Below are 71,144 nucleotides of genomic sequence, written 5' to 3'. Positions count from 1 at the left end.
GCGCAAGTCTTGTTTTGCTGAGATGAAATATTGTGCTTTTTGTACCAACATGACCAATGGCCGAAGTCATTACTATTATCATTACTATTATTTTTGTCAGAGTACTGGTTAATTTTTGGTTATCGTATTTCATGTTAGCATATATGCAATTTGTAAGGCCAAAGTAAGTTTGTAAGTTTGCTTTGTTTGTTTGGTTGTTTGTTTGTTTGTTTGTTTGTTTGTTTGTTTGTTTGTTTCTCTCGAAATTTCAAACAGTTCCTCCAGCTTTTCCTGATTAGAATACAAGCTGGAGAGTCGCCTCAAGACATCAATATTGTTGCTCGGACCCATAATAACAAATGATAGAAAAGCGGTTCAGGGCAAGGAGCGTAAAGATAATATGGTGATTTAACGGTATCTTAGGGAGATATTAAACCACTAATACGAGATACTGATTGATGGTTCACAATCACCACGTATCATTTCACAAATAGGATGCAGAGGGTTTGGCGTTAAAACAAAAACTAATTTTTCCTGTTTCATGGACGCGAGTTTTGGGTGTGCAGGGTGCGTGTTTCGCGTCCTTTCGCCGTTTCGTGCAAGGAAACGAGTGAATTCTAACAGTTCCATAACCTTCATAATTTTGCTTTATTCTATTTTGACTAATCTTCTATCATTGTGTTGGTTTGATTATTGGCCTACTCTCTTATCTAGCACAAAACAACATGAACATAAATTAGGGAGTGGGATCGCGCTCCTATGTCGTTAATGATCTCGATTTCCGTTAATTATGGTTTGTGGTCTAATCAGCCACCGGTCAGTCATGTCAGTGCTGTTGAATGTGTATACATCATTGTAATGTCCTTCATCTGCAAGCTATATATTTTGTTGTATCCATGCATTCTTTTTCTCTTGATTTTTATTTCAGCTTACCGTATTGCCAGATAGGCCTACACCGATGGTTACTGTACAGACACGGAAATCATGAACTCACTCAAGGACGTCAAATATATAGGGCCTACATGTATATAATTATATGCATATATATATGTATATCATATATATATATATATATATATATATATATATATATATATATATATATATGTATGTATATGTATATATATATACATATATATACATATATGTATATTATGTATATATATGTATATATATATATATATATATATATATATATATATATATATATATATTTATTTATTTATTTATTTATTTATTTGTATCGGAGTCATGAATGCATAATGAGGAATGACAGTACAATATTTTCAAAGTGATATTTTACACTCTTCGACGTTACGTTAGTTCTGTATATGAAAGATGTGTCAACAGACGCACAATACCGGATTGAACCAATTGAGTAATCGCATACTATATAACGTCAGCAAAATGTTGAACGAAATGGCAAAAACCTACATTGAAATAAGTATAGGAATACCGTCCTGATATGTGGTTATTATGGCTCCGGGTAAAGGAAACATAGGTCAATGTGAGTGTACTATGTGTCCATATAATCTATCTTTATATATATACATATATATATATATATATATATATATATATTGTCACTAATTATAGAAATTGATTTTTCGGGGGGGGGGGGGTCTAGGGATCCTATAAATTTCGACTGAGGAATGTGCCAATTACTAACAACCCTGCTCTGTGCATGAATTATAGAATACAGTATTATTCAGAGGAACATTTTATCCTTTACCCATAATAATGAAAAAAATAGACAATGATTCTGTAATTATGATAGAAATCTCATTGTACACAGTTTTCTAAACAGTATTGTCCAAAGGAGGAAAAAGAAATCCCAAATTTGGGTCACAGTAGACTTGTAATGTCCTTTTCTTTTCTTTTCTTTTCTTTTTTTAGCAAAGTTTCACTATCAGAGCAAAGTACACCATTCTCCAAAAGGTGCTTAATCCATCATTTCTCAATGGCGCCTTTTGGAAGCAAGCTCTTCACAATATGCTGGAAAGGAAATACAAATCGGGGCTTCATTTCCCGTCCTTACTGGCAGACTTGTTACATTTCTACTGGCAGCCATGTAAAAATAAGGTATTCAGAGCAAACATTTAGCATGATCTCAAAGAGTGTTTTGTTTTGATTTGTTTTTGTTGCTGTTGCTGTTTGAAGAGGAAATGAAATACTAGTGTAGCAGTTTCCCTTGCTTATGTACATTTCTGTGTATGTTCCTTGCAGAAAAGTGCAACTCTATCAATCATTATATTTCCGGAAACATTGATTTTGATTGAAGATCCAGAGAATATGAATGAATACAACACAAACAGTCGTACATATGCATAAAAAAGTGCATGCGTGTGTATGTGTATGTGATTGTGTCTATGTGTGTGCGTGTGATGAAGGGAGTGTGTGTACGGCAAAGCTTTGGCAGGCCCACGGCTCAAACAATGAGATAGAGGGAGAAGAGAGAGATGTGTGTGTGTGTGTGTGGGGGGGGGGGGGTTAACACTCTCCTTGATAAAGGATAACGGCTCATATTGTTGATATCGGACCCAGAGGAGCAGGATGTAAAATGTGTCATTAAAAAGTATTTCAAAAAATCTTGAAATCTGACTACATGACCATAATTATGAACGCATGGAGCTACGGTGTAATATTATGTCCGACTAATCGACCGGCCTGAATGTAACACCACGGAAAGAAAGCGTTGATTTTAAGAATCGAATATTGATTGTTCTCTCTTCTTTAAGAAGTAATCCGACGGGAGATATTTTTAAAGTAGAACAGTTATCGTCAACATTGTGTTTAGTTAACAGTTGTTGTTGTTAGCATCTAAAGTGGCCATAAAGTTTTTGCATATCTCTTTGAGGACGTAATAATCAACCGAATCAGTAACAGTTTCGTTCATAATTATTTCAATAAGCCAGTTCGTAATTAGCTCATGCACACATTGGTACAAATGACCTTTCTCTTTTCTCGGTCGGTTAGGGGCACTGCACTCGTTTTAGAGCAACACAATGCGTAAGCTTTACATAACAATTGATGGAATTCATTGATCCTGTTCAAACAAAAAATGAACTTGCGTAGACCAGATGACCAGAATGATCCGTCAGTTAACACTTGTGAAATCATCCAAGTTTCTTCTTCTTCTTTTTTTTTTTTTTTTTTTTTTTTTGCATTGAATGTATTAACAATCTCTTTCTATAGATATTGACAAATTCCATTTATGCTGTCAGGTGGATGTATTGGTAAGCAGCATTGTACATGAAAAATCATTACATCACAGATGCTTATCCCAGTGAATTAAAAAACCAACTTGCCTGATGGTACGAATGACCTTTCTTCTGCTCATGCGCAAAGTGGAACGGCAAACTGGCTTATATTATAAATGGAAACATTCTTTCCGTTTCTATCTGCAGTCTGTATATCTCTGTTTGTTTTTATGCCTCCGCCATGAAGTGTCGTTTATTTTGTCTTTGTTAGGGATAGCTTCTTTTTTTTTCTCAGACATGTCACCAGCTTCTTCTAACAGCTGACAGGTGCAATGTGTCCATATCTCATTTTCATATCTACTATTATCAGGTCTTACGGGGGGGGGGGTGGCTTAGCTGCCCCTTTGTAAGTAAACTTTCCCCTTAAATACTACAGCAACTAGAATAATCAGCACAGCTGGTGTCTGTGATATTTTATTTGTGCTAACTGATTCACGTGTACTCACGTATTCACGTGTATGTACGTGTGTGTGTGTGTGAATGATATATATATATATATATATATATATATATATATATATATATATATATATATATATATATATATATATATATAATTATGAAAAAGTAGAGTGGTTATGCATTTTGACAGTCCAACAGTGTTATTTATTCAGACCAAATTTTCGACGATATATACATTCGTCGAAAATTTGGTCTGAATAAATAGCACTGTTGGACTGTCAAAATGCATTACCACTCTACTTTTTCATATTTTCTACACTGGTACCAACACGCGGACTACAAGTATCATTATATTTTATATATATATATAATTGTATATATATATATATATATATATATATATATATATATATATATATATATATATATATATGTGTGTGTGTGTGTGTGTGTGTGTGTACATATATATACATGTATATAAATTATATGTGTGTGTATGTGTACGTGCGTGTCTGCGTTTACTAGTGTGTATCTATGTGTGTAGGTGTTTGTGTATTTAATTTTTTATGTGCGTGTGTATATTTGTGTGCATTTGCGTTGATACGGGTGTTAGTGTTAAAGCTTCCTTAGGCATTCGTTCGTTTTCAAGAAAAAACATCCTGAAATTAGAATAAAAATCTCTTTGGAACGCAGATATCATAAACAAAGTGGCAAAAGGTAAAAAAAATAAATAAACGGACACAAACGGATGGAAATTATCATTGCACAAAGTGATCCTTTTTCCCCCAAGGAGATTATATTTTCGGTACGGTAATGTTAACGTGTAAGCAAAATTGAATTTAAGTTGTTGTGCCAGCTATCATGATTATGGTATACGCATTTCCATACCTTTCGTCAACATTGTGCTATTAGCTATGATAGTAATTTTGATAGTACATGTATCAATGATCTTTTACTATGTTTGCATACTTTCTATTTCATTATTGTATACTCTACCTGTAGTCAAATGACGCAGGAAATAATATCAGACGGTTCAACCAATCTGTTGTACCTATCATTGGAAGACCTATGACATACACATAAATTACCTTTGAACATATATTACAAATCCACATGTCTCTTAAAAATGTCTTTTTTGTATGACATCATATGTGTGTTTCTACCGAGCTTGTGTCCGCGTATAGTATGTTTGTGCGAATTGATATCTACTGCAGTAATAAGTGGTAAATAAAGACACGTGACCAAAAAAAAAAAATTGTTTAATGTGCAATGATACAAACACCTTTATTTACATAGTTACAAACAGAAAATTGCCAACCACCTCATTATAATCTTCTATTTTACAGAGTTGTCGAAGAAGATATAGAAAATCGCCATGATTTTTGACAAAAATGTCTGACAAAAGACCTTTATATAGTATATACATCTGGCATTGTTTTGTATCGTGCGTCATCAGCCTCAAAATTTCAGTGCAACGTGTCTAAATTTAGTCTTACTTCACCTAAACGGGTCATTTTCCTTTCCGGTAATGCCATACCCTTTGCCTCTTGAACAAAGTCTTGGTGAATGGCGTTATACAGTTAATAGTAGGATGCGGCTTCACTGGTCTTTTCGGCAAACTGTCTAACCAATGTGCAAAAGTTGTTTTGTGCAGTACAGCCTCAAACAAAATTTGCATCCATAGCGACAGCTCTTATCGTGTGCTTATGCTGTCGCATACGCTTCACTTCACGCCATCCACGCACCAAACATTACGTCACAATAAACACTTATACTCACGTTACATTTGAAAAACGATTCCAAATATCCTACATTGTATCTATCCCGATTTCACTTTGGTGATTCTTACAATCACATAATTTAAATATTTCAGAAAAAATACCAGACTGTCAGTACACAAGGCTACAGCACCAACATGAAAAGTTTCTCAATGTCCAGAATTACAACGAACAAAATAAAAGGGACTTAACATGACATGAGATCAGAAAGAAACGAAATAACTTCTAGAAACTTCACTTCTTCTTTTTTCTTTTCTTTTTTTTTTGAGGGGGGGGGGGCTTTGTTCGTTACGAAGTAAATCGCATAAGAGATCATCCTATCCCTGAGCAATGTGACTCATGTTCTCAAAATCAGAACACCGCAAACCCTTTTTGTGTTAATCTATCGTCATTCATGGGGTGTTGACTTTTATTGTTTATCCTCTTCACATAGTTCTCAACATTTCGTAAGTACTAATGTCTTGATATTGGAAGAGTAACTTAATGTTGCTCTTAATGATCCCACTTTGTGGTGATTTTGAATATTTAGTTTGTTTATCTGGTCATAATAACCACTTTGCTATCGTTGTACGTCAAAGGTGACGGTATCGAAGAAAAAATGTGACGCAGCATACAAATATTGCGGAAAACGTACATGACACCATTTAGCAGTGCTTACCTCAAACTCTGGTGCAGGGAATTGCCCTGCTCTCTGAACGTAAGGATAATGTACACGTTGTAACTTATTCAGTTGCTTGCAGCATTTTTGCACACAAACTGGACACACCATGTCACTGCGATGATCAAAAGGGACTGGCTGAACACCAAAGTAATATACATGTATACACATTGCCAGACAAACCGCTTGTTTAGGAAACCGTGAACTCCAAAACATCATGAAGACATTCGCTGACAAACAGAATGCAAATTGTATTACAAAGTTTTACATCAACTAACTGAAGATGTATGGTCTGAGGATGAATGAGAAAATATAATTTTAGTCCATACGGCGAACATACAGTTGTTCTATAATTTCTCATTGAATCGAACGATTGGTGATCTGATCGCTGCTTTCGATATCGATAGAGGCAGACGACCATCGAAAAATTACGATGTGACTCAGGTAGGCCTACTTAGTGGATTTGTCTGCCACAGAAGTAGTACATAATTATATCAGTGTTTCACGCTTAAAGGCCTGTTACAAAACTTTTGCTGTACAATTATACAGATGCTTATAACATGTATAATGCTATATAGTGAATTCTCTTTTCTGGATAAATAAACAACAACGCAAAGCAAGAAAGAAAAGATAAGAACCCGAACGTCTGACATATGTCTGAGGCAAGTGATAGAATCCTGAAATACAAAAAAAAAGTGAAGAGAATGAAATGTGTCGAAATCAACAATTGCCGCACTGCTGGTTGCTGGCTAGTTTCACTTCATGTTTTAGACTGGCATCGTGCGGCAGCTGATAATCAATTTCGGTTTGTTGAAATGAAGAAGTTTATCGGTCTATCGTCAGCGTGTCGGCACGCCGACTCGCGGGCATGAAGTTTTGACGAGTGCGCGCATGTAGTAGATAAAATATAATGGATAGATATTACAAAGTTTATCTGTACTCTTTTTCGTCTCACAGTTAATCTACACGCTCCGTGATTTGTGATTGCTCGATCACGTGAAGGTGAAAAATACAAACCAGATTTTAGAGAGACTGTCAATCAGTGATTGACGCACTTAATATCAATTTCTGCCAGTGTACTCTCAAACAGCTTAAGGGACACAAAAGCATTAAAAAACTGAACTTTTAAGAGGCTCGCATTTCAATCACAACAAGGTGTCTTGAAAGATTTGTGACATCACGACGGTTCATTGGACAACTGTTCAGAGTGCACGGTCCCCCTTCCAGGACTTCTATGCAGAAAATAATGGTCACCGATTTAAAGATCTTGAATGCACAGATTTAGGAAAAAGAATCTATCCCGAAGAAATTCTGAAATACCGAAATACCCCTTGAATCGGGGGCAAATGTGCAATCCAAGTGTAATAAAAACCACGGAGGTGGAGTGGTTATAGTTCTTTATTCCGAAAATGAAATAAGGTTTGTAATTCCGAAGGTTCTTCAAAACTCGCTTTTTTCAATTTCGTATTGAGGAATATTCGGAATGACGGACCGTACCTCATTTTCGAACTAACGAACCTTCGGAATAATGAACCTCCGGATTAAGGCCACAAATGTTCGGACTTCAGAACGTCTAAGTATTCAAGTAGAATTTGTATGCATCGGAATAACGACCTTCTAAATAACGATCATCACCCGGTGGAGTAACTAACATATTTTTTTTTTGTCCTTACATTGATATGATTGATCTTTTCTCCGTTTATACATCTAAGCTTAATTCATAAATTGGTTCATATTCTATCGTAATGATGGATAGGAAATTTACATGAGTTTTGGATTTCTTTACCTTATCTTTCAAGAAACTGAATGAAAAGTTTGTTGAAAGAGCTGAAATACTGAGAGTTCTTTATAGACATTGAGTTGATTGGGGTATGATTATATGTATGCCAAGACTAAGAATCCACTTCGTGGCATATATGTTTCACTATCAGTCAAAAGAACCATTTTGGCTGTCTATCGTAAAGACCGAGGCGTACATCAAAAATAAAATGGTACTGCACGTGTTCATTCGAGGAAATCGATGCGTACTACAGTGTATTCCTGTCTACCTGTGCGCTAGCTGGTTCAGTGCGCCCAAACGTGTTTTCTGAGATGAAAAATTCCCCAAATATTCAGCCATATTTTGAATGCATTGGATGATGCTTATTGCGCAGTCGCAGTTATTCAATACTTCTCGGGTGAAAACATAAACAAAATCAAACAGGAATCTTTAACTTCCACGTTACACGTTACACTTTGCATTTTGGGCCGTGGTCGGTAAACATATCTCAATGATCACTCATATACCTATCCTCCCTCTTTAAATAGCGGAGTCGTGATCTTTAGCTAACAATATTCATTTTTGCAAGGTGAACTCTATGCTGCAAATCTAACAATGTACAAGTCATAGTAGTCTTAGTAGAGCACAGATAAAGTCAAATTGGATGACGAAACAAAATTAACATTACAGATCAAAATATGGGCCAGAATGATTTCACTGGTCTGTTCACCATTCATGTTGGATCACTCACTCTACAAACATTTTCGAAAACATTAGCTGATTTGGTCCCCTTAACCAGTTCAAAATGAATAACCTAGATAATTTGATTCTGGTGTTTTGCGCCAATGTAGAAACACTAATTGAGTTCGGTTTTCTTTGGTCTTGGTCTTTTTCGTTTAGAATTTGAACTTCTCCGTTCCTCGCTACAAAGATTTTGATACACTTTCCGTTTTCGATGATCATATTTCACTGAGCGGTATGTGCATATTGAGTAAGATGGACTTGTTCTTTTAAAGGAGACTTCCGGATGATTTTCAGACCTTTACTACTGAACAACAACAAATTTACTATAAATAAGTTATACTGGGTACAGAGTTTCGGAATTCATAGTGATTAGGATGAGGAATGATGTTTCCCTAAATTGATAGCAAATCACAATGAACGAGGATGATGACGTATCAGCTCCACATAAGAATGCATGAATTGGGTGCTCAAGGAAGCAGAACAAAAGAAAAAAGCATGCATGAATTCTACCCAGATGGACTTGTTGAACAAGTTGTATTGTAATGGAATTACATTGCTCAATTACTGGAACATGTGAGCCTCCTACATCATCATCCTTGTTCAGTGCATTGTTGTTTTGGGTTTTTAGAGTATTGGTATTTTACTCAAAGACCACAATAAATTCCGCGCATCTGTACAAGACACAACAGATTTATGTACTGCAAGATGTTAAATGATATAAATTGTCTAGAATAACTCTTTAGACCCATTACCAAGCCTGCATCCATACAAGATAGAGCTGATAATTTTCGAGGGTTGAGACGTATGCAATAAATTCGTCAAGTCTTTCACGTTCATGCTGCCTTAGGGGACCACAAATTCACCTGACCCTCGCCAAAAGAAACTTGAAAATTTGTTAATTGAAACAACAAGAATGATAACGGAAGCATCCATCTGCTTTGAGTACAGTCGTAGTGAATCAGGCGCTATTAATGACTTTATATTATCAGTATAGCTCGGTCAGACATGCACGTCTGTGCGTTATAATTGTCAGTGGTGATTAACTATTCACGTATTGAGGGTTAAGGAGTAGGATCACTTCTTGACCCCCTGTCCCCGACAAGGATAATTAATTCAAGCCTGAAATATTTTGGTACAATCGGTTTCCTAGACAATGGGTAGAGAGGAAAGAATTCATCTTCAGCCAAAGATTTGGGATAACTATCGATTAAACGGTAATTTTATTTGTGTGTGAAAGAGAGAGAGAGAGAGATAGATAGATAAATAGATAGTTAGATATGGATAGATGGATAGATAGATAAATAGATAGATAAATAGATAGATAGGTGGATGGATGGACAGGTAGATGAATAGATAGATATAGATAAAAGATAGATAGATAGATAGATAGATAGATAGATAGATAGATAGATAGATAGATGGATGGATGGATGGATGGATGGATGGATGGATAGATAGATAAATGGATAGATAAAGAGATAGAGAAGGAAGGAGAGAGAGACTTGTGTTATTACCTCTAGAATCAACGTCAAGAGGAATGTGATTCATGTAAACAGCAAAGCATTCGAGTCCATGCCATTATAAATGAATGCACTATTTGGTATTAAAGCAGAACAATAACAACAATAACTAATCTCAAGAGATCTCAGATTTGTCATTGGACGGACGTAATATACTATACAATACACGTGAAATGCTGAGACTTTGTCGAGATCATCAAACAAAGAACAACGTGAACCCCTCCTTGGGCGGTATCTTGATGATTTGTACAAGGAATGTTAACTAGGACCCATGACACCTTTCAAGACAATGATTAACAAAAGGAAGCTCCTGCGTGCAATGTAATAAAACTGTGACACTACGTAGATCGTGTCAAGACATTTTGTGCATTGGTTAGAGTTCTTAACATTAGGTTCACGATACGGCCTCCCTGTGCGCTTTTTTGACGTTAAGGAGGACGCGGTGGTCATCGCCCTGCGAGCTGTCGCTGTCCGCAGAAAATCGTTGGAGCTGCCCCAGAGCGTGGTGCTTTCCACTCTCATCTCCTTTGGTATGCATGGAACTAACTTCCCCGCTACGTCTGTCCAGACTTTGCTCAATACGGGACGCGCCTGTATCGCCAACTCGCGAGGAGTTCCCGCGTAGCCTGGTCATCAGGCTACCGCTAGCTCCCCGCCCACTCCCACCGACGGAGTTCTTGCTGCTGCTTCTGCTCCTACCAACATCTCTTTCGAATGTCTGGAGTTCGCTGCTGTGGTTCACGCGGCTAACGACTTCCATGGTTTGGCTGGTTTGAATTGGCGGAAGCGAGAGGCGATTGTTATTGTTACTACTGTGATTTAAATTCTCGGCTTCCACATCTCGCTTGACGGCGGCTTCCGTTTTGAAGCCGTGATTGACCTGCGGGCCCGACGGAGAAGTCGGATTGGCAGGTGGGATGCTACCCTCACTCGTGTGGACGTTGATCATGGAGTTCGTTCTCGTGTTGCTTCGAGTCCTGCTCTGAGTGAAGATGTTCAGCTCGCGTTCGTCCACGAAGTAGAGCGCGTAAATCTTCACGACAAAAAGGCACATAAGCGTGACGGTTCCGTTGATGATGAGACCCAGCGCGTTGTAACTAGCCTTGTAGACGGCCTCCCTCGTGGTGAAGAAGGCGGGCGCGAAGGAGGAGAAGACTACGAGACTGCTGAAGACGCAGAAGGTGATGAAGCGCGACTCATTGTAGTTCTCCGGAAGCTTTCGAGTGACGAAGGCGAAGACGCAGCAGACCATGATGAGGCAGATCTCCCACGTGATCGTCCCGATTACTTCGATGTCGCTCTCGTCACACGCCAACTCGATTTTTGGCTCGTTGGGGTCCGGCATGGTGATCTCCACCGCCGGAGGAATGAGAATAAACCAGGCGGTCGCCCACACCACCTTGGGATTTGAAAAGAAATGGAAAGACATGTTAATATGTGATTATTTCTAATGGAAACTTTATTTGATATTTCTATGAGCTTTATTTCTATGCGCGATCAAAGATAACGGTTTGATCCAACACTGTCCAATAGTCATGATAGATGACGGGTGTTTCGATGATTTTTTTGGGGGGTTGACTTCCTAGTGCGAGTATTATGTGCACCATCTTCACCACTGGCAAATATTCTCTGCCCAATGTGCACCGAAACCATTCTTCATACCCCAAGGTGTCCAGGCTCTCTTTTCCAACAACAGCTAGTATATGATTTTGAAGGTATCGGTAAAGCAAAGTGCAGATTTCGCGAATAAATCATGCTAGCAAATCACCGCCCAGAAATATGGCTTGTTTAAACTCTCAGTATATCCTTAAACATACAGAAGCAAACATTACGCATCAATCACTGCCTGCGAAAACCCGTTGAATGTCCTGTAAAACCAACCAGCAAAAATCACTGTTAACAACCTCGCAAAAACCCCAGACAACGTTTTCTTAGAACAGGGTTGAGCATTATTAGAATCTTTATAAAGAACAAACGAAGGTTAACATGATCAACGTTGACATTATTTGGGAAAATGAGTCAAGATTTATCTCTCCAAACACAATGAATAAACAAAATCAACTCGCGTACACATATCATCTCATGACTGTTTACTGATCGGATCAAATTGTATATGTCGCAGTCTCTTCTTCTGATTAGAATATAACAGCATCAGGGCCGGCGGAACCGATGGGGGCCGAAGGGGGGGGGGGCGGTGGGGGCTCAGGTCCCCACTTTTTTGCACCTGTGCATACAATCTTTTTTTTTTCCTTTTTCTTTTTTTTTTTTTTTTTGCTTGTTAGCTCATGAAACCCGGAAGTGCCCCGACACTTCTGAAAACGTGGCGCCGGCCGGTGGCCATGACATTCCGAATGAAGCATCGTCATCAGGTTCTCTAATTATTAAACATCCGCTTAGATGAAGCGTAAATAAGTAATATAAGCTGATAGAATAGAATGACGTAGCCTCCGTGGACAGTCGTGGATGATGGGAATGTTTGTTCGTATGTGTGTCTACTTGTGATTACATATTATGTGTGTCTGCATCTTTGTGTGTGTGTCTGTGTGTCTGTGTGTCTGTATGTAAGAAGTAGATGGAGAGAGAGGAGAAGGGACATATAAACAGAGAGAGAGAAAAAAAGAGAGCGACGGGAGAGAGACGGAGAGACAGAGATAGTTTGTCTTCCCTCATTCATATTGCTCTGGTCACCGCCCACTTGAAGACTTTGTGGTCAGTCCCTTAAAGCCTTTGAATTAGACTGAAGGACGATTCCAACCACTATACCAAGAGACAGTAGAAGAGTCCCGTGCAATCATACACAGAGCTGAAACCGATACGCCCAGGCGTCTCATTTTCGATTGACACCGCATCTGATGGAACTGGAGTACAAAGCAGAGTTGCGGGAGATGAGAATCGCTGGATTTGGGTTTCATCCAGAGATAGGCGGTCATCTCCGGTGAACGAACGCCGAGGACAGAGTTCAGCGAGGGATGACAGATTCCAGAACGTCATCCAGACTTCATCTTGACTCTCGTCCCACATGCACTCTCGCTCATCCTAATCGGCGTTTTGATCTTTCTCTTCGTGAACCCAAGTCAACGTGGACGGTAGCATTGAATCGTGTGAGAGTGCAGCACACGTTTCTGCCAACTTAAGAAATTATATGGACGGCAAGGCATAGAGAGAGAGAGAGGCTCGGTATAGGCTGAGGTGAACTATCAACCTTCCATATTTTTGTTAATTACTCGATGTAAGACCTTGGACATGATAACATTTCGCAGGTTGTGCAGTTTTACCCCCCCCCCCATGTCTTTCATTTTCTTTTTACTTGACACCTGACCCCCCCCCCCCCAAAAAAAAAAAACAAACAAACAAACAAACAAACAAACAAACAAACAAACAAACAACAAACAAACAAACAAACAAAACCCTGATTTTGACATACTTTTCCCTAAGGTTTGGCAGCATGACAGTCCGTTTAATGGAACATAATTTTATACTTATCATTACTTCTTCTTCAAGGAAAGAGCAGAGAATATCTAACGATACGACAGATATCTCTGAAAAAAAAATCACAAAGGGAACAGACTTACCGGAACTATGCAGATGACAAGAGTTAAGGTGACTTGTGATGTTGGACTTATAAACCGCGGTCTCCTTGCTGATTTTAACCCAGCCCTAAAAATTCTGTACAGGCGTATTGTCTTCGTTGCTATGGAGACATATATGAGGGAGAGAGCGACTGGTGAGCCGATCCTCCGCAGGGCGCAGACACCAGGGTTGGGTTTGATGCCGAAGAGCATGGAGGTGAGGAAGGCGAGTACGAGGCCAGTGAAGATGATGTAGCTCAGCTCTCGACTCGAGGCCTTGATCAGGGGCTTTTCTCGGTTGTGGACGTAGATGGCGATGGTCAAGAACGTTCCAAAGAGGCCGAAGGCGGACAGAATGACGATGGCCGTCACCCAGGCATTGTTGACGGCTGGGCTGAGAGGGACGCATCCCGTCCGCAGCTCGTCGGGCCAGCCGTAAGTGTTCTGTTCCGCCTTGATGCACGAATCGCACACCGTGCCGTTGTTGATGACTATCTCGCTAGTTTGACAGGGAGTACAGGACCAGCAGCATGGGTTTTCTGGTAGCACTGTCCGTTTCTCCCCGGTGTCACACGGCGTGACACCGACTGTGGGTCTCCAGTGGTATTATCCCAAAGGGTGGAGTTACCCGTCAGGTACCAGGGAATGGTTGTGGTAATTGTCAGTTTCTCCTGAGCTGAATCGACCCAGGTACCGACATGAAGAAATTCATATTTTCCCTGTTCTACCTGCTGTAGATTCCTGATGCTATAGCGACCTCCCATGTCTCCGTTTGGCATAAACTCCAAGTCACCGTTGACTGGACTGACGAACTTTGTCTTCAGGAGTGCGTTTCTTAGGACAGTCCCGTTAGCTTGCTGCATCGCCTCGCACAACCCCAGGATCGGGTCACCACACAGAGTCACTTGCATGTCGTGCAATGCGTTAGCAAAGGCGAGGACGCTGTCCATGACGATTGTTTCGTGTGCGGGATTTTCGAGCCCTTCGACGCCTTCGAATGACCTCGACAAGCAGGTGTCATTGACGGTCGCACCTTCCTCACAGAGACCGTACTTCTCCAGGAAGTCCTCCAACCACGGGTTGCTGCTCGTTGTCGGACTCATTCTCATGAAGTAGTCGTTGTATTTGTTGAACACTCCAGAAAGAGGCACCACAGTGAATGCACCTACAGTAAAAAGCGAAGGGAGAAAGAAAGGGTGCCGTAAATAGCATCACACTAACCCATTTTTTCTACTGGTCCGATCTGTCTGTTGAACCAGTAGGTCCCCAGTTTGTCAACTTTTTCCATAAATAGCATCGCAATGACCTTTTTCACATTACGGCCAGTACCAACTGGCCCTGAATCAATAAGAATACATACATAATGAACTGCCTTCGAGTTACATGATTACGAAAGTTATTTGTAAATTGGCTGCTGAATAAACAGTGGATACATAAAAGCAAGCTACCAAGGAACCCACGGGTTTATAAGTCCTCTCACAATGACAAAGGCAACGATATCAAAGTAGCTTATAGAAACACAACAACTGACCATTGCTGCAAGAAGATTTGAGCCGGGGTCTAATGGTTACATAATGACTCGCTTAAAGTTTGAGCAGACAAGAATCTCTCCCTCTTTGTGGTGCTAAGTCACATCAAAGTTTCTTTAAAAGTCATTTTGACATCATCTTGTCTGTGACATACAGTGTATGTCGGGGACATGATGCTTCACCATGTTCAGGCGGGAGTCTACCGTCTGATCGATGTGTCATTGAATGATATCAATTCATCAATACATTGACTCAACTGATAATCCTTCCATCGACAAAATGTTCTTCACTATGTCAATATTTGCAAAGAATGTTGTACTGTCTCTTCCCATGTTACTCATGATGTCTGACCCTAAAATGAGAATCACCGTCTCTCTTTCTCTCTCTCCTCTACTCTCCACCCTCCCCCCCCCTCTCTCTCTCTCTCTTGAAGGAGGAGAGGGGTGTTATTAAACACACTCATGATGGCTCACATTCGTGTGATTAACCCTTTGAATGCTTTGAGTACAGATTCACATAGAAAAACCCATAGCATTGTACACACTGTCCAAAGTCTCTGACACAGAAAGTATCAACACAGGAGTGACATCACGAAGTTCAGGTCTATGGCTTATATAAACATTTAACACAGACAGTGACAAAGATCAATAGTCTTCTATGCTGGACAGATAGGCCGGTTTTATAATGAGTTCGAATTCATGGAAACCTTTTTAGTGAGGACATGCATGGTACTAATTTTTAGTACCATCTGGAACGCGGCGATACAGTTGAATACATGTACCCGGTATCTAGTTTGCATGCATCATTCGTTGCTATGTCAAGCAAGGCTTGGAAAAGTATCTTGCTGCCAGGAACAACATTTAATTATTATAGAGGTATGAATAAAATCTGAATGTTTTAACGAACTCCTTGGTATTAAAGAAAGTACTAGAGAAATCTCGAGGGATTTATTTCAGTCTATTATATATAATTGCAATATGATTTATAACGCGCCAAATTCACTCCGGGGAGTGGTTTAGGTTAAGGTTCAAACAAACAAAAATATCTGTTATCTTTTATAATACATGATTGTCACACCCTCTGCGTACCTGGCGTGCGGACTTTCCTGTTCCGACAATGATAATACCTACATCTAGGGGAACTGCGCGCAGTACGAGCGCAATAAATCAGCGCATGTGATATAATTTGTGTATATTGTGAGTCGATATTAGTATTGTGTCCACTGTTGAAATGACGATAATCGTAAACTTATACCAAGGTGACGTGCACAGGGGTGCTAATGGACCATTGAGGGAGCATTAGTGAAGAAACCCGATGAATTAGGAGCTAAGGGGGCTGGTCTCGTGGACAAGAGCTGAATGACGTGGGACCGTCACAGTGGACACTTTGGATGGAAGTTTAGACAAAATCAATACATCGGAGATGTCCAGTAATGGCCAGGAAGGACATATATATATATATATATATATATATATATATATATATATATATACATATATATAATACACATATAAACACGTATAAATCAATGTAATAGAAAATAAAGTCGGATCGAATTGAATTGAATTGAATTGAATATGTCATGATGTACATAATGTATGTATATATATATATATATATATATATATATATATATATATATATATATATATATATATATACATATATGTGAATATAGACATACTGCAAATATCGATTACGTTTGAATGTGTGTTACGTTTTGACCTTTTATTTCTTGATTTATGAAGTACATGTACGAGGCTTTCTGCAGTTAATGCATTGTTATTGCACCAATACAAAGGACCCCCCCCCAAAAAAAAAAAAATAATAAATAAATAAATAAATATTTCAAAAATAAACTAGAAATGTCGCTTTGGCGACTGGTATGCCTCCGCCATAATGCATGATTTTCCCAATAGGTCTAGATAGTACACGTGGACACTGTGTGATTACATTTTCACAAAATTGGCAAAATATTGGAATGACAAGTTTGTCACAAATGTGTTGAATGTTCACCTTCCTTGACGTAGGTTTAATTGGATGAATAGGAGAGCATGTATCTAGGGATTTAAGGACTTTAACTTGACTTTGACCCATTCATACATTTAGGCATTGAGTAATTCTCAAGGTACAGGTGTGGAGAAAAAGTGCAATTTCTGAATTGAATAGTAAATTGTTACCATTTTCATCTGGCCCTTGACCCTAAAATTCATAAGATAATTACTTTCAGGTAGAACATGCATAATATGTACTAAGTTTCAAGGTAACTCGAGCCACTTCCGAGATATGGAGGAAAAAGTTAGTTCAGCACTTTCACTTGATCTTTGACCTTGTGACCTTTGAGGCAAAAAGTGAAAAAAAAAGACTTTCCAGAGAATTTCTATTAGGTTACACACGCATACACCAAGTGTAAAAAAATAACCCTGCTGGCATTGCATGAATATGAGGGTAATAGTAACATTTTGAAGTCTTGCACTTGACCTTTGACCCTTGACCTTTGGCCCCATGAACCCTACATTCTCTAGATAATCACTTCCAGTCAGTACATGTATATACTATGTTCCATGAAGATACCTTGAAAAATTTTCCAAGGTACGGAGAAAAAAAAAAGAAGTTTTAATATTTTTACTTGACCTTTTGACCTTTGACCTTTGACCTCATGACCCAAACTGTCACCAGAGAATCTTGATTGGGTAATACATGTATACACTAAGTTTCAAGAAAATCTCTTCAGGCATTCAATAGATATGGTGGAAATAGTGAAATTTTATGTATTTGACCCTGACCTTTTGACCTTTGACCTTTGACCTCATGACCCAAACTTTCACCAGAGAATCTTAATTGGGTAAAACATGTATACACTAAGTTTCAAGAAAATATCTTCAGGCATTCAATAGATATGGTGGAAATAGTGAAATTTTATGTATTTGACCTTGACCTTTTGACCTTCGACCTTGAGCATGTGCACCCAAAAGTTGATAGGCACAACTTCACCCCCTAATACACATACATGCCAAGTTTCATTAGGATACCTCAACAGGTTTCGATAGTTACCTTGTCCACAAAATTCATTACGGACGGACGGAAGGACGGACGGACGGACGGACGGACAACCCGAAAACATAATGCCTCCGGCACCACTTCGTGGCGGAGGCATAAAAATGAAAAACAAAAACAAAACTAGGAACCGCTGGAATCGAATGACATATCGGTTTCTCATTTCCACAGAATTAGAGAGGGAATTCTGAATTTGAGGTGGATGTTTTCTCTTTATGTTCTGGCTTTAGACGTTATTCTCAAGAGCGGATGACCTCTGGAAATCAGGTTGCCATAACAGCGTGGTGGGTCGTCCAGTGGTTGATAAAACGAGCTCGAGCAAAAAGAATGAAAAAGATAGAAGCTGACTGGTTTGGTTTGTAACCCACGAAATTCTTAAATATCACGTACCCTGAGACAGAACGTGTGGTTACGAGTGAAAAAAGGAAAACTTGAAAGAAACCGCAATAATCATTCACTCATGTTTCGATCAGTAAATTTTTCCTCTTTGTGTGTCAGTGCAATATCTTTGTCCAGGATTTTTCTTCCGCCTTCCATTTTCATATATATTATGACTATCTCTTTTTGTCAAAGACGTTTTTTACATTACTCTTATACAGCTATCTTTCTATACAAGGGGAAAAAAAGAACTATTATTGTGTATGTTTTTGAAATTATCGAACAAACACGATAAATCAAGTTTATTCATGACAAACTTTTATACATTCAACTTTCAGCCTGGAGCATATACCGCTACCACCACCACCATCACCAACATCACCACACCCTCTCTTTCTCTCCTCCTCCTCCTCCTCCTTCTAAAACTTCTCAGCTCTTCAAATTCTAAAACTGCCTTCGCTACCATCACAAGAAACCAAACATGAGAGAGGAAAAAAACAAACAAACAACAGACTTCAAAGCTGCCGATTGTATTTGCAGGCCTGTTTGTATTTGCACTTCTTTGTATTTGAAGTGTGTATTTGTTTTATGTTATCGTGTATTTCATTAATATTGTTTGTATCTATATTACACTGATATAGGTGATTCTGGGTGCATATTCTGGTCGGGGAGGAAGGCCTCGAGTCTCGGTGATTAAGTTTGCCTTTTTCTCCCCTGGCAACCAGCGGCATGCACCTAGAATCACCACAATCTTTATATCATGTAATACGATTTTCTCCTTGTATTCATGTTGAAATGTCAAATAAGTAATATGTTATATTAATAATGATAATAGTAATTATAGTAATAATAATAATTAAAGTAGAAGTAACAGCTATAATAATTACAATAATAATAACAACAATATCGATACAGTGTAAAGTGAGAAAAGAACATTTAAAACGAGAAGAAATAATGTAAGCGGGAATGTATATGTCTTTTTTGTTTATGCGACAATATTGTCACAGTTGATAATGACATACAGAATGCAGCTACAGCTTTCGCTCACGTCCACTGACAAGCAATGGAAAGCGTGTCTTGAATCCATAATGCCCTTCGGCGCACAGAAATCTATATATAGAGATTTGTCATGACGATATCACGCCCATGCAAAGATAACAATGTGTATATGTTGTCATATTTCGAGTCATTGAGCTAAGAATTAAGCACGGATGTTCTTCTGAACAAATTTTTCGGCAAACATTCCGAGTCTCTGGTTATTTTTTTTTCTTTTCTTTTTTTAAAGAAAAGAAAACGAATGAAAGAAAACTCCGTTGGTTTGATACTGTTGATTGTCACCGCTGGAAGGGTAATGCTTGCCGAGGCTTATAACCTCCCCCCCCCCCCCCCCCCCCCCAACCCCCGTTCGGGTGAAATCACAAGTAACTTGAAGTCACAAATCGAATTAATTTCCGGATGTTGCGAATAGACGGCTGTCAGTCGGAGACCCTGGAAAGTATAATTGGAGACTGACTGGGGCAGACACGTAGCGATGGGTTAGCCGGTGTTACATGAACGGCTGATAAGACCAAAGGCTTGGTAGAAGATTACTTATGTCTTGTATGTCAAGAGAGCGTCTTTATAGGGCTGGTTTGTGTGGTCTAAAGTTGCGCGTGTATGATTGTGTGGGAATATGGACGCATGTTTGTTTTTGTGCCGTTTTTAGCTGGAAATTTCATTGTAATCTACACAGCCGTACAGCATTTTATTGCAAAAAATAACACCCAAATCTGCTCTTGAACTCTTTAGGTTCATCCGTTTTTGTTTCGTTTCGTTTTGTTTTGTTTTTCTTTCTTTCTTTTTTTTTTGCTTCGGTGCAAGCCATATCAAGCTCCTTCGAGTATTCTTAAACGGTGAAACGTTTGTATGTCTATTTTCTTGTTTGCATTCATCTCACGCGACACGCAAAGCTAGTACAGGAGTTGGTACTTCATTTGAGGTATATACTGAAAAGTTTTTACTTCAATGTGTTTCAGCTTGTATTTACCAACACAGGACCAAGATATCTCACACTTACCTGAAAATGAAGCATCTTGTTTCGTACAACTTGACGAATTAGGTATTTTATCATCTTTCTCTAGGTCTTTTTTTACAGCCTACTTTTTCTTATTTCTTTGAAGGATATGATTATATAATATTAACATTACATTTTGATTATTTGCCTTCGCTATCAGATAATTATCAAATATTGGCACGAGTGCATCACTTGCTTACGTTACACTCACGTCATATTCTTTGTACAGGGTAAGGGAGCTAGAGAGTAATGCTTATTACAAGGCGTAGACATTGCGACAACAACAATAACAAACTCGACTGAAGAGTATCATACAGCCTTAATCACACCGTAATATTGGCAGACATATTTGATCTGGCAACGTATAACTGCAAATGCATTATTTTACGATCGATACTCCACTCAAACGTCTCTCATGAATATGCAAATCCACACACACAAACACACACACACACACGCACACATGCACACACATACACGCAGGCACACAAGTTTGCAAATTCATGCTCGGTCATATTTTTTATGGTTTTCATGCTTTTCTTTTTTTTTTTGTTATGGAAAAAACTGGGCCATGCTCTCATTTCTGTTGTTACTTCTCCATCCAGATGCACACTTTGCGAGGAAATCGAAGTCGCGTTGTGCACTAAACATGCTAATGACGGTGGGTAGCCGATCATGCTCATAGGAGCGACATTTTTGTATTTATTTTGTTTCTAAAGCTTGGACGAGGCTATGCAATAATTGCATTACATGGCGGCTGGACAGGTTTCATGCTTCTATTAACAAGAGACTGAGGGAACAGCCCACACTTTATCAATCATCGTTGATTGCACAGCGACAAAAATCCCTTGACTTCACATCCATTTGTCTGTTCAAGTAGCATTACACACCATGCTCAAATCAACTTATTGAAATGGAGTAAAACCAGGCTATCAGAATTGTAAAAGTTTCATGAAAATATGACACAAAATAAGAAAGTAATGAAATTACCAAGTTTCACAGTTTTCGCCGAATATAAGCAAACTTGTAGAGTCGGTAACTGCATCACCTCGCAACTCTTGAAGTTGTTTAAACACACAGACGCACACAAATATCGAATTGATTTTTCTGTCGATGATTTTAACTCATCGTTGATATGTTATAGAATTATCATGTAATGATGACAAGAAACAGCATAATTACTCTTATCAGTTTCATGTCCAAAAGGTAACAGTCAGTGAAGTTTATATGTGTACAGTTCAGTAGGAGACGTGCGTAAAAATGACGTCATCACTGCTATCATTATGAGCAGGTGACTGCGGTTAATATCACCGATAAACTCCACAGCTGCCTCATTTCAGGTCCTAGGTATATGACGAAACTACTGTTATCTTGGTTTTCTCATACACTCTTTCTATTACCCCTTTCTGTGTCGAAACTTTGGACAGTGTGTACAACTGCTGTTACTTTTTGTCCCAAATGGCAATCAAAAGCACAAAAAGAGTTATAACACTCCCTAATCATGGTATGGAATTGACCTTTAAAGGGAATGGCTTAGTAACTGATTAGTGGGAATCAGAGGGAATGCTGGGGGATGATTGTTTCAATTCTTGTGGGATTAATTTAAGAGTACATTATATATCTATTGTTGTGTGAAAATTATTTGCTTCAGAGCCGTCTCATATTCAAGTAATGTGCAGTTTAATACCCCGTCACTGTACAGGCATGCTAGCCTGGAAACATTAAACTGCACATTACTTGAATATGAGACCATTCTGGAGCAAATAATTTTCACACAACAATAGGTCTATAAAATGTACTCTTAAATGAATCTCACAAGGATTGGAACAATCATCCCCAAGCATTCCCACTGATCAGTTACTAGCCATCCCCTTTAAATGCTTTTTAGTACATCGAAAGTGCCACATTAGAGTTTTATTCACGGTCCAATGTCTCGCGCAGAAATAGGTTTATAGCTGCATCGTAATGTACTGCCAATTGAAGCATTCATAAACGAACAGAATGTCCCTATCAATGTGCACAATGTGCGAACTGCATCCGATATTGTATTGATGGTACCATGCTAATTGAACTGATATGAACTGGAATTCATTTCAACATTACTTTCGCACCTAAAATCTATGATGGCATTTAAAATGAACGCAAGAGAAACGAGTATTAATTAATGTTTATTCCCACGCAGCACATCATTACCGTATCCCCCTGACAACATGAATCACCATTGTCAATCAAGGGATGAGAAGGGGAGGTGACACATCCACAGTTTATGCCTAAACTGATGAGTAAAACACACTTTGACATTTTCATGGGATTTCCCCTATCTTGTCCCTCGACCACTGATGATTGATAATGACGTAACAAGACTACTCAACGTAGACAGACCCCCAAGAAGATATCCTTTCAACATTACGTCGTTGTATAGGCGATCGCAAACAAATGAACATTCTAAAATCCACATTTTTTTTCTTTGCTTGTAAAGGTCAGAAAACTAACGGCGATATTACTAAAACAAGTGGCTGCTATAGATGTAAACATGCTGTGCCTCCAATGCAATTTGATATAGGCAAAACCCCGTAAACCGCTATCGGGCAGAGAAAACATTAATAGAAAATGTGCCGTGGTGATGGCGAAGCACCGCTGACTCCAAATCATCCGGAGATTCGAGATTTGTAACCAGCACAATTATTGCAGTGGGGGAAGTTAATTTACATTTAGATTTTGTATTGCGTGTTGTTGCCAAACTCAACATTCAACATCAATTGAATTGCAATGGAAAAAGAAGGGTAGGCAAGGACGTTGCATTAATGAAAGGGGAAGAACGCCGAAGACATGGTGCTCCGTAACCGCTCGGAGATGAACGGCAATGACAATCACCAAATGTGAGATCTTATAACTTTTGCTATCCCGTATGTCCCCAAAAAAATTACAACGGGACCCACGGCAATATCTTTAAAAATAATGAATCAATCCAAATACAAATTCAGGGTATGAGACTATAACTCATTGCCCACATATACAGAAAACCCCATTCGATTTACTTCAGTAGTCAAAGAGAAAATGAGGAATTTTGTAGAGGATGTCAAGAATCTCTTCCCTCCAAGTTTTGTCTATTGTATTCACACACAAAAGCATCGAAGTGCTGAACTTGGAAGAATAAGACTCATGACATGCTTTACAATATTCCACATTTCTCTGTGACCGCTTAACCAAATTGAATGGGGTTTTCTGCAAAATAGAGCTAAGATGTTATATTTTAAGACCCCGAAGTAGCATTTAGACAGTTTAATCATACTGGGTGTTATCAATGCAAAATTTGATTGTAATTTTTTGGGGGAAACACTGTATGGAATAGAAATATATACGTCTGTGGAAATCTTAATAGAAACAATGTACAAACACAAATGAAATAATATGTGAAAAAATCTTGCTTTTCTCTTTACTGACTTGATGATCTGATTTGTGAGTAAGTCTTTGATTTTAACTCGAGATGATAATTGATCAGAAACGACTTTGGTCATGATTACATGTCACACCATTGAAGAATGATCCATTAGTATTGTGTTGTGATTTCTTTCCACCGATTGTGGTTCATCATTGCCAGAAATTTGGGGTGCACGTCACGAGACCGACACCCACGAGTCATACAGCCCACACCTCATACAGCTCACAAGTCATACAGCCCACGAATCATACAGCTCACAAGTCATACAGCCCATGAGTTCGACACTAAACAAACAAAGCCCACGAGACCGACACATTATGCGCCGTGTTGTATCTGTCGAACTCGTGGGCTGTTTTTACCTAGTGTCGAACTCATGGGCTTTATTTGCCTAGTGTCGAACTCATGGGCTGTATGACTCGTGAGCTGTATGACTCATGGACCTGTTTTCAATGTCGAACTCGTGGGCTGTATGACTCGTGGGTGTCGGTCTTGTGGGATGACCCCGAAATTTGTACATTGTCTGTTGTGAATGACACGGATATAAAGCGAGTAGTATTGATAAACCAATACAATGTACCACAATCAGTCAATCGAAACATTATTGCTCAGATCGAAAATAACAATACGCTGCACAACGAAATCTGTAACACGTAAGTAGCAAGTAGTAACAATCTCTCTAGATGATATCTATTTCATTGCAAGTTTTGTAGATTTTCCGACAGCTTTGCAAGCGTTCCCTGGCGCGCTGCTGTTATTAAAGCGCATCTTTACACACCCGGTTTTGTATGTTGTTGTTTTGTGACCCCGCGGCACGATTCTCCACTAACAGCGATATACAGCGACTTGATGTAGTCGTGCACGAGATGGCAAGATACCCTATAGCGTGAACGCCTATTACTCCTCCAAAAACAAACTTTGGAGCGTGCTTACCAATATCGCTGTCGCATGATCGGCGAGAGAAGGACGTTCAACGGCGATCGTACAATCCGTTGTTGTGGTTGGTTTGTCATCATACATCGTCTTTCCACATCAGCACTACTTATAGAACTGAAAATAGTTTCGGATTCAATGTCATGCTTTATGAGAAGGGATTTTGTCGGGAATTGATCTACCGATTTTGGACCTTCACGTTGTGTTTGCAACAGGTGACGTTGAGACTCTCGTCCATCGGTTGCTTGCGTGCGCGAGTGGTGTTTGCAAAGCAGTGATTATGACGTAATGTGACGTGTCGGTGTCGACCGGTGCAAACACATTATCAGATCACACAGCTAACATGTTTAAAGAGAATACATGTGATCTTCACATACTACATACTACATACTACATACCACAACGGCAGCGGTTCTTCTCGTTTAATTTGATATTGATAACAGCGAGGAGAACACTTCTCTCAGAATACAAAGATATGATGTAAAAAAAAAAGAGAGGGAGGGGTCGCGTACAGCACCTGATTTCGCTCCACTTAAATCGCAACATGAAAAAAATATATACATATGTTCATCTACATAATATACACATGGTATACGCATATATATATATACAATATATGATAAATCAAACCAGTGATATATATAAATGAGATATGAGCAGTTTGTTAGTGTGTATGGATTAGTCTGTAAGTTACGAATACGGAGATTTCGGGGGTGATCTCGAAGAAAATTACACCAGTCTGGAAGTAATATAACGCAAAATATAATATAATCTCCTCTGCGTTGTTGAATCATATAAGTGCTATCATCGCTCTGCTTTTTCATTCCACTCCTCATCCTGTATGTAAGTGTAGGTCGTTACAAGTCGTTATAAGTTACACATGTATGTTATATGCTTGAACCTGTCTAGTATTAGGGTGAAATTTAGCAGCAGAAAACATCATCTTGGCCATATCCCATTTCCATCTCTGAGTTTCACCGCAAATCTATACTATTGGAGAATGTTTGGATGGAATCAGTTATATTCACAGAAACTGCACGAAACAGAGAGAAATTTACAAAATTAACACACCAATTTGAGAGAGAAACTGAAAATTCCTTGTTTTAAAGTGTATTGCCAATTAGTCAATGATTAAGCGATTCAGAAGTTCTGGACTTTTGGGGACAGAAACAAGCACTTTGCAGTGATGAACACTGGTTTAAATGAGAAGCAACGTTTATTCTATCTTGTAAAATGCTAACAACGAATGGTAAAAATAATGAAAACAAAAATACGGCACCAAGACACTAAACTGTGGTTATCTGGTCGCTGAAACCAGATGTGTTATCTGTGTCCCTTAAACTCGTTTGCTGTTACTCTTCATGGTGCCAAATTTGGGCGTGGTGCAGGCATCAACTACTGAGTAGTTGTACGGCGGTTGGCTCTGCATCATAGATCTAAACGCAGGATAGCTTATTATGTGCTGCGCCCATATTCTAAATCGAATTAGCCATCGGTAGCTTTAGTCTCGTGTAATTTTCTGCTCTTTTAACAAAGTATTTTGAAATGCTAAATGTTCAGAAGCCTGTAACGCAATTACGAATATACAATATGATTGGCAAATATGATTCAGGTTGCATTCTATACGCTTGTTTTCTACACACAACAACAATTTTAAAAAAAATGTCTTAAATCTTACTTTAAAAAGGTGAAAATCACTTTTCGTTAACACCTCTTCAACACAAATAAGGGGAAGGATTGTGGAAACACGTACTAACGACATCATGTAGGGGAAAAAACCGTATTCAAACGCCAGTAGTTTCATATCTTCGGAAGACGAACGATGTGCAGATGAATACAGTGCACATGTATATGGTTTATTACGGTAAGCGTTTTACTTATTTTGTATATTTTGTATTTGGCTTTTCATTCTCATTCTATAATAATATATATATATATATATATATATATATATATATATATATATATATATATATTGTTATGCTTTTGGAGTCTAAAAGTACACAGCAGGAAAAAAAAAAGATAAGGAAACATCTATTTGACTCGTCAAGTCTGAACACGATAATTTTTTCCGTCGATAAACATTGATTCAACTGATCCAGTCTGAGCACGCTGGAATGAATACCTCTCAGTACTCCTACCATGCTTGAAGATGCAGGGTTAAAGAGCTAGGGTAGGTAATCTCATCGTCTTAATATAGATTATATTCAACTTTGTGGTAACCAATTTATCTGTCTCAGTTCCAGGACATTGCGAAAATGTTCATATGAATGAAAAGCGCTCTGCAGACTTAAGTAATGTATGATAGTTAACTCGGTGCAACCAAGGAAATCTACGAACAAAACTTTGCTATAAAACAAAAAGTCAGTTTGAAGAATGCGGTCAGACACTAATTTTTACCTCTTCGAAGAATGTAGAATTCAATTTTCAACCATACATTTTTTTTTAACAACTTCATGCCTGTGTGAACATCAAAGACTACGGTAGTAGGTATGACCATCGCAACACACTTTCTTCTCTTTTAGGTTTTCAACGTGGAAACAATGCGAATCAGTACCTTTAAATGAATTCGAGCACAGTTATACGCCCTACATACATGACATAGATCAGGGCCAGGAATGCAGACATAGCGTGTGGCCAGATCATTTTCCCATTAACTCTTCAAAGATCTCAATCCATGATCTCTACGAGAAGGATGCAAAGGTGCGATCCCTGGAATGTGAGATTGGGAGGTGGGTATGTCATCAAAGAGCCAATCAAAGAGACAGATAGAGGGATAGAGAGGTAGAGATATATAAAGAGAGAGCGAGAGAGAGAGAGAAGAGAGGGAGAGATTGTTAATATTTCTCGCGAGATTGTTTTTGCTTGCTTAACGGCTGGACTTCGCGCTCAGTGAATCTACTTTGAAATCACTTGCGCCCTTCACCATGTTCACATTTCAAAGCGTGACTATGAAGACACGCACTAGACATACTCAACTACATAATTACGCCATAAATACCCCATTAATTATGATGAAAGAAAAGTAGCATAAAAACGTTTCATCCTGCCGGGGAAGCGCATGTTTTAGAAACAAAGCACCAAACAGATTAGTCATCGCATTCTTCATCAGCGACCAGCATGCGATGTGATGTTAAACTTCAACATCCGTATCATATAAATAGTGATACTGTGTGCATTGTCCCATGTAATGTACGTCAACCTTTTGATGCAACACGACAGTTGATAATTATTTTGTTTACCGTTTGTCCATAGCTGATAAAGTTTGTCATGATCAGCATGTGTGACCAATCATAGATAAGATTAGTATCAGTAAATGAGCTGTAATGGGTGATGCTGTTGGGTTGATGTTTGTTCATTTCTTTGTGTTATGGAGTTTATGGTAGGCAGACTATGGGTCAGAGACTATACGTATGACAAAAGTTATGTTCACTAGAGAGTGTTTTTACATGAATACACAGAAATGTTTCCCATGGTATATATATATATATATCATATATATATATATATATATATATAAGGTGCATTCATATTTTTCATGTGTTGCTGCTTTATGAAAAATTTAAACTAGTAAGAGTCAGTCTCCGCGACGCTCCAGGATCACGCTACCCGCAACACGTACAAGGGTGTGATAGCAGAATGGGGTATTTACGCTATGCGGATTTTGAGCTTTCAGGATAGAGGAATATTCATGCATTATACCCGACTATCAAAGTAATCGCAAATAGATTCAACGCGGATGTATAAATGACTTGACGTATAATAGACTTTATTTAAATGATAATATACCGGCTGCGCGTTACCTTCAATCACTGCTCCCACATGTACATCCCACGCTATTAGCCGTCTGCAGGTACCGTAAAAACGCATTCGCGCCCTGGCCGTCGCCGATAATCATCGACATATTGGCCGTCAAAACCAAACGCACGTGCTCCAAAATAAGCAATCAAGTAGCCACCATTGAGGGTAAGCGAGTAATTGAAAATTTCAGCCTAATCATAAGGGCGCGATTGTATGGATGATCAACATCAGTTAAAAAAAAATCACACACAAGCACATTTCTGCATTATACCAGGCGCATTCTGGTGCAGACAGTGATTGTGAAGAACAATCACTCTAAAATTTCTCATCCAATAACAAACAACAGAACAGAGAGAAAAATAATAATTGTTTTAATTCGCGACGCCTTGGTGGTTCATTTTCCTGATCAAGGAGAAATCATTCCTGTCATTGTCACCGATATTGTGCACTAAAATTGCCAAGGACATATTAAACTTGGAGCAGATGAAATCGTGTATTGAATAAACCAAAGGGTGACTATGACAACTTCCATAATGAACCCAATATGATTGAGGGACATCGTTTCGTCATAGGAAAGACAAGATTATTTTCACGATAAATGCATATTATTATTACATGTCTTTAGCCGAGTGCTACCTTAATTGTACAGGCAAGCAGAAGTCTGATTTTGATACAAATACCTTTTACACGCAGACAATTCAGCACACACTCACAGACACACACACACACACACACACACACAGACCCCCCCCCCACACACACACACACACATATGTATATACATAAACACATAGTTCCAGGCACGATCATAGACTTCACGTTTTGTCAATCTCGCGTTCTTTGCGCTGAAGTATGAGACAAACGACATCCCTAAAATTGAATTCTTTTTGTCCAAATAATGATGAAATTATTCAGCACGATTTCATTGTCCAAAGATGTCTACAATTAGGTATGAAAAATACATTTCTGATAAGAGGCCAACATAAAACATCAGATACTTGGTACTGACGAATGCTCCCTGCCTTGCTTTAGATTAAAATTTGTTCAGATTTATCTTTTCAGTAAGCCAGAGAATAAAATTCAGCCTCTTCATAATGTCTCTTGATGGGAAGACCAACTGAAATTGCGGCGATTGTGATGGTAGAGTACAAAAAAGTCGTTGCGTTGAAGTCTTGACATTATGGTCTGTAAGTTCTCAACGCAGCAGTGAAATGCATCATAAATTTTTCAGAAAGCTTCTCTGTCTCCGATCACCTGCAAGCAAGAAGAACTTTGAGTCTCTCCTCATCCCACTTTCACTCCTCTGCCTCCCGTGATCTCGACGGTGGGATGCGGGGGATGGGATCGAAGGAGGGGAGGGGGTATGGCAATCGCTTTTTAACTTTTGCGTAATAGGCTCAGATTTTATATCAATATGAATGAAATATGTGACAGCACGGAGGAAAAAGGCAAGAAGGGGGGAATTCGAAATTTATGAGCAGGCGACGAAAACAAGTGTCTGGGTAGAGTCGCCACACAGCTCCCCTTCTGTTCGGATGCAGACGACATATCAATTTCATGCCCCCCTAAAGGCGGGAAGTGCTTTCGTGAGCTGAGAAAGACAGATGCCTATGGAGGAGTGGATGTAATTCGAAACCTCGCCGAAAGCATGGCTGCACCACGCATGAATGGTGTTATACGGAGAGATTGCTCCGTGCTTAGGACGTATAAATATTAGTCCATTCTCTTCATTCTAATTATCAGATTTTATATGAATCGTTTCATAGTCATGCTATGCGTGTGTGCTCGTGCATGAATGTGATTATGTGTTTGTATTTTCGTTTTCGTGCGCTCATGCATCTTTATTTTTGCTTACGTATATTCGTTTGTTTTATACTTAAAATTAGTTGTCGTGGGAAAGTGGAGCTTTAGAATCGATAGATTCGGCAATGCGCGTAAACCCATCTTGGTATGAAAAAATTATTTGCCCATATGTGCTAAAGCCGTCGCCTCATTACAATATGGCACAGCCGAAAGTTAACAAATTGAAGGCGTCTGTTGTCTTGCCTTTATATAAAAGTTCTTTTCTCTCCAAAATTATCTGTTTATTTCAGAGTGTATTGCTATGGTCTTTTTTGCAATATTGGAGATCCCATTACACGCCTCAAGACCGTCCCTGTTTTGTTGGAATTTACTCTAATATAGCTAGTTGGGTCTAATAAACATATTAAGACAGATAATGCAAACTTGACCAGGCAATGTAGATTGCAAGGTTAAAGATAAAATCGCTCTCACAAAGTACTCACTTGATCATGCATTGGCCAGAATCTTAACCGGACATGAGCTTTGATTGCGCCAACGCTGGTGAAAGGAATTGGTTTTTCATGCAGAATATAATCCCGAGTTCTTTTACTACGCATGAGAATGGATGCGCAACGAAGGAAAAAGAAGTTACAGAAAATGGGGAGGAAGCGAGGGTAGAATGGAAGCTTCATAACGCTGCGCCGCACGCCGGTCTCTGTCATCGAGTGATCCGAAATGAAAGCGGAGCTACCTCGATGCCAGGTCCAGCTCAGGGATTCATGGAGGGTGTGAAAGAAAGCCACTTTGCCTTAATCCTCCTCCCTCGTTGTCATTTGGCAGAGCCAGATGCAGGCTACTAGTATAAACAAGTGAAAAAGAAAATCACCTGGCATTCCGTCTCCTCTTCCTCCCCCCCCCCCACACACACACACACTATAGCACCCCTTTGGCAACATCAAAAGAAAACTAAAAGAGGGCGGAAAGTTTGATGCATCCATGCGAGTATTTTAGCCATATGACTTTAGAATATTTCTATGCTGTAAAAGTTATCAAATGTCTTTTGAAATAAAGTTTTCATCATACATGGTAATTAATGATTAACCTCTTAGATATTCTTCTAGACAGGATACAATGTTTTACAAGTGTACGTACATATTAAAACTCTCTTAGTTATTTGCCAATTTGAGTTTTTTTTTTTTTTTGCATGTAAGACACAAATAATCAAATTATGCACCAGTCTACAAGAAAGTTCTTGCGCCTATAGAAACTGAGAACTTACCAAATAATCTCGTCTGACATATTATAGCAACAGCTATTGGATGTAAAGTTGATTCCAAGCATTAAAATGTATTTGCTGATAGATGAGTTGGAAATTTGCTCTCACATCACTCTTACGATAATCACTCATACACTCAAAAGGCGTTAATAAACATAAAATACAGAGTACGACCTACTATAAGTGTTTATTTAAGTCGACATGTGAACATTCATTATTTTCGTATTTTCCACTATCAATTTGATTTACACGTTATCTCCTGATCCTCTTCTGTTTATTTCTTTTCCTCCTTTCTTATTTTACATTTGCACAGCGTTATTGTCATTATTATTACATTACATACATGTGTGATTATCTATATATCTCATCATCCACCAGCTCAGCGTTAATCAGCTGTTAAAAATTGTTAAAAGAACAGGTACGTACCCTCTTCACTTTAAATGACAACACGCTAATTTTAAAGGACGTGAGTGCAAGTTGATGTCCTTCCTCCTAAACATCATTTCACTGCGAGTAGAGAGAACAATTTTGACACCCTCGCCTATTTCAGCCCTGCTAATTTCTTTCCTTCGCAGCGTGATGATTTATAATTTACAAAACCTAACACTGCAATCACTTAAGGGATTTGGATTTTTAACCTCATATAAAATTTAACGACTTTCTCCCTCGATCCACTATACAAACTGTATGATATTCCATCAAGAGCTTCAACTTGCACTCAGTCCAGATTTTAATTCTGTGACTCAAATACAGAAAAATCTGCACTCAAATGACAACTAAAATAGAGATGTGGTCAAAAATATTTGAACTAGGTCGTCCGCGAATTTAACTGTGCATTTATAGTTTTCCGAACAGTTTCGAAGGGAATAGATTTTATTTTTCAGAAGTATGGAACATGATTTCAGAAGTGGCCGATGGCAGAGCATTACAAGAGATGCATCTGCATCTTGCGACTCGGTTTTATATCACCTCTGTGTAGAAATTAAAGATCTTCCTTTTTTTCAGAAGTGACAATGTCACTCTTGAGCTGATTTGGTTCAAACTGTTATCATGTCAATAATCTATTATTTGAGTGATGGGTGGGGGTGTGGTTGCTGGTGATTACCTAGTTCAGTAAGCGGTAGTTGTATGGATTAGTAAATTATGCATTAGTTTGCATCAGCGGTAGTTGTGTGGATGGTATGAAATTGTCAAAACTGTTTAAATGTAATGTGTAAATTTTGCATTCTATACTGACATACCAAGAACAACAGCAACAAAACAATAACAAAAAAAGGACGGGCAGTTTTGAGGCAGCTAAGAGTCATTTGATGTAAATCATCTGAGCTTGAATTGCAAAAGTATAAGGCAATAGAAATGCATCTTTCCGCCCCTATCACAGTTCTCGTAAAAAAAGCTGTTTAGACAGGGATTGAGCGCATGCAATTCTCCCGCGAGGACGTCACAAGGGGAAATTTTGGCGGGAATGACGCGTAATTCGTCGGCTGCCTTCTCGTAATGGGCCTCTAGTGTCCGCTGATGCAATAGATTGATTGATCGTCTGTTTTGTCTGATATGTCTTCATGACATAATCTGTACTTCTCTCTCCGCCACCTCTTTTTTTCTCTCTTTCTCTCTCTCTCTCCCTCTCTATCTATCTATGCATCTATCTATCTATCTATCTATCTATCTATCTATCTATCTATCTATCTATCTATCTATATCTATCCATCTACCTATCTATCTATCTATCTATTTATGTTTATCTATCTCAATTCCCCTCTCTCTCTCTCTATCTTCATCTATCTCGCGCTCTCTCTCTCTCTCCCTCTTTCTCTCTCTCTCTCTATCAGTCCCTCCTTCTCTTTGTGTTTTTCTCTCTCCCATGTCTATTTTGTCCTACGTTTCCCGTTTTATACTTTTGTCCTAAGCCGTCCAAATAAAAATCTCTACCTTTCTCCTCAATATTTATTCACCATTACCAGTGATTACAGACTAATATTGCTGTTGCTTCTCTCTTCTGCATTGCGTCTCTTCCGCGACCGTTTGCATGCACATGTGTTGTTGTACACAGATTGCTCAGTGCATTACAACCAAGACGAGAGGGTGAGGCCTATACTCCTATAGCCACGTTAAACTGTTTCGTTTCATAATTATGATATACCAAAGTCAATGGGGACGCGCCTAGCAACAACAATTTGGAGCTAGGGTTTGTCTTATAACAAAATATCCAACCACGACCACGAAGCACTGGCTTTATAGTCTCTTTTGTTACTGTGTTGTTGTTTTTTTGTGTGTATGCTGTACGTATGCATTCATGTATGTGTGTGTGTGTGTGTGTGTGTGTGTGTGTGTGTGTGTTATGGGAAAGAGAGAAAGGGACGGCAAACGATAAACAGACATTAACTGTTTGTTGTTGTTGTTGTTTTTCTTTATTCCGAATGCTCTTATCCAATGTTCGTATGAAATAAACATTGGCAGTCCACCAAATGCGATAAAGTGAGTTTAACGACACTGAAGTACGGATCAGCCCTGCCTGTATCTCCAGTAAACATTCCAACTGACTCTATTTTCCCTCCTCAGGTCCTAAAGGGCAACAACCACATCTGATTTGGAAAGTAGAGGTGCCTGTGTCTGCAAAGCCTTCGTCTACTTGAACGACTTTCGAGCATGTTTTTCTTTTTTCGAGGAAAGCAAAACCTCAGACTGCAGCAAGCGGAACGAACGAGTCACTTCACATACGTTCTGACGTCTTATGACCTGAAGCTATCGCTATTCAGAGAACCCTGACCTATAAAACGATACCATCCTTCTAAAATATCAAATTAAAGTATCAGGGGTTTGCTTACACCGCTAACATTTTGCCTTCTAGGACTAAAATCAATATGGTATAGCCCATATGCCTTATGAACATGATCTAATAGGATGATCTTATTATTTGATAATGTTGAAATGCATGGCCGCAAACTACTTAATATTCCATCCAGATTTTGTTCCACACCTAAAGGCAATAAACAAGTCAGATTTGGCCAGGATGCCATGCAGTGAGCATAGTGATACGCGAAATTTATCGCTAACCTCGATTATCCAAACACACATCTACCGAAGATATTAGCTTGGCAGTTAACTCAGCAACAACAATAGAAAGGCTAATGCACGGGAGGCGGTCTACCTACTGCATAGTTTATACTTATATATATGGGTGAGACACTATTGATGGATTTATCAGCTGGACTTTTTTTATATTCTTAAAGCAGGTATTGATAGTAATAACTTTGACGTTTTGATCAATTTTAGGTGATGTTCATATCCGGTTCTTTCGTATTTTCATATATCACCTGACTTACCTGCTTAGAGCTTATTATTAAATCATAACCAGAATAAAGCTGATTGACACGGATTTATTGAGTCCAAGGTAGTTCGATTGCAGAAACACTTTGTTGAAGTACTACAGATACTTTGCTATTACGGACCATCTGCTCGTGATAGTATTTTTTTTTTTAGTATTCCCTTTGTTTGAAGAATAATTGAGTGCGCAGTGCAGCTGGTAAATAGTGATCCATCTCTTGTTTAAAATTATTGTAAGCAGTTTATTGAAACGTACTTCATTGTCAATTTTCAGTTGACCTGCCATACATGATCTCCCAAACATGCGTTGGCGAGTAATGGTTAAGAACATTTCACTTTTCAAATTAACACGGAAAAAGGAATACGGGCGACGCAGTTCATAGTGCTTGGTATGGACGAGATAGTATTGCCTCTGTCAGTTCAGCTGTAGTAATAAACTTGAAAGAAATAAGATAAAAGGCCACGACAGCATGTAGCAGAGAGGACATCTTGACGTTGTCAGAGACCAGGGGTCCATTTCATGAAAGTCTTGTTAGAGACTTTTCGCTCATAAGACACACTTATGAGAGAATTCATGAAATAGATTTTACTATTCTTTCAAAGTGTCTCATAGCTACGTTGTGAGCGACTTTGGTCATTTTGAGATTTATGTAAACACTATCATGTAATTAATTCGGTGAGTTAGAGTCTATAGTGCGTCTGCCTTACGATCCAAAGGACCACGGTTCGATTTCCGGGTTTCATATATACCGTCCCGTCCAGTAAGAGACAAAACACTCTGCCCCTCGGATAGGACATAAAATAGGAGGTCCATAGTGTGTGAGAGAGTCACAGTTCATGCACTTAAAAGATCTCGCTTCATTCATTCATCGCAAAGAGAAAGGTGTTTAACCTGGTAAAGTGGTCCAGCCTCACCCAACTGGACCCCATGGAAGACCAGCTATTGCAACTGACTATGGGCTATCCAGTCATCTTTTCATATGGAAATGAAGCAAACAAACAAGCCAAAAAAAAAGCAACAATAACAACTTCATGAAACGGACCCCATAATACTCCTTTATGTCCATTCTGTATTTTGACACCTCGCTAAATAGAAAGAGAAAAGAAAGCACAAGAAGGAGTAAGAAAACGAGAGAACGAGAAAAAGTGAAAAAAAAAAGAGAAAGAAAAAGTGAGATCAACCAACTAGGCGAGGAGTACATAAGAGAAAGCACTACTTTTGATATCCGAAATTGATTTGCACCGAAAATTTAATTTTCACTGGGGTGTCATACCTGATGCAGCTTTTGACCTCGCCGGAAAAATTGTGTGACCACCGCCTGTTAATTGTCCATGGAAACCGCGTTCGACAAAGGACGCGGGAAATTTATCACTTACAAATTCGATCAATATGTCATGTCGGAGGGCGGACAGAGTGAAAATTTGATTTCCCGTTATTAATTTTCACTGGTTTGAGGAATAAAGCTGAATTTCTTTCTCCTAGCATTTAAACGAGCGTATTTGGTTTCTAGCCTCAATCATCACGCTGTATCAAGTATCCTTGCAAAATATTTACCTCCACTTATTCCACAACAACATTCGAATGTATGCGTAACAGGTTTGTCTGGATAATTCATAAAAAAATGTGAATAGATTTAACATCTCAGCAGGTAGTTTGCAATTCAGACAAATTCCTGTCAATTATGCAAGTTTGCTGCTGTATTCCAATGTGGTAATGAGAAATCTCGAGAAACATAATCTTCGGGAGAGATATTTTAAACGCAATACGCAAGGTTTGTGAAATGAAATTACAATAAACTTTACTGAGTTTTACACACGTCCTGAATGTTGCTTCCAGCTCTGCTTGTATGTTTAACGTCAGGCTGCTTTTGATAAAGCTCTTAACAGACCAATTAGATGCAGGTCTTACCATAATGACCTGAATCAAGAGGACACTTCATAAGGAAACGGCCTTCAACGACTTTTTTTCTCTCTCTCTCCCTGTCTTTCAATATTCAACATCAGTCGACAAACACCTCTGTGGATTTGAAAATCTCTATGATGATGTTTGCACTAAATTATCAGATAATTTCAAGGAAACATGAAAAAAAAACCGGATTCATATCGCCAGAGAAAAGCCATGTAGTCTCCCTTTATATAGCTTTAAATAACTGAGCGCGTAAGGCAGCAACAATCCAGACAGTGAGTCTTCGTTATGAGGTACTTTGACATAACAGGTATACAGGGCGTACCCTGGTCGATAATAATTTGATGACGAGGTTTTCGGATCGACCGTCAACTGTGTTTCGTTGTAATAGCACGAGCATCGCGCGGTGAAAGAGCGCGGTACTGATGTCATTCCCTAGCCAATATATTCGATAAAGATATCTATTAGAGCAATATTGTATGTATAAGCACTTCCACAGGATTTTATATATATATATATATATATAACCACGAAAAGCATTATTGTCCAAGTCACGAAATGGTTTCAGACGGTGATAAACACAAGACCAAGGGTTGTTTATGTTTATTTCGTAACACATTGTCACTTTTAGACATTCAGGAAGAATCGTTCAGTCCTTTATTGTTTATGATGGTATAGGTAAGTATTGTGCAAAGGCATCACCAATCTCAACAAAATGATCTGAAACTTATATGTTAACGTTACAGCATGTAAAAATCAAAGTCTGAACGCGCGTAGAAATCAACAACAACAACAACAACATAGAAGTCAGGAAAGACGGAAATACTGCTCATCTTTATCAAACGGCCGATGTACCTTCATTCGTTATCCCGTCTTTCAATGGGGAACCGAATAAAAAGCCAGTAAAACGCTTGAACACGAACATACGAGCGAAGGAAAATGAGGAATGAAAAGACGAGATCATATATATATATATATATATATATATATATATATATATATAGATATAGATATAGATATATATATATATATATAATACATTATATATATCATATATAACTTTATTCAAAAAGTTTCGCCTCTTTTCAAAGTATGATTTGAAATCGATAAATTCGCACTCAAATTTAGCTCCCTTCCATTCAGCGGGCAAAGCACATAAATTCTCTAATCATGTCATAATTGTCATTAAATGGTCGAAGAAATACATATAATCGGAATGTATGGGAGTCGAAGTCGAATGTGCGTGGTTTTGTTTGTTTGTTTGTTTGTTTTTTCTTGCCCAATAGCTTTCACTCGGCTTCATGCATCAAGTATTTTGTATTACTTGAAGTTGTAGACACTTCTATCTAAGCCCCTGTTGTAAAGCAAATAATTGCATAGGTTTATCACAGTTGGATTGGTACAATCGTGTGCACACCAAAAAATCGATGAATACACACATAATATGTGTGAGGAATATATTGTAGCTAGCTGAGTGTGTTTTCCAGCGAACGCACTAAAACCTGTGCATTGTTTTGCATAGCTTATGGGTATCGATCGGAGCTTTGCCCAATTCCATTCGGTTTACCTTCTAAGGGCTGCAAAAGCAACCGAACGCGCGCTCCTTGCCCTTCACGGGCGGCCAGGTAAAGCAATGACGTGAGAACTGCGCGTTGTCGATCTAAACTCTCAACTCAAACTCCTTCGACAGAAATAATTTCCAATCATTCTGTAATCAGAACTGTCCAATCCACTTAGATAGACGATGATGGCTGAAAATGTCAAGGTCCTATCTACAGTTATAACCTTCTGTTCAAGGTATAACCATCGTGATACATTGGATCAGCTGGCTTTGAAAACGTGGAAAAGAAAAATACAAAAATGGCCGCCACATGGTGATGTCCTTACTTTAGGGGATTGTTTTTAATCGCCGTCAATACGACTTGAAAGGCCAAACATTTTAGCGCGTAAAGCACTTCTGAGAACTTTCATTTGGAGCCCTTTCGTTACGACAATTACTAGTAGTTGTTTAGGTGGCAAAATTTCCAAAATATCCAGACTGCTAAATATTTTGCTTTTTGATTTTGAGATATTGGCAACGCTTTCTCTGTCCGATATAAGATAATACTGCAAAATTCAGAGGTGCCCATTTACTAATGAATATGATGATGATAATAACAATGCATAATAGGTATAAGTGTAGGCCTACTTCATTTTCTACGTCTTTCACGTAAGCTTCTGTGCCTTCTTTATGAAGGAGGTAAAAAGCCTGTTTTGTATTTACCCTATCCGCCCTAAAACAAATTGAAAAAGCTTACGACATCATTTATCAGTGTTATCAGGAGTTTTATCACGACTGCTTGTTCTCAAACTAAATCCTAAACTGTGACTTCAGCCAGAGGTCAGAGTTATGCAGCACACGTATAGTTTTTGTGAATCAAAAGACCGCGATTTCATCTCTTTCTCTTCAATTTTTTTTTTTTTTTTTTGGGGGGGGGGAATCAAATTACTGGCAGCTTTTTAGACGAATGTTTGACCATTTGTGGGATCACCGTGGAGAATTCTTTAGACATCAATGAAGTTTTGAAGAAAATAGGACAATCCGTTCAAAAGGTGTGGGTTTCCACAATTGTGAAGTTTTGCAGTTTTGGTTCTGATGTGGTCTACTATTTTATTCTATGTGTACTTTATTCACGTGCATGTTTGGATTTTCCTACCTTTAATAAAATTAAAAGCAGATTTGTGATAAGCATGTGTACAGAAGAGTTCTTTTCAAGTTCTTACAATAAGGTTTACGTATCGACATCAAGTTTCTTGAATGTTATTTGAATGAAAATATAGCAAATGGCCAATAACATATTCCAAAACCAGATACTTACTATTTCATCCGTAAGTATAAGGAAATGAAATCTAAAGTTATGAACAGTCCTCGTGAAACTAATATCGCTCTTTCGGAAAGACATCAGTTATGGTCCATGCGTTATTTATCTTGCATCTGATACCTGAGCTGTCTTTTGCCGTGGAGAAGGAACATGGCAATTTGTCTTTATCAGGATGATTGAATTACTTACATTGAAGGCAGCCACTCCAGGAGAAAGTAGAAGTAGGCGTTGATTAAAATTATCAAACACTCTCAGAAACGTCGCAGCACGCTTGCAAACACGTGCCGAGTACTTACATTTGCGGCTCGCACATCTGGCGTGTTGGTAAATAGATATATTGCGATAGATTTGTTGGTAGATAATTAACACTGGTAATTAAGAGTGCAGTAGTGGACGTAACAGCTGGTCTCACAGTACAGCGGATAGACATAGGTACTGACCGCAGGATGACAGGTATATTTGGGGACTGTTTGGGGACTCTTCATAAGTTTTTGAATTATTAATTGAGGTGGATGTCTACTGTATTTGTCACTGTAGGATGTTTGTTAAAAACAGGAAGATTGGGTAATTTATATCGCACTTACAAAATGTCATTAACTGGCACCGGGCTAGATAAGTGAGTGAACCAGTCTCAGCCTTTATATCAATTCCTTGGGTCCTTTCGCGAATGTTTATAGTCATCAAAACACAAGCACAACTTGAGAAATTTGCTCAAAACTAGATAAAACCAATTGAAAATATTTAACGTTACATAGCACAATATTAAAGATCATGGAGGCATTTATGATAACATATGAACAGATATTTCAGACCAAAAAAAAAAAAAAAGATTGTCGCTGACCAATGCCTTACGAAACGAAATACAAAAAAAGAGCATTTTGAATTGATAATAATTCAATAATAAGAAATATTACATTGGAATGCATACTTTGTCACACAAACACTATCTATTATATTTGCGAACGTACCATGAACAAGCTTTTGCCAGTTCGTGTTTGCTTCATGGTCTCATGGAAATGTGCATAATATTTGCCAACCTGCTAGAATACAATATCATGTATATTTCCCTCCCGAGATAATGGTGATGTGGACATTCTGAGAATTACTTTCCCTCCTTTTAAGTCAATATTTGAGATCATTCGTTGAAATAAAGCGTCTGGAATGCACCGATAAGAAAAGCTAACGAGAAAACTCAACGAGCTTCTGATATGTATAGAGAGTATATCGACGGGTCCATTAAAACTTATGGAACGAAAATGTTGCCGTCCCTATGGAGATGAATACGTCACAGAGATTGAACGCTCCAAACAGTGGAATGAGTTCAAACAGAATCTCACCATCCAAACTCACAGCAAACTCATATGGGAGCAATATGGTTTAATAGAAGAATAGTAGTAATAATTACGATAATGATAGCTAAAATAACTATAGTGATGTTATGCTATGATGAAAAATAATAACAGATATTGCAGATTATGTTCCTTATTCTTTAAATTACAGCAACGCACATTTACAACCATAATTCATCATCTTTATTCTTTATCATTCAAGTGCTTTCCTACACCCACACCAGCGATTGCACTGCACCCATAGCACTTGATCACTCCATTTTCCCATGAGTGCTGTCGTCGAATATTTTTATTTGCATTTTTACGAGGCCTTTTCCATTTCCAAAGTAACTATTGCTGACCACTCACGATTGTAGTCCTTGCGTTCAAATACCTTTCTCATTTACCGAAAAAAAAACAAACATTTGTATCTTTTGTATTACGTTTATTGCACAGTACTATTGCTTTTATTTTTCTACTTTTGTCTAGTATTTTGTTGGAATTGTGATCATTGCATTTGTCTTTGTTTGCCTTTCTATTAATCAGTTTGAACATGTTGAATTTGAATTTTCTTAAACGCAGAAATAAACCAAACCATACCAAACCAAATTAAAAATAGTTATAACCATTTGTCCCTTACGGCCGTGCCATGATCAATAAATTGTCAGATTCCCATTTGCACACCTGCAGCAACAGAGTCATACTGGGTAAAATATTCCTTCCAAGATTTGAACCTTGTACCCCCTGTTTTAACAGTCCAGAACCTTGGCAACCGCACCACAGCAGTTTAGTTTTCAATGATCTTGTGTTCTTGAATTCCTGAGTTTCGAGGTTCGAGTCCCGCGCGGTGCATTGGTCCTCGGTCGAGTTGTTGCATTCTCTGTGTTACTCGAAGTGGCGAGGTGGCTCAGTTGGTAGCGTATCTGACTTGAAATCAAATGGTTCGGGTTCGGGTGCGGGTTCGAATCCAAGTGTTTCTCACTGACAAATTTTGTGTGTTATTACATGTCATTCCCTCTGATAGAGGCGAAACACTGTCCATCTAATAGGACATTCAGTGAAGGTCCTGTGTGTGAGAGAGTCACAACCCATGCACGTAAAAGATCCCGTTTCATTCATTTATCGCAAAGAGCAGAGTGCATAACCCGGTGAAGTGCTCCCCCCCCCCCCCCGTACATAAAACTGGACTCCATGAAGATAAGCTAGTGCAGCTGAATATGGACTATCCATCCATTTGTACAATTGTAGAATAAAACAAACGAAACTCAAAATCCAAGGTTTCGAATGCTTGGAAAATTATGACGGGCCTATAGTGCCATGATCCATTGGCATATCTGTGATGACACTGATGAGGCAAATCCTTACCCCATTTTTCCAACTCCCCTCCCAATATTTGATAGATATCTCTGTACCATCACTATCTCATTTCAGCAAGAGCAAGACACTTATCTGTGGAGTTTAGTTGCTTATAATTCTTAAGTTTTCAATACATGATGCAGACCACTTATGGTCAATATTTCTCTCCTAGTTCTTTTGAAGTTTTTTTTTTGTCTGTCGTTAAGGAAGGCCAGGATCCGCGAATGCAGGAGATACTCTTCCTTAGTAGCTGCATGAGAGTGAAGATAGTTTCAGTTGACAACAGGGATTGCAAGTAAGATTCTTTCAACACGACATTGTGTGTGTTGTAAATGGTACTATCTGAGGACTCCTGTCTTTGCCCGAGACTGACGTACGTCGGATGAGGGTGTGACGACTCCACTTTCAGCGCTTCAGTAAAACCACTTGTAAAAAAGCTGTTGTGCATATACGGCAAAAATCACTATGCGTCACAAAAGAATTCGGCGTCGCAAGTACCACTGCATCGAACCAAATGATCTTATTCCGTCATTCCGTCGCTTATCTGATCTATACGCCCGAAGTCTCTCCTTCTTAAGTGATTTATGCTCTCCCATGCATGAGTATTCGTACCAGTTCGTAGATATCATGCACGGGCCAACGTCATGACAGTATGGTAACTCTTGCGAGCGTGCTTTGCCGAACATTTCATCACTAATTCCGTTGGTGGCAACTGAATCGCGACAATGACACCCCAAAATCGAGTTAATGAATATTCATAAACCCCGCAAATCGGCAGCAGCCACGCTGCACACCCACTAAGATCACATGCAGTTTTTGATTTACTATTGGCATATGAAAAATTCGACTTTCTTTGCAAGGAACGAAGGAATTAATGATCAACTAAATAAGTTTCCAGATAGAAACTTTATGTGTGCGAAAGACAGAACTGAGAGAAAGTTCCGTATTACTAACCCGAGTGCGTGTGCGTTTGCATGTGTGTGTGTGTGTGTGTGTGGGTGTGTATGTGTGTGTGTGTGAGGGTGTGTGAATATGTTTGTTTGTGTGTGTGTGTGTCTGTCTGTCTGTTTGTGTGTGCTTGCAGTAACGATCAACACTATGCACGTCGGGACATTCTTGTGCATGAGACATTCCCTGAGGAGACTGGCTTACCCCATTTGAAGCAACACGAGTGGCAGGGAAGCATTAACTCGTTACCTTGGAAATAGTATGCTAATTTCCAATAATTGATAAAACACATAATGAAGACAGTTCCTACTACTAGCACAAGTGAATTTTTTTCGCCTCAATATGAAACATTAAGTTAATCTAAAAGTTGATCTGAGAGTTATATCGCAAACACGCGAAAACTGATGATGGACGTAGTGTTTTAATCAAATCTAATCAGTGCGGACATATTACAGTAACATCCTGCCAGACAGACTGGCATCTGTCGCTGTGTTTAATATAAAAAAAAAAGAAAGAAAGAAAGTTAGAACACGGGAGAAATTTGAACCCCAGCAACCCATCAACTCGGCCTGTAACCAATCGGCCCGTTGATGGAGTGAAGATATCGACCAATCTCACGTTGCTTTGGGCTTCAAAGAAATGATGATAACCAGGGTTTATGCCACCTCGAAAGATCTACTGGACATTTCTGTCGTCGCTACTGATATAAAGGCCAAACCTTCTTTTTTCTGACGTGGAGCACACGGAGGGAGAGAGAAAAAGGGGAATGGAGGTAGAGAGGGAGTATTAAAACGAGCAGAGAGGAAAGTATGCACGAAATGCTAGCACTGTATGTTTAAATACACACGTATACATCTGCGTAAAACACTTATGAGAGGTTGATGGCTCGCAACTGAAGATGTACTTCAGTCGTAATTCAGGTTTCGACACTTGTCTTAAAGTGCTGAATACTTTAACTTCAACAAGTATCGAAAAGAAAGTGTCCCGTTATTACGTATATCTTTACACTCTGTCCTTCTCCCCCTCCCCCTAAATACCCTCTCTCCCTCTCTCTCTCTCTCTCTTTCCCTTTTCTCTTCCTCACATTCCCTTTGACATGAGCCATGTTCTTCCGAGCACGTCTCGAGACCGAAACAAACTCGAAAGTCGTGACTAGATGGGTCCATTGCTGCTCGGTGTCGCTCGGTATCGCTGTCGGCCACTTACGACTGTGCAGGGCATGCTCATGCAAAGTTAAGAAGAATGGAATGAAAAATTCAGCAAAGGCTAATAAAGCCGGAATGAAATAGCGAAAATTTGCAGACCAAACAGATAACGCCTGACTTGCTGCATTGTAAGGAGATAGGGTGCCGCCGTGCGGTAGAGTTTGAGTGGAAACCTGATAGTGTAGTAAATTTAGAGGCGCCGACAATGCAATCTGAAGAAACTTGCCCCATGCGCCTCTTTGGGCTATATAATGATAAGGGAAAACATATCGCGGCGGAGCAAAGGAAAGCGCACAGAAAGAAAAGATTTCAACATGTACCACCAGGGAAGTGGAAACCTTTCCATCTCCCTGGTACCGTAAACGGTCCCTATTTTAAGGGAACTGTCGTGGTTCAGTGGTTAAGTCCACAGACTGTCTATCATGATGTTCCAGGTTCGAATCCCCTTGCTGCAAAGGTAAGGAACTTTATCCTTCCTGGGGTCAGCTTCATGAAAGTCTTATGATTCAGATTCAGATCCAAATTGGTTTCTTTTGTCAATCATCAAAAATTCCGAAGACTAACAGTGTGAGCTTACAGAAAAATTGACATAGAAATATTAAATTATGAGAAATTTTTCGCTCATGGGACACACTTATTGTGAGAGATTTCATGAAATCTGTTAAACTTCTCTCATAGCTACATATACATGATTACTTATGAGCCATTCTGGCCACTATGAGATTTATGTAAAGACTTTTATGTGATGACTTTATGAAACGGACCATTCATCTTGTCCTTTGAAGTGGACTTATAATCTTTGCCTCTGGTTGGTTGTTTACTAATAAGCATCCATTGGTTCCTTAGGGGTCACGAAAAATAAATTCAAATAAACAGTCATGTAGGTATTGATCCATTCACGAACACCTTCCTGACTAGGCACGGAGCGGCAATTTTAGTGTACAGTTAAAGTTTCCTTCACTTTCACTCTTCCCTTCATGTTTTTTTAAAACCCGAAATCATGTGCTCGAAAAGACCATGGTAGCCTCAGATGGTAGCCTGGACTGACACTCCATAGACACCTGAATTCGATTGCAGCCCGGTGCTTACATTTTCGGACAAATTATGTCATGAACCGTGTCTGGCTTGGCACAGGTGAAAAGATGTTTCTTAGCAACGCTGTGGCAGCAATGGCGGAAAGGCGATCGGGAAGGTCAGTCAATAAAACCACAATGTTATTGTTTGCATAGACATGGACTAAACAAATCAATACCAATGACGTATATTTGAGGGCAAGTTAAGACTCTCCGCTGCCAAGGTTCTATGTTACGCCATGATTATACAACGTGGACGATCACTTCAAGCGATTCTATGTTGTTTCTCTTTTATTCTAGAGAGGTCACCACGAAAAGGTCGCCCGTCACGTAGAACAAACCACGAATTCAAAGGGCAACTCCCGGGCTTTGTTTTCCCTTGCTCAATGACCAGAGCCCCATTTCATAAAAGATGTTAGGATAGCAACTCTTGCTGGAATGGCAACTTCAAATAACAACAGTGAATCAGGAAGCTGGATTCTTGTTACCATGACAACTGTCATCCCAGCAAGAGTTGCTATCATAGGCCTATCAACTTTTTATGAAATGGGGCCCAGAACTGCTATTCGTTTGTGGTGATAAACATGAAACCTGACGAACATAATTATGTTTGTCTTTTGATTCACCCATATGGTCAAAAAAAATAGGAACAAACATTAAATCTGTATCAACAGATAGGATCCCCAGGGTTTCGCGCAGAAACTGATCTAAGAATCGTCCTCTCTCATCAAGAAAAAGGGGGCAAAACACCGACCACAACTTGGAAAGCCATCACAGTTCCATGTAAAAGACACAGATATGAGATTAAAAAATGGACGACCATAAGGGCAACAATGACTTTGCTCTCGGCTTCGTAGGGTATTTCAAGAGTGCGTGATTGAATAACGAGAATTGCTTGAGTGGAGTTCCCTCCAGCGAAGTCTAACATGCCATTATTGATTTCGAAGCACTCTTTGGAGGAATTCCTCTCGTTAAAACTTGGGCTGGATTTAGCTGCGATGTCTGGGTGTATAAACCGCCCTAATGTTGGCCGAATCGGACGGCGGGCCTCAATTTCCTTGCCGCACCAAAGGTCGAGTCAATTTCCGTCCATATTCATCCGTTTATCCAGATCGCCCGAGGGAGATAGAGATAAGTTCGTAAAGAAGAGCAATGACCCTACACTTGTTTCACAGCCACGAAAGGTCAAATCTTGACGTTCCGTGCACAGAGGCAGTGACAAGCTTCCTGGCTACAAGCTGGACGCGCAATAACTCAAATCTCTCTGTTTCTTTTTCCTCTCTTTGTTTCTCTTCTATCTCTTTCTCTCCATCATTATGTCTTCTTCTTCCTTCTTTACTTTTTACTGTTTTGTCTTTGTTCCATTCTGCTCTACGCTGTTTTGTAGCTATCTAGAAGACCTCAGACGGTTGACTTCGAAAGTCTTGTGCCAGTGGAGACCATTTGCCCGAAGAAGGGCGGGGTGCTCTGGAGAATCCCCAGAACATGTCAGTGTGCAAACAGACAGACTGACGGCTGAACAAGAACTGATGCCTGTTCTCAAAAACACTACAACTAATCTAAAATGGATGGAGAGTACATTAGATGCATCGCAGCGAATCACACAGCCGTCTTGGGACAACGAGAAAAGGTCATTCGTCTAGTTTCGTTCGTTTCTACCCAAGCGCCCCTTTCTCATCCCTTTCCCCCTTTCCAGAAACCTTATATTTTTTTTTAGAGCACTTGTCACTTACAAAATCGCATGACATTAACTGATGCTCTCCTGCATTTCTCGTACGTTCTTCCATCATATCTTCCCCGGTCATCATCCAACCATTTCCCTGAGTTCCCTCTCCAGTAACAACTGTGGAGTCAGGTAATCCCTATGATCTTATCTCTCACGATCAGGCGCATCAACAACCAGAAAAAAAAAAACTATTGTCGTGGGTTAACTCGTTTATTGCTGCGAATAGGTACCGAAGCATCCCCATGTCCGCATCTCTATCCTTGCATTTAAAAAACGTTCATCCGGTAAGGGCAACAAGCTCACACAGTCTGTCCTATATACAGACATGTTCCCATTTCGATGTCCAAAGAGACCAGCTGAGTCATACAGTGATGCATGTTATCATGTGGGAGAAACCCATGCACGGTAAGGATCCCACTTCACGCCTCGCCAAAAAGAGGGTGCAGAGCCGGTGCAGAGCCGGTGCAGTGGTCCGTCAAATATACACACGCGCGCGCCCACAAACTTGCGCGCCAACCAAACACTCAGTTACTCAGGAACAAAATAAAGATAACAATCCCTAGCGGATACCCAAGTTCACAAGTTACCGTCAGCGAAGGTGTATAGACCTTACAACCTAGGCACTTCATGCAGTAGGAAAACAAGGCAAACTCACCTAGTGCTACCTCCTCATGGTCTTCAACGGGCTGCAGGTCGTAGTTTCCCCACCCGTCGCTGCCGATCCAGATGAAGCGGCGCTGGGCTCCCGCCGCGTCGGCCGCGGCGAATATCTTCTTGGCGACTTCGAGCTGTACGAAGAGGATGACGACGGTCGAGTGGGTCGTGGCGCTCTGGGTCTCCAACAGGTCTTGGATGATCTGCAGAACAAAATCGATAGAGAGAGATAGATAGATAGATCCGATAGATAGATAGATAGATAGACAGATAGATAGAGAAATAGGTAGGTGGGTAGGTAGGTAGATAGATAGATAGATAGATAGATAGATAGAGAGTTAGATAGATCGATAGATAGATAGATAGATAGATACATAGATAGATAGAGAGAGAGAGAGTTAGATAGATAGAGAGTTAGATAGATAGATAGAGATTTAGATAGATAGATACATATAAAGTGAGATATATGTTAAAACGGACATGAATTTGAACTTTGAACTTCGAACTTTGACAGAGATCGAGAGTAGGGAAAGGAAGGTGTACAGATGTGACATGAATCGAGATTCATCGATTGCACGTTTATTCCCCAAGATCGAATTACCATCTCAAGTGAGTACCTATTGTGCATTAAGATAAAACCTGAAACAAGAGTCAATGGAGCATGAGTTGAAAGTATTCACTTGTATACATCTTCATAACTGATTGAAAAATATAGGAGAAATAATCACATGTCACAAATATAAATGAAATGTTTGTTTCATTGTTTATTTCATAGCACACAAAAAAAAATAAAAGGGAAATTAAGTAAACTCATGGGTAGATATCATTTAGGTCCATTACTTTCGACATAGTATTGTCAAACATTAATTTAGCTGCGAAAAAAAAATAACTAAAATTGGAGCTTGAACGCGCTCATAAACTACTTTCATCAGCTTGACTTACAATGGTCACGTCACACAATACAGCTGAAGAAAACCGAATAACGAAAACAAGGTCATCAACACCCCTGTCCTCCGATATATCGTAGTCTTCCATAATATCGTTAAAAGGAAACAAAAGGATCACACACCTCGTCATAGGTCTCAGTCGATGCTGGTATCGTTCTAGCTACCGCCAGGCATATATCGTGCTCGGCAGCTCGCGATCGGAACTCGGTCTGTGCACTCTTGCCGTACGTATCGTCTGAGTTGATGAAAGACACGTACTTCCACTTGTACTTGAGTAGCAAATCAACCATCGCATTCACCTGGATCAAGGAAAACAAAGAATGACCAAAATATGGAAATTCGACCAGGATGTATAAATTGCGCCAACTGTCCTATCTCGTTTGACGACGTGACGTTATGGAAAACACGATACCGATCTGTTTCACGCCACGAGTTGGTTTTTCTTCGCTGTATATATATAACGTCATATGTTGTCTACTCGTGTATTCCATTTGACTTTTTTCTTTCTTTTGTTTACTCTCCGTATGTTTATCTTAAGCTAGAGCGTAATTACATTGAAATGAATGGAGTGGAATCGATGTTGCGCTTATGTCGTTCTAGACGTTGGATTTTTTGACAATATGAGACGTGTTGTCAAGGCACTATAAGCCGTAGAATAATTAACTGTATAATGAAGAACAAGGTACATCTTCCATTTAAAAGTCGTTGGTAAGTAACACGTGCATAAAACTAGGGCATGAATATCTATTTCAATTTAATTCAAATTCAGCTGCAAAACGTAATAAATAAACTGCATGAAGCAAATAGAGTCCAAATTGACGAAAATGCACATGTTGAACCAGGAGCAGAACGTGGTAAGCGATGAAGATGGATGTGTGAGTTGGAAGTTCCTTACTCAACGTGGTGAAAAGTTTCAAAAACTTTTCTTCTTTAATGAGTCTCCCAAAGCTTTTTTTTTTTCCATGAAAGTCGCCAAGATTTGTTTTTTCCTTTCCCGAAAGTCTAAGCTCACTGTTTAAGTTTAAACAGTGCACAAATCTTATCTTAATACTGAATTTGGGTCCCAGTACAACTTGTTCATTATGCCCGCTCAAATAATATTCACAAAATAAATAGTATCTAAAAAGAATTTTGCCGCTAAACCTGCATGTGAGAAGTTAGAGTTTCGAATAGCAGTGAGAATATTCTAACAATGGAAGCTGCCAAGATTGCTGCCACACAAGACGCTGAAAGGAAAATATAGAAATTTCATAGCGGATAGATTTGTGTGTTGATTCCTTTTACACGAATCTCTTTGTAACAGTTTTGTGAATATATCTGAAATGAAACGAAATGAAAAGAAATATTTTTACCATACAGGTAACATAATAAACATTGTCAATTTAGTCAGAACTGTCAATAGTTAAAGAATGCTGTTGGTTTAAAAAAAAAAAAAGAACCGGCAATAGCATGCAGGCTAGTCGAGGCCAGTCATTTCAACAATACATGTTATATAACGTATTTTGCAAGACAGGTTTTCAAAGGGATCATTTATACATTATTCGATAAGACATACTTTCGTAATGATTTTCGAAAAGCGTTACGGGTATTTATATTTTTGAGATGAGATGGATTGTTTACCAGTTTCAGATCTGATATTTTCTGGTTTATGATTCATATCTTTTAAGCCTTGCATGATAATCATGTTCAATTTTATCTATCTGCCAATTTATAACTATCTATATTGATGATAATTTTTGTGTGTTTATTTTATACGGCAACGTTAGTGTTACGTGTACTGACGTTTCCTGCTAAGACTGTAGAAATTGGCGACTGGTGCAATAGACTACTGCTCTTTAACACCATAATAACTCCAAGTTATTCACATAGGAGTTTTTATATGCCTTTTGGAAGGAATGAACTGAGTTATCTAATTTTCATTAATGACTATCATGACTTGTCCACCTCGTCTGTGTTAATGTCTAAAACAAAAATAAATTTTCTTTCATTTCTGTGATTCATGTATGCGATGATTGGGATGTAACAGATGGATTCATGTGGATTTGTCACCACCAAGGGAATTATCATAACAATAAGATTTCTAATTTTTCACTTTGCTGCAATGGCAGCCAATATAGCAAATATCACAACTCATCCATAATATTGACAACGTTGCTAGTTACATAGATATTTGTATGTATAATTGCATCAGGCCGACTTTGCTTCGACGTCACAGACAGAACCATATAATTCGAAATAAAAAGATATATCCGCCATCGTGCCTGCTGATTTCCAACCCGTTCCCGCCAGCTCATCTTGACACTCTTAACACACTCCATAAATGCACGGCGTCAATACATCTCTTTTTTTAATAGCGTCATAAGCTGTCATAAATCTTGAAAGAGGTCGACGATCGTGGTCCAGTCTCTAGCCAAGCGTTTGACAATGTTTGACGCCGTTTTATGTTCAAGCGTGCCCCAGAAAAGGAGTTTAAAGACATGGCTCAGACACGGATTTCTGAGTTTTAGCCAGAGGACTATACAAAGGCCTGCAGACGACACGCAATCTATTCTGACAGAGACATGAATGTGACGGAGTGACAGAAAGAGGGTAAAACGCAATTATCATATCACCCACCCCATGTTCGCCATTGTACGGTTAAAATTAGACCTGGCGGGAAAAGTCACTGTCAATCACTGGTTCTGCTGAAAGAGTTGCATTTAACATCTCTGTTTCTTCTTTGTCATTTCTCGCTTTTCTCACTACATAAAATCTCTTTTATCATATATTTTAGCGCCTTTTTGCGTTTTTAGTATGTTTCTTTTTTATTCTGCTGCGGGTTTTTTTGTTCAAGTTTGATTTTTCTTCTTTTTATCCAATTTTTTCTGGCTCTTCTTTTTAGTGTTTTCTTCTTCTGATTCCTCATCTTCTCGTTTTCTTTCTTGCCTTCGTTTTCAATTTCCTCCTGTTCTTTCTCTCGTTATCATTTTCCGCCTTGTTTTTGTCTTAATGATACCCTTTCCTTTCAAAACGTTCCTTAGCAAGTGTTTAGCACTGAGTGAAATATAACGAATGGAGTTGACAATTATGTTAGATGATTTACTCTAACATCTTAGCACAAAAATTACTCATGATATACGCCTACTTATATCAGAAATTGATAGCACAGAATTTGATCGTCAACAGGAAGACATCTGACCTATCCATGATATGAATATGCATATATGCAAATTCGTGTAATTCATGAATGGGTTCCTAGAAACCCACGTGGTGAGGAGCTTCTTTTAAAAGAGAGAGAGAGAGAGATATCTCGCACAAGTGGCTTTCTTGAGGAATAAAGTTAGGTTTTGCCGTTTTCTCCTAGATGATTGATAATGTGGCTTTGTCATCGTTGAATGTCACAAAAATGATGCGTTTGCGGATGATCGTCAACTTCTCCTTCTCAAGGTTGTAACATCCCAAGTAGAAAGTTCTGATTCAGACGGAATGTGGAACCGTGAGGTATAATTACATGACCACACACCAGTTTTCCATTAATTGTAAAACTTTTCCTAATAATTTTCCTCTCGTAAATCCGACATCGGTATACAGTATAAGAAATTAAAAAAAAAACACAAACAAACAAATCGACGCTACTACTTTCAGTTGAGCGCGTAACATGAGCGCTGGTTCTTTCACTCCGTACAAGCAATTTTCCTGCAATATGCCACACCGATCTGGGTATATCACATTAAGATATTGACTTTCCTCCACTGTGCGAATCACAGTTGTTTACGTGAGACTATTTTCCACAGCATGAACGATGGCCAAATAACATATTGCTCCATTTTTTCACACATTATTTGTTGATATTTCGCTGCATTTTTTCGAGTGTATATATATTCATAAGTACATGCCAGTATACTGTCATTTACAAGCTATCATGAGCATATAGCCATATGTGAAATTAGGATACTCGCCATTACGTGGGATAAGCATTGTGAATGACCTCGAATGCACTATACTAGATTATACGCATGACAAATGCATTATAAGGTAGGCTCACTTTGGCTTCAGTGAGACTGAGGGCCGAAGCGAAGAAGAGATACAACGAGATTAGTATGCATTTTGAGTGCATACAGTCTAGGGTGGCACCTGAACGAGTATATTATTACTATTTTTGTGGCAAAGTTTAAATGTGTAATTATGCAACACTGTTCCACTTATGTAGAATTCATGGCTTTCGCGCATGACCGTGCACTATTATGATTGAAATGCGTGCATCTGTATCCATAGATAATATTCTACGTTTGAATGAACAAAATATATATAGTCCCCGAACCTACGATGGATCTCGATGCGTAAAAGATAAAAGGTCCGTTACATTAAGAAATAACCGTAAGATCCGACCGACTGCATATTTAAAACAACTGTACATTATGAAGCAAAACTATCAGATAATTACAAAATTGATTGACGAGCAATTTCTATTGTGACGTAATCTACCTAAAAGGATGAAGGGGAGAGCACGTAGGTCTGATATTGGACAAACTCTCATAACTTCCCTACGCGAGAGATCACGGTGTTCCACAGTGTGTTCACAGTGTGGTCACATAGTCGACTATGTGAAAACGCTCGAATCTAACAGCGTGGAGATGATTTTACACAGTTGTTTGGTTTTCACAGAGTGTTCACATGGTAAGGTTCTGTGTCACACTGTGAATTGATGATTCACAATGTGTTCACACTGTTTAACGCTTGAATTTAACAGTCTGAAGAGATTTCACACTGTGTTCACAATATGTTCGCATTGTGTTCACATTGTGTTCACACTGTGTTTCTCACACTGTGAGAAAGTCACACTGTGTTCTTTCCAGCAGGGTTCGCCTGTCAGAGGAAATATACTTTCCATAATATGGCAAAAACAAACCCAAGAACAGGTGTATTTGAAGAGAGTGCTAACTACTGTCTGAATAATTTGATAAATCCTTCATAATGACTACCACGGACTTTTTTTATTCCATATTTCGCTAATTGAACATATGAAATACATCTCTGCTAATGAAATCACGCCTGAATGGTCACAGTTACTGAAGTAATTCATATTTGTGTGTGTGTGTGTGTGTGTGTGTGTGTTCCTCGAATAAAAGTTTCTATAAAAATCTGCAACCCTGATGTATCAGTCTTGCCTACAACGTCAGTGACAAATTATTTCAGACCAAATGAAATGCAAGACACTCAAATTCACTAACTTACTGGGTGTTCGATTTTTGCCCAGTCGCACAAAAAACAATTATGTCAATAAACCATGTTTAGAGCGTGGTGTGTTTACTTTGCACCGTCAAGAGCACTCGAAACCTGAGAGAGCCCAAGTACACAACGTAATCGACACCAAACACTATAAGTATAGTATCGTATCGACTTCTATAGGTTCAAGTCACTTTTAGGTCTTTTCACGAATGAGGATTCCGGCCAACGTCTCCTCTCTCTCATCAAGACCTTTGTGCCAATGTGAGAACAAAAAACAAAAAATAACAATGTGCAGGATCTCATTATTATACATAATAAAGTCCTAATTTCATGACTTTCAAACGTTGTTATCACTACTAAAGGCATTTAGCAAAATTGACAACCATGTTTACATTAATTTCCATTCCCACCCCCACTATTTCCATTCCCATCCTTATTCAATTTGTACTAGAACGAAAAAATACAATTATGTTTTCTTCGTCTTGTTACTCATTATCACATGTATTTTGTTAGTCTAAGTTTTTGAAATTATTACAAATAATATGTTCTGCTTATACATAGGATTGAATTGTCTCTGTTTATTTGATGGAAATGGGTGAACTTTGAACTTTGAATTAAAAAAAAAAAAATCTATATCAGCCAAAATAGAAAAGTAGCAATTTCAATGAACAAGACACTGTTTTCTTGTGGTTTTGGGTGTGTGTGTGTGTGTGTATTTGTGTGTGCGTGCGTGTGCATGTGTGTGTTTGGCGGGGTTGCGTGATTAATTTTTACTGGATTAGGCTGATTAGCAATCCTAATGCCTAGGCAGTAATCTATGTATTGATAGAACAATAACATTTGAATAACTCAAACCAAAATGATAATTCAAACATTCTGAAATTTTATGTTAATCAAGCTCTAACCATGTTTACCAGCAATCTGGCAAATATGGGGTAATGATAGTGGCAGCCCACCACCCCCCCCCCCCCCCCCCCTGTAGAGCAGTAGCAACTCTGAAGAGGCTATCACGGGTTAAAGACGCCTTGTTAATCACAATGGTTTTGATCAATAATAATGACATGTGCTATAAACATCATGGGGTATGAGAATCAATTATAAGGGTCAGCTGTATAGAACAAGTTGCAGAGCCTTGTCATCTATACCACAAAGTCTCCGTAAGCAATTTATTTGAATTCTGAAACCTTAACGTGGGGTCCCTGGGGCAAATCAGAAATATACGTACAGTGTATCTTGTAGGGTAGCAACATGCAGGAGTTAAAATTTCTCATTCTTTATGTCCGGAAGGATTTATCATGGCGACCTCGAGATAAAAGCTATAGATAGTTAACTCACTATCAATTAACAGTCTCTCTCTATCTCTCTCACACACATAGACACATACACACACACCCATGTATATATATATGTATATATTCTGTATGTTCATATATGCATGAATATTCTCATTTACAAATATACGCGTGTGTATATTAAAGAAACCAATTGATTTCTTGCTTCATGTGGGAATATTGACATACCGTCAGTGCCTGGTTATAGAGGCGTTAGTCACATACACAAATATGCCAGAGTTAATGAAGTAAATATACCTAACACCTCGCAGCATAACAGCAATAACATTCGCATTGCATGTAGTCTGCGTCCGCATGATCTTCAATTGTGTATAGACAGCTGTGTGAAGCATCGGTCGAGGCACTTTTTTCTTCTCTCACCTCACTCGCGGCGTTACAACTGTCAACGTCCGTTAATATGCATTTTATACTGACAGGCGAGATCGCGGATGAACCCACGACTGTCAGTGCCATTGTAATGGGTGGTTGATTGATATTTTCCGCTTTTTTTTTCATATGCATTGACGGATCGGCGTAGTGCTTCAAATGCATACACATTGTAGAAATAAATCATTTGCCACTCGTTAAGCACGTCAAAAAGTGAGTGTGACATACATGTGACACTCACGGGTTATAGCCTTAATGAGATGGCTTTCACTACACTCAATTCTAATGCCTGCTGTCCTCTTTCATTTATGTTGATTGGACATGATGATATCAATACCGGGAAATACTGCTACGCGAACATAATGTTACCGAGAATTCCATCAAACTTCAAAGTAAAGGTACATGTTTACATGCCATGACATTTGGAGATTTGAGGCATTACTTAGAAACACCAAAAGCTTACATTTTTCTTTTTTTATTGTGTTGTTTGTAATCATTTAATGTTCATCGGCCGCATTAAAAAAAAAAAAAAAGCCAGAGGCTTTCAGTTCTATGCATAATATAATAAGAACATTAACCGCAAGTAAATTTTACAGTATGTTTCTATCAATGTCTATTCTGGAATCCTAATAACTCACTAATGCAGTGATACATTTACACTGAACAAAATAGAGAGGGGGCGGGAAGAAACAAGGGTATGATATACTCTGTTAACTTAAGTTTTATTATGTATCGTGATGTAATTTGCGTATTCAATTTCCGTAAAGTATGTATATGTTTCTGTCGGATATGGAAAAATGAATAAATGAATGAATCAATCAATCAATGGATGGATGAATGAATGAATGAAGAATGGATGAATGATGGTTGAACATGATAGAAAGTCTCACCTGGAAGCGATCTGGAGGAACTGTCCTCAAGAAGTACGGGTATCTGTCGGCGTTGCTCAACTCGTCACTAGTAGACAGGTAGCTGACCTGTGGGATGGAGTACAATCCGAACAGGATGGCGGCTTGCAAACTCGACGCGCTCCGCTGCGCGCCGACCACGCCCATGATGGGTGGTAAGGGATCCGATGAGTTGAGCGCGCACTGCGACACTTGCCGCTGAGAAGGGATCATCTTTAACGACTGGCGCAGCGCAGGCGCGCTGTACGAGCATGTGTCGTAGATCTCGTACCCCAGCGTGATGTTGGGCAGGATGGTGTTATTCGCGTTCACGCGTCGGATCATGTAAGCCATGGCTTCGACGCGCTTGAGCGCGTCGAGTGAGCGTAGCTCGCCGCAATCCTGGACGTTCTCTTGGTACAGGTGCATCGGGAAGAGTCCCCCGAGGTTGATGTCGCCCCACTCCGTGTAGCTGATGTCCGTGGCGTGGGGAACTCCAGCGGTGTGGACAGGCGACATCGCCAACATCAGGAAACAGGCCACGATGGGGAGCATGATGACGAATACCTTTCCGATGTCAAGGGCGGGGTTGGTAGTCATGATGACAGATGGCCTCAGACCAAACAGTCACTGAAGAGCCACTGCAAAGATATCCATTATAATAACAGGTTAAGTCAAAATTATATATTCAAAATACACACACCAAACATACAATGTGTATTATAATTATTTGTACATGTAGGCCTATGTTGATATCTATGATTACTGAGAGACGGACCCAGGTGCACTAAAAGTATGGCATCAAGTGCGTAGATAATCTAGTGCGGTATAGTGCATTGACTCCTGCGTACATTCGCCAGCCACACGATATTTTATTGTATTTTTTTTTTTGCCGCAGCAAAGTAATTGCATCCTAACAGGTCTACTTAATATTTTCATTACATGTCTGCAGGTTGTCTACCCTTACTTTTCTGAAGTAGAATTCACTTGGAAGTAAATTGGGGATACATCTTTTGTTGTTCTATTCAACCCCTTGAATTGATGTCTACCATCAAGTTGAATTAATGACACTTAAAAGGAAAAATACGAACTAAACCTTGAAAATGTGATGGCTCACACTTCGCTTCACATCCCATCCCCTATCACACTCACATACACCACATGCATACGAGGCATCTTGAGATTCCCGCGTTGTGACCCAAACTGTACTCTACGTGCTATCTTCTTTTCACAATTTCGTTTCTTTTTGGTTAAGTATAGGTGGGTGGGGCAGGGAGGGGGAGATAGAAAGAGAGACAAAAAGATAGGAAGAGAGTAGGGAGAGAGAAAAAGACACCACTGGACCGATGGATATCCGAAAGTCATCGTCCGCTTGCGGCGTAACATTCAGACGTGACACCTGTTGGTTGACTTGCGAATCGAAATGGTGTATGATGCGATTTAGCTCATTGCGGTGATCGAAGAACCCTCGCAAAACGTGTGGGGGGGGGGGGATCGCGAAATACTCTCATGGCGATTCGCCACAAAATGACAAAATTGCTGTTGTTGTTATTATTTCTTTCATACTGCGTGATCACAACCACGTGATCACTAGAAGTGTCCGCAAGTGGCGTCCTAAGAACCGCGCTGGTCACGTCACGTGAGCTAATGACTTCAAGAGGTTCTAGCAATGACGTCACGAACTCACTCGATTAGATATGGGGTGAATCTCACCATTACATGCTAAAATTATGATCGGTGCCTCACAGAAACAATATAACATCCTTGGTCAAGGTAGATAATATAAAGAATGCGAGAAGAAAAACTTATACATAATTTATTATTTACTATATTCATAGTCAATCTCAATCATCATGGTATAAATTCAGCACGAATTGGCATAATAATGATTCCATCGGCGCTAACTGATTAGCAAACCATTGCATATACGATGTATGCAGAAAAATATCCTCATTTATCATTGTAGGTCCTTACTGGGTGGAAAATGAAATCGCCGATGGTAGCTGAATAATATATTACCATGACAACCAAGTTGTAATTCGGCCAAGGTTGCAATAAAACACTCTGTAATGTCATGGAATCCATTTCGAAAGATTGGGATTCTACAGGGGTTTGGGTAGACAAGTGGTCACCATTCAGCTGGTCCTGAAACGGATGACGGAAATGCGCGCGCGCACACACACACACACACACACACACACATACGCACTCACATCACACACACAAACGCACACACTAATAGCAGCCACACAAACACACAGAGGCAAATATACACTTATAGGCTACATGTACTCCAATCGGAAATGATGGATATATCACGCAGATTCTTTGGTCCAACCATAATAATATGCCCGACATCATAGACGCTACGAGGAGTACATTGTTGTTTGTGAGATTGCTCGTTTAAAAGCAGGGAGGAGAGACCTGTTTAAAGGCATTATTCAGTATTTGCAGATGAAACAAAAACCTGGCGTTAGTGCTTCAAAATAGTTCCAAAATGTGAGTTAGGGACAGAAACAACCAATGTAAAAATGTTCATCAGCATAATCAATGTTAAGTATAATTGTTTGGTTAAAAATATACAAAATGTGAACATTAGTTATTAGGAGTCAAAAGGAACCTGAGCTTTCGATCTAAGCAGAATCTTCTTCAGAGGCAAGATTTTGCTTGGATCAACAGCTCTGGCCACTTTTGACTCCATTTTGATACTCCATTAGCTTGCCACTATTGGGTAACAGTTTTCAGCAGCTCATTTTGCTAAAATTGTTTCTAGAATAAACCGTCTGCAGCTATGGCTTATTGAGAGAAATAGTGATATCTCCTTATAAAGACTTTATTTTTAAATTTTCATATGTTAGACTGTTTTGTGATACAACTGACCTACACACATTCATTAAATGTGATAACTCGAACATTGTTTAAATCATTGCTTCCAATGGTAAACAATACCAATTAAAAGCGCAAAATAGCCACCGTCTCTTCTCGTTGTAGAGAGGGCATGCTCAAGGGTCGAATCATACAATTAGACTTAAATCCAAAATTAGGCATAATATTGTGACGAAGATTGTTTCAACCAGAAAGCTTTACCAAGGATTGCCAGACGTAGTAACCACAGATGCCGATACATGCTTATGATGATGTTCTCCAGTATTTCTGTTAAATTTAGAGTTGTTTAATTTGTCTTTTGAACGGCAGGTACATGGCAATTCTTAAGTTTGCATATCATTATGCATATATGACATGCACCTGTCCGTCTTCATATTGTATTACCATGGAATAATGCCGTACACTTTTATTAATCACCGATCTCTTCAAACTGTTAGATTCAAACAATTCAATTATTCAATGTATTCAATTATTTTGTTCTATTGACTTTGTGTTACAATAATTATTATGCATGAAAAAGAAATGCAGAATTATAATCAATCAATCAAATCCATCCATCTATCAATCGATCGATCAATCAATCAATCAATCAATCAATCAATCAATCAATCAATCAATCAATCAATCAATCAAATAATCAATCAATCAGTCAGTCAGTCAGTCAATCAATCATTCAAAGTGAATGCAGGTATTTAAGTGCATCTGAGTGGAACAGATTCATAGAGCGGCCATTTTCTGCGTCCTCCGGGGAAAAACATATTGCCTGGTTGTAATACAGATGCACCGATGTAGATTGGTCTATTGTCAAAGCACTGTGCGAAAGGTGTGGGCTGTGTTAGTACCAAGCAAACAGCTAACCGAGTTTGCCTTCCGTGAAGAACTGGAAAAAAAAAGAGAAAAATCTAAAACGCGGTACAATTTCTGTGAAATTTGGATCGAAAAAAAAAACTGAGTATGCCTTTAATAACCTTTGTATTGCCATCATCACTGAATCAACAATGTTTTCATTATCATCACCACAGGTCAGCAGGTATTATATCACAGTAAAACCTGTCTCAGCTGCCACCTGTCTGTAGCGGCCACCTGCCGTATACGACCAGTAAAAACAATTCCCTCCGAGAGAAAAAAATGTATGTTAAAAAACCTGTCTATAGCAGTGAACTGTCTATAACGGGCACTTTTCTGTCCCCCTTGGGTGGCCGCTATGGGCAGGTTTGACTGTATCATCATCTTTATCATTGTTTCTATTACATTTATCTCCAATGAATATTCTTCTTAATATCTTCTTGTTTTCCCCACTGAGCTCCATTTTTTTTTCTTTACTTCATGTCGTCCTCCATTTAGCAGTGACATTTCATTCATTTAAGTAAAGAGTTAGTCCTTTCGATATACATGTAATTGTAATCGACTACTTGACATTAACTCAATGTCTTTCTCAACGTCGAGGCGTCTAAATATCGCATAATGGAGCTTTTCTTTCGAAAACAACATCAACGATATCAACAAGAATAAACAAGCATAACAAACGGCAGATGTGCATTTTAAATACCTGAGATTGTCAGTTTGGATTCAACTCACAATCTTTTCAGTGCCCCTCACCGTAGGAAGTTTTTTTTTTTTCGGTTACTCGGGCAGAACGATTCCAAATGCCACGTCTCATCTGATATGCTGTTTTATCATGCCTGATAGACACTTGACGTACAGGGTTCGTATCGGAAAGTACATTTAGTCTGTCGTCCATCAACGTTTCTTTTATCACTTCACTGATTGCATCGGCATAGTCAATCTACGACGAAAAAGGACACGCGCAAATCAGCATGTCAGAGAGGAACATATAATGTCCAGCAGATATTTAGTGAAATCAGTATATCAAATGTCTCTCACTGATGTATATACTTATCCTTTCAATGTGACTGCAAAATTTGTATAAATGAATGGCGATCTGGTAGAACAGGATTACGCGACTACTTTATGTCGTCATGTTGAATTCAGCTTGAGAGAATTTGAAGAGAAACAAATATCAACAACAACAACAAAAGTGTGTTGACGATTTGAAAATTATCGATCGCGAAGCCAGCAGTGAGAAAAATTATATCCGATGTCTTATTCGAGCGTGCTTGCAGCTTTAAAAGCTCCGTTTACCATTGATGCCGACTCGGTGTTAAGGATGTCACATCACGTGTTTGAGGGCTATTAGAGATGTGTTGCACCGAAAGTTCAAATATCCGTTGCTCAGCTGGTTTAGAGCGGGCAAAAAAAGAGCAACCAACCAAACAAATAAAACAGGAGACTATAGTATGACAATATGACAATAAGACGCGCCCGTGACCTTTAACTGGTCTATTGTCCATTCTTGAGACTCATAAAAACTCCAGGAAACACTACTTCAAAATTGTATCATTCAAAAAAGCAGACAAACAAATTAACCGTCGATAAGAGATAGAATAACTCTGGCCTTGGTTATAAACCTAAATACTGTCCTTCCACTTTATCAAGATCGAGGTATGTGCCTATATTCAGTGTTCTATACACCCATTTCTGTCCTTGACACCTGAGTCCCCCCCCCCCCAGCCCCCCCCCCCCCAAAAAAAAAAAAAAATAAATAAATGTTTTTTACACATTACACTCGAAGAGCTCTTAAGTTGACGAAGATTCCTTTCAAACACTCATCTCTTAATAGGATCTCTTAATATGATTAACTAAGACTGTTTTTGTGAGAAAAGAACCGGACGAGTCTGTTATTGACTTCACGTTTACCTTCCGATCGTAAAGCCAGGATTTGTTTGCCAATGACGGACGGAAGAATGGAGCTTGTGCGATCTCAACGCAAAATTAGCAACGTCAACACGGCGTTGGCTAACAGCAGTAGGCCTTTGTACTGGAGACTGGCTATCAATAGGATATGAACGTGCCTGAAACACTTAATAGTATGAGATGCTTGAGCGGAGTAGTACAGGCATCAAAAAGGAAAAAGGACATTTCCATTGCATGTCAGTTTTGTCCGTGATGTGAATGCGTGGGTAGAGGCGACTCCGATATATTGCTAACGAAATAGGCTGTTCCTTGTTTGACGAATGTTTCTCTTTCGGGTATAGAAAGTGACATGTCATAACGCAAAAAAAAAAATAGACTTACCAAGTCATGAAAAGCGATTGATGCATAAAAGCACTGCGACTAACACTCCGGCGAGCGCAGCAAAGTTTGTTTGTATGAATATGCGTGGATATTTATTTTGTGTTTAGGTAGTCAATAACGGCAGACCTATGAACAATATCAATTACTTCTAAAATCCATAAAGCAACACTAATTGTATGTGTCAACTTTGATCTAAAAAAATACACTCAATACACCTCTTCCCAGCTCCAGCATATCTATTTTTAATTTTCTAATGTTTGTTTGTTTGTATGAATATGTGTCGATATTTATTTTGTGTTAGTCAATAACGGCAGACCTATGAACAATATCAATTACTTCTAAAATCCATAAACACTAATCGTCTGCGTCAACTTTGATCTAAAAAAATACACTCAATACACCTCTTCCCAGCTCCAGCATATCTATTTTTAATTCTCTGATGCATTCATCTTTTTACAATGAATGTGGAGAATAAACACGCTGCACAATAAATTGATTGCCTTCGCAAGGAATTACAGAAAATCTTTGGAGAGAAAGCTTGAAACGTGATACCCAATATCGCGAGAGTTTTATTGTACAAGGGGTTTTCTTTTTCTTACTTTTCATATCGGGTTTATGTTTTTTTTTTTTTTTCTGATTGACAAAACAGCTTTCACAGCTTCGATATCGCGGTGGATGCCTCAAGCGATCATTTCATTTGCCTTTCTCACCATTCATCACACCGAGGCTTTGTTTGATTCTCTCGTTTTTGGCGGGAATCGGGTGAGATACCTCCCAGTGTATCAAAGATGTTTATCAACACAACATGCAGAATGATTTAAATGATTGAAATCGATCCTGAGCTCCAAGTTTATCCTCTCCCACTTTGTATATCTCTCCGTTAATTGGATGGGCAGGTCGTCAAGGAAAGCAGGAGAATTTTAACAAGATTTGTGCAAAATTGATGGTTGGGGGCAAACTGAAGTACTGAAGGATTTGGATTCTCATTAGGGAAATTATGAAGGCGCTGCAATATAGAAAGTGCGTTAGTCTCAGAAATCTTGTGATCAATGAAGACAAGTCAAGATACTGTGTAGCATCATTCCTAAAAGAACGACAGAAAATAATTCCCTGACTATACTTGGCTGAACTCCCTTCTTCTTCTTATTCTCTTCTCTCTCTCTCTCTCTCTCTCTCTCTCTCTATCTATCTTTCTCTCTCTCTAACCCTTATTTCACGAGCATCATGTTGGACCCCCTTGCTTTTCTTCATTGAAATGTTATTCCTTATCGGTTGCCAAACAATGAAGCTTTGTGCTTATTCCTTGCAATCGTTCTGTATTTAAATTAATTAAATTGAGATGTAATTATATTACAGATTTATATTGTATAACTAATGAAAATAATGATAATTGTTGTAAATATTCATACGACTGTTATTTTGTACAATGTCAGTGAAACTGCAGTAAAATTTATGTATTTGAAAAAATGGCAGAGAATAAATCAAATCAAATCAAATCAAATCAAGTCAAGTTAAATCAAACTGTAATCGGGCACTAGTGATGTATGGGATTCATCCTTGATTTGGGCATGGAAGTAAATCGTATCTGGTGCTACTGTTGGACTTTTTATGGCGAAGAGAATAAGCAGCCTGAAAACGCTCTTACGTTTGTGATGATCAGATTTTGAGTTTGATTAACAGTAACATTTGTTCTATCGTCATTCTATGGACTACTTATAGATAACTTGTGCAGAAGACATAAAAATGTTACTATCTAATTTAGATGCCAAAGTCAAATTCAAAGTGTTTAAGTCAAGGGAGAATTCGTAGATTTGATATCGCTTTTATCCGCATCAATGTAAAGGAAAACATATCATCACCTCTGCTTACGTCATTTGTATACGTCCAAATACATACATCTACTTCAATGCCGCTTTTTTTTTTAACTCAATCGTTTCTTTTCTATCTCTTCCTTACTTTCTTGGCTTTTACGTCTTTCTTATTTTCTTAATTTTATATGTATACATACATACATAGCTATTATGTATTTATATATCTATACTTTTTCGTTTACGTATTTGTTCTTGCGGTTCCTTGTCTACAAATACATATTATCCCTGCTCGTTACGACACATTTATCATGCCGTAAATCGTCTTTAATATCCATTCGGTTATTGGCGGTTTTGGTTATTGGTGGTAAACAGGTGACTTTAATTCACACGAACTGAATTGAATTGCACTTAACTTACAGTCCCCATTGATACGTGCGTCAAGTGCGCTTCCTTTTATGATCGCAGCATATCTTATTTTTCCAATGTACGTCACGATTGATTCAAAGACGGGATTTTTTTTTTTTCATATTTCCTAGAAATGTTTTTCTTTGTGCATTTTCAGATACCTCATGTAAACAAAGAGAAAGCATAATTATGACAGTGTTTCTAGGGGTAGAACTCTATTGTCATGTAGTCTTTTTATACAGTCTGCCTTTATCTCGACAGATGTTCCCAATAGTTTGCCACCTGTTGCAAGTTTGGATAACTTCTTGAAGACTCCTCATTGTATGGCATTCACGTCACAGCACCTAAACAGCGACACGTGCCAATTAGACGAGAACGACTGGTTGAAAAGGCGCTTCAGTCTGAGTGTCAGCATGAGTAGAAGTAATACTGAGTATACAGTTTATCATGTTTGTTTGCTTTTGTTTGTTTTTGTTTGTTTGTTTGTTGTTGTTTTGACCAGGTAGCGTGGGGATACCACGGAGTGCGGAGGCTGGTCCGCGACTCAGATTATATTAGAGAATCCCCGTAGAAAACGAATTTTGTACAGTTTTATCACTGATCCCTATTTGTAAGTCCACACACCGCCGAAGAATCTCGACCAGAATCGACCGTTACCGCCGAGCGTAGACTTCGACATGTTCGATGCATATATTCGCTGACGGGCGCTATTCGGATTTTTGTAACGTACCCTGGTTGGCAGCGAATGGAGATTTATTAAATCCGGCCACCCATCCGTGAATCCCCACGCTACCCGGTCTTTAAATTACCATGAGCCGTACGTGAGGGACCCGCACATTATATGCAAGCATTGCTTTTAAGTGGGTCCCCCCATTGTTTGCTGAGCATTTTACGTCCCAAACTTACTTGTCATTGTTACGTAGGGGGACCCGCACATTACCACCACTGTTTTTCAGTGGGTCCCTTCAGTTTTTGTTTTCACTGAACATACAGCGTCAAAAACTTAACTTTCATGTTATATAGCAAGCATAATAAATATACGCAAAATGTTTGTATTTACCAACTGATTTTAGTGAATCATAATTTGATTTACATCTTGTTACTTTGTGTTCTGTTGAAAAAATAAAACATATTTCGATCCGACTTTCAAATCGAATGCAATATGTCTTATGAATAATAGGAAGTGTATGCAGGGGAATCATGCTTTCTTAATTGCCTTCAAACTACTCTCCCCCTCCCCTCCCCCTTTCGGGAGTTATTGACGAATCAAAATTTAGCTCACAGAAACACTTAATAGATTATGTACATATAATATATATAATATATACTTGTAATATATAGTACACAAGTGTGTGTGTTTAAGTAAACTTCATACCCGTTGTCCTGCATTACGTTTTTTTTTCCTTAATTATCAGGTTTTTTTAAGATTTCATTCGTGATGTATAATTCTTCCCATTCCATGTAAAAAAAAAAAATAAAAAAAAAACTTTCCCATTTCTTTAAAACTGTTCTTTTCATTTTTTTAATGTGAAATTTGTCGGACTACTTTGGGTTGATTCTGCACAAGCTGAAACATTCGGTAGCTGTCCATTCATTCTTACTTCTGTAAATGCGTATGTGTGTAGTGTGTGCACATGGTATGGTACATGAAGAACTTTGATATCCATTATTATATATATCACAACGTGATAGTGAATTTAAGACGCAAGGATCAAATGTCTTTATTTTAAACTTAAGGAGAAGACTCTTTCTCTACTCTGTGACCAATGCTAGAGAGGACTATAGAACTCGTCGACCAGGTAGACATGGACACGTATTAAAGTCTTTAAACAGTCATGTGATTATTAAAGCTGAGGTTATCACGTGATCTCACGTGATAATCCTATGGCGTGATCCATCGTCACGTTGATCAGTACAATGACAATACACATGTCTATAATGCCCATATGGGTGGTTTTTATGTTCTGCAGTAATATCTTTGCAGTCTTAATTCTATCAAAAGCAACGTGAACTTCGCTATCGCAGTCCTAATTTCATGTAATAGCCAATGGAAAGCTTATCTGTAATTGATTTTGAACTTAGGACCCGTTATCTTATCAAAATTAATAAACTCGCCACTATTGACTTGTGCTGTGCACACAGCTCAAATTGACATGGCAATTAATAAGGGGTTTGGCAAGGAAGAATCTGTTCACGCAGTAAGATAGTGTAACGATTGTGACAGGGAGAGAAATGTACAGCATGAAATAAGACAGTTGTGACGTACTGCTTGGCATTGGATATCTCCTCTTTTCCCTTATGCCTGGAATACATGGACATGAAACATTACTGTCACTGCATGTTAAGTTAAGTCTTCAAAGCTAACAAGCTTACAAAAAAAAAAAAAAATCCAGAAGTTAATAACTAAATGTCTTCGATATTTCAAACGATTTGTAAATCACAGACACGCACACATATGTAAATATATATATATAATTCAGAGCTGTGCCATCAAATTTGTGCGGTCCGAATGAGGAACTCAAATTAACAATTAAATCGTACGTATCTTTATTTCGGGCTACTACGTTTCTTTTTAGGGCCACCAAAAAGTGGCAACACCGCATATTTCTGTATTTTATTTCGTAACATTTATTTGATTATTTGTTGTTGATGTTGTTGTTGTTGGGTTTGTTGTTGTTGTTTTTTTTTTTTTTTTGGTTTTTTGGTTTTGTTTAATCGGTTCCCCCAGTTAGAGTATGGTCTAACAAATATCTGTATTTCATAGTTCCCCTAATCTGATTATCACGGGACCTGCGGCTGTACAAGCTTACTTTTACGCAGGCCCCATCATATTTCTCGCATTATGGCCATATCTCAAGTTTTATGTATACAGACCTTTTGCTTATACCAAGACAAACTTTTGTACATTCCCATAAAGTTTCATTTAATTTATGTTTTGTATAATTTTCGTATTGTATGATTATACTTTTGTTGTTATTTGTGAGAAAAATGAAAATATCCTGAAATTGAAGTTGAGGAGTACGAATTTCTCTCCACGCGTTGTTTTCGAGCAGAACAACGTAACTATAGGATGAGCTTGTCAGGCATATATATCCTCCCTTTTTTTTGGGGGGGGGGGGTGAGGCATGTATCTCGAGGAACAGAATGACGTGGTTTTGCAAAAAAAAAAAAAAAGCCAAGATCAGACATTGCTATAATTCAAGTTTGAACGATTTTTTAAAAAAAAATCGAGATGAAGGCCAAAATTTTGACAGAAGAGATGTCACGCGTAATTGTATAGGAGAAGTTGAAAGCCTGAAATTAGCCTAATATTACATGCGTGATTCTGATGCCAAATCAAAGCCGCGCGGATGCAGCAATCTAGCGGATCTGAACCAGGAACCTCATGATCGGAAGTCCATGGTCCTAACCACTCATCCACAACACCTCCTCTGAGGTTAAAGGGATGGTTTGGTTTTAGTTCAGCTTTTAACTTTTTGCGAGATAATTAGAAACCACTTATGAAATATTAAAGAGCACACAATTCTAAGAGGAATTAATATTTTTTTGTGCGTGTGAATATCGGTTTTGTATATCTCAGCCATTCAAAACCAGCTTTCATCAAATAAACTTTGAATTCTTCTATAGCTTTGTGTATGATTATGCTCTTTCATATTTCATAGAGAGGTATGTCATTATTTCACAAGAGTTGGAAACCTGAAGCCCCATTTCAACCAAAACTATACCATCCCTTAAATCATGAAGAGAACAAATCTGATACAAGATTTGATATCTTCTGATGAAGCATTGAAATATCTCCTTACATCACTGTGAATTGTGATAACCAAATTAATATCAAAGCCCACTTTAGAACATAAAATCAATATGAACCCATAAAGTAAATTATCAATTTGCGCAAGAGTAATGTGCAGAAACGCTGTAGTGCGCACAAAATTGTTACAATCTTGCTGCAAAAACACAGGATTTCTCTGTGTAGCCAATAACGGCATCAAAAGGAAAACAACATTTGGATTCAGAGTATTCAACCCCACAATCTGTGTCAACACACAGTGCGAGGTTGGTCGATAATCGTGCTGCTTACCACCGCATGGCCAATTACAGGTGTGGCAGAGATCCGGCGGGCGAGTCTTGCGCGGCGCCGTGTATGGTGTGAGAGCAGCGGCAACGTCCTGCTCTATTGTCGCCTCAATTGGCGATGTAATCAAACTTGCGTTCACAAGAAAAGGTTTCTTCTCGTTGAACAAATCGGAGTCACTGATTTCACGAAGGTCTGATCCATAGGTGGCAGGGTGCCAAGTATAATTCCAATCTGAGTCGATAATATCCAGTGTGGTGCGGTCTGAAGACTGAAGCGTACTCCGTGATGACGGTTACGCATCAAAACAAGCTCTGTGTTTATGACGTTTGTGTGTGGAGAAGGTGGAAGGGAGGGGGGGGGGCTAGAAATTTGTACGCAGGATTATACCGCTATAGAAAGACGTGAGGAAAACGCTGTTCACAGACATGCAGATATTTGATATGACCAAACTTCACTTGAAGTAAAGTATGATTCAAAACACCACTATCGCATCATTCCATCGCACTGATTAACGAGGTGTTGATTCTATAGATATCGAACGTGTTTGTTTAAGCACATCTACGCCACCTAAACTCGACGCACGATGATTATATAGTCAGCAGACATTACTGCCAACCCTAATGACTCAGTCTATAGACACGAGGTGTGCTAATGCGCTACATTACCCGCTTGGGAAAGTGGATTTTGGTGTCGTATATTTTAGATGTTTTTGTTTTTAATTATTGACTGTACGATTGCAAAAGTTAAAGAACTTCTGTAATCGCATTATAAAAAGATCGAATCGACGAAATGGAGAAGCGAAATACTCCATACGGAATAAAATACATTGTTCGTGTACATAGATTATTCATTTCTGACGTGGTAATTGATGTACTTGCTGAATAATTGATATTTTCTCCATAATAAAAGGGGGAAGATTGAAGGAAAGTGAGGGCATGTGCTGTGCACGAAATTCAAGCAAGGCAGTGATGTATGATCACTCTCCACAAGAAAAATCAAAGTACGAGTTACCCCGTTTCACACTTATAGCTTTTGTCGATGTTTTCCCCTGTGTTATTATTATGAAAGCAGGACAAGGTGTGCATGGATTTCTTTTATAATTACAACATTTCAAGTAAACCTTGTTTCTTCATGCATTATTGAGCTAAAATACAACACATATCGAGTTACAATAGTCAAAACTACCATCACAACTTGATGTCAACAGTCATCAGCTTCAAGGACTTACATAGTTGCTATGGTAACGCCAATCATATTAAGTGTAATAATTTCATGTCCTTCCGAGAAGGCCGTTTTCATGGGCTTGTATTCAATCTACCTTGCGTTTCTGTAGATATCAAAATACTGGGGAACATTTATTGCAGAGCGGAAAAAAAAAGGTGTGACGTCTTTTGACCTTAATTATTGCCGACCCTGACTCTAATAAATGTGCCCTTCTGATAGCAGTCAATTCATGACTGTAGCTTTCTATAATTGGCGTTTTGAAATGTGGACCTCACGCGGACTGCTAGCTGTAAGATGTGTGTTAGATTTCTCACTCCCAAAGAGGCCACAAATTAAGCTTCTCCTCTATCGAGTTGTCGATTTGCACATTACCTGTACTTCATTTGCATGCAAATTAAAACTGGGTTAATTAAAGAAAAATCACATTCATTGGCAAAATCTCTCCTCTCTAAGCGGTTGTTCTTGTTTGTTTGTTTTTTGTATCTCTAAAAAAACATTTCCGCGCACTGATGAAAATAAATGACAAGGTGTTTTGCGGATGACA

The 71,144-nt window shown here is 38.8% G+C and overlaps 1 protein-coding gene across 1 annotated transcript; it reads right to left on the bottom strand.

Annotated features, from left to right (window-relative positions):
- Positions 1–10,472: 10,472 nt before the first annotated feature.
- On the bottom strand, positions 10,473–57,661 carry LOC140242452 (metabotropic glutamate receptor 3-like). Its single transcript, XM_072322187.1, is given in 6 exon segments — positions 10,473–11,499; positions 13,673–14,250; positions 14,253–14,834; positions 48,303–48,504; positions 49,371–49,547; positions 57,065–57,661. Coding segments are annotated over 6 exon segments (3,141 nt in total). The 3' UTR covers positions 10,473–10,494.
- Between the last annotated feature and the right edge of the window lie 13,483 nt (positions 57,662–71,144).

This window comes from Diadema setosum, chromosome 19, assembly GCF_964275005.1.
Source record: "Diadema setosum chromosome 19, eeDiaSeto1, whole genome shotgun sequence".
Lineage (NCBI taxonomy): Eukaryota > Metazoa > Echinodermata > Echinoidea > Diadematoida > Diadematidae > Diadema > Diadema setosum.
Note: the sequence above shows the minus strand (reverse complement) of the source record. Positions and strands in the feature narration are given on the sequence as shown.